The sequence below is a fragment of the Xenopus laevis genome, chromosome 1L (genome assembly GCF_017654675.1).
Source record: "Xenopus laevis strain J_2021 chromosome 1L, Xenopus_laevis_v10.1, whole genome shotgun sequence".
NCBI lineage: Eukaryota > Metazoa > Chordata > Amphibia > Anura > Pipidae > Xenopus > Xenopus laevis.
The window spans coordinates 124,125,600-124,197,688 of NC_054371.1; the positions used below are offsets into that span (position 1 = coordinate 124,125,600).

General features: G+C 40.3%; 1 protein-coding gene across 1 annotated transcript; it reads right to left on the reverse strand.

Moving 5' to 3' along the window:
- Window positions 1–25,202: 25,202 nt before the first annotated feature.
- Window positions 25,203–55,817, reverse strand: LOC108695328 (signal recognition particle subunit SRP72). Its single transcript, XM_041584521.1, is given in 21 exon segments — window positions 25,203–25,317; window positions 25,319–25,403; window positions 26,217–26,376; window positions 28,082–28,113; window positions 28,676–28,810; window positions 29,027–29,085; window positions 29,088–29,109; window positions 29,570–29,673; window positions 30,594–30,644; window positions 30,646–30,711; window positions 32,008–32,072; window positions 45,354–45,380; window positions 46,254–46,261; window positions 46,369–46,506; window positions 46,590–46,714; window positions 46,784–46,866; window positions 49,237–49,370; window positions 49,943–50,085; window positions 50,205–50,328; window positions 52,566–52,680; window positions 55,751–55,817. Coding segments are annotated over 21 exon segments (1,839 nt in total). The 3' UTR covers window positions 25,203–25,221.
- Window positions 55,818–72,089: the final 16,272 nt, after the last annotated feature.

Consider the following 72,089-nt stretch of genomic DNA (forward strand, 5'->3'; position numbering starts at 1 on the left):
TTGGATGGTATAATCATCAGTCAATAAAGTTTATAAGTTTTGAAGATGCATTTCTGGCCATAAATGTCACAGTAAAAATTGCCATAATAACCGCCATAAAACAAGACTATTTTATAGCATAAATATTCGCAAAAACGTAATTTTTCGCCAGAAAATTCGCAACTCGCTAAAATTACCGCTAACGTAAGCTGGTTCCTTATCGTAGTTACCGCAAGTGATCGCAATGACTTCTGAGCGCATCGCTGTTTAGTAAACTTAGTCGCTGCGAATATTCTGGCGTAAAAATATTCTCAGCGATAACATGCGGAAACTTAAAGTCAGATTTACCGCACTTTAGTAAACGGACCCCTGAGTGGAGATCATACTACTTGGCTTCACAACTACAACATTTTTTACCATGGATTAGGGGTGACCAAACAGATGCTTCCTACAATACACTTAGTACCTGCTTGGTGCAGATTTTCTTTCACATAATATGGACATGGCCCACATTTGCAACATTCTGGGCAAAGATATGTAAAGTGCTTACCAGAATCACAATGCTGCACGTTACTGATTTCCCCCAAGGCATGTTTGTTAGGTGTGGTCACACCGATCACTAAATCACACTATCTTCTTGTACTGATTAGAGAAGCAATGTTTTTGGCACGAAAATGTGTAGCTCTGAAATGGATTTCGAGGGGACTCCACCAGTTTTAATGTATGGAAAAGTTTACTAAGGGAACACACTACTATAGCCCGCCTGGTGTATTTACAGAGGGGTAATATGGACAAATTTTAACTAATATGGCATCCCTGGCTAGATTGACCGGACTCTAAGGAATGTTCCTAAAAACTCTGCAAATTTACAACTCTGATTACTTTGTGTGCACCCGGATATGCCGGGCAGGACATGGATTATTCCAGCATACTGTATATTCTGTAATTAACAAACAAGCAGGAGACTGTATGAATATCCACCAATTTTATTTTATTTCAATTTTTTTTAATGCCTTATATTATTCTTTCTTTGTTTGGTGTTAATTTGTCAAAAAAGCAATAAAAATGATTTAATAAAAAAAGCCCCTTATCCAGAGCACCACATGCTGTTAGTTCTGGAAAATATTGTGTCCCTTTGTTAAGAGATTTTTCTGCAATAGGAAGATGTAGAAAATTACCATTTAGAGTAATCTGAGACCCCTAGTGGTGTAAAGCTACAGTTTCCACATTTTAAACTACAGTGCACTGAGTAACAGCAGGTGCAGTTATAAAGCTTCATAGTGCTGTTTTATCTATGCATAAAATAAACTCCCATAGAAACCTGTGTCATTAGTAAAATTACATAAGATACACATTCCCAACACAATGTTTCAAACCAGAGATTTCTACATTTAGCACAGAGATCATTGCTCTAAAATAATGGCATAAATTCTGGTTTAACTGTGTCATAGCAGTGTTTAGCAGCACTTTAACAAATGAAACGTATGCACAAAGAAAATCTCACCAGTCTTTTTCCTGCCTCAAATGTAGAAATAGCTAAAATAACTTCTTTTGGCCGTAAAATTATATTCACAGATGTAAAAGAATACCGATATGCATATGTATCAAAAACACTGTGCATGGGTTTAGTCCAAGTAACATTTAGATATATGCCCCACCCCCAATGTATATCATAGAGGCAGATTCAGGTCAAAAGGTCAGTCATGATTTTAATACATTCATTTTAAAAGACAAGACACAGGCTAGTCAAATGGGGACATCGCGCACTGGAATAAAGGTTTTTTTTTTTTACCCCAGCTAGTGATCTTTTTTGGAAAAAACTACAGCAGCCTGGTTTGAGGTAGAAGAGGGACTGGGGAGGGGAGCTATGATATAGCAGACCCTGAAGTACCATGCCCCACTGATGTCCCCAGTGGCAGAACTACCTGGGGTGCAGCTGAACCAGGGCCTGTGCCCCTGCACCCCCGTATGGGGCACCGGAACCCAGGAGAGGAGTCAGCCAGGACAGGAGTGAGGAGAACTCTGATTGCCACATTCTCCAAGGCCATGATGTGTTCCGCGGCTCGCTGCGTATGATGTCACTAGTGGCGAATTGACATTGCGTGTGATGTCGCCTCTAGGGTACTGATTATCGAACGCATTTTAGGACATCATCAGGAGAACACATTCTCCTGGGTGTGCTCTCCTAACGAAGAAGTATGCAGACTCTTATTATACTCACTTATCCCAAGAGGCTGAAGTCACACCTCCGTGTTGCCCACATATGCTGTTACAATCTCCCCCCTCGTGGCTTATTCCTCATCCCTCCCTCCTGGCCCCTCAGCCCTCCCTCCTCCACCCTCAGTACAAAAGCTCTCCATTCTCAGCCCTTCCTCCTCAGGCCTCAGTAGAAAAGCTCTCCATCCTCAGCCCTCCCTCCTCAGACCTCAGACCTCAGCTCCTAAACCAGCCTGATGGCTAAGGAGGGAGGGCTGAGGATGGAGAGCTTAGGAGGGAAGGCTGAAGGCTGATGAGGGAGGACCCAGGACGGAGGTGCGACTGCAGCCTTTTAGGATGAGTGAGAGAAAAAACAGGCAATGCTGCATTCCTTTGCCTAATAGAGATAACATTAAGTAGAGCGATTCTCCTGAGGATGTCCTAAAATGCTTTCCGTAACTGCTTGTTGTGCCTTTGATTTTCTTCTTTTCTGTCTTTTGTGGAGGCTGCCGAAATCTCCTTCATAGAGCACCAGGTTTCACAAGATTCGGACAGCCAGGGTGTGCGAGGCGACTCTTCTTGTCTTCCCAGTGAAAAAAAATTGTACCATGTCCAAAAAATTTTTGTCACCCATAAACTTCAATGCATTTTGCGAATTTCACAGTTTTGCAAATTTCCGGCGAATTTCGCCCATCACTACCTGTGCAGTTTAGTGCTTAAATTCTGCCATATGATGTTAATCATTTCATCCTGTCCAACCCTTCTGAAATCTCTATTTTAATACAAGTATGGCACCTATTATCAACAAAGTTTGGGACCTGTGGTTTTCCATAATTTGAAAGTATTAAGCATTACAATGTAATATCTACTTATTCAAGAGAAAAAATAGCCAGTTTAAGCAGAACTGCATAGGAAATCATGTTTTGGAGATTTAAGGGAAACAGGTTTTTGGATAATTGATACCATATTTGTATGGTACTTAAGGTTGAAAAAACATTAATTTTAGCTTAATTTTCATTTAATAAATTCCTATTTATCTTTAAAGATGATCCAGAGAAAGGCAAAAAAAAAAACCCTCTGAGGCTGTGTCCAATGTGAGAGACTCCAATGGGAGTTGGACTAGTCCCTGGATAACTAATGTATTATGTGCAGTGGTGAGTACTCATTCTGGTTCTAGTTGTCTTTTTAATGCCTAACTTTCTACCCTATATGCTATATCATATCCTATACCGTTGCTGTCCAACTGGCGACCCACCAGCCTTGCCACAAATCCAGGCCTAAGCGGGTCCATTATCTCTTATTCCACGTGACAAGATTATAATAACATTTTAATATCATTCTTTAAAATAAGCAGAACATATACCTTCTAACAAACACCTCTTTCTATTTATTGTGTTGGCCTGACTTTGCTTGGACTTTATGTCTCCTTTCTTTCCTACACTCACACCTCTCTTTGGTATTTTTAATACTTGTTTCACAAGTATTATTTGGAATAACTTGAAAACAACAACCCATGAATCATTCTGAATGTAAAAATAATTCTTGTGTAGAAAAGGGGAAATAAAGAGACTGTATAAATAAATAGAGATGTGAAATATGCAAGCACCAAGTTTTTCCATGGAACATAATGCTAACAATGCTTTTATGGATGTAGATCATAATGGGACAACATCACTAAAAGTAGACCTCACATTAGTAAATTATGGGCACTCCTGGCTTAGAAATTATTAGCTACTACTGAAGTGCGACTATGCCTTAATAAGCGCGGGAAAACTGAGAAACAAGGTAGAATTTACTGAACTCTCACTGCAAGAACAAAAGCGAATGGAATAAAAATCATCCGCGACAAAAACATGGAACATATATGTGCTTTCTGTTCCGTTCATTGTAAAATCAGTACCAGTAAGTTGCTTTACTTTCCCTCATGAAAGCTACACATTTATATGCATTATAAATATGCTGGACTCCTATTGTTTCCCTGTGTATGAGAAGGAAACATTGTATAGAAGCATATTGTTATTATTATATTCCTTAAAGGAAAGGTGGTAATGTTTTAATGTTAAGCCTTGTTTACTAAACTGCAAGCAAAATGCAGAGTGATAAAAATGAATACAAAGTGCCCTGTCCTTTTGCTTTTATTCACCTTTCTACACTGGTTGCTCTTCACTCGGAATGCAGAGGTATAACAGCAGGCAGGTGGCACATGGGTTTAACCTGTAATACACTGTAGCAATTGCAAGTAGTAGTTGCAAGTCATTCAGACATGTCGCTAGAGAGTGGTGAGGCTTCAAGGTGCCCTGTAATTTCTGCCGTATGGTAGGCATTCAGTTGAGGGTTCACTTATACCCTGACACTGCTCTCCTCTTCACCTTGCATCATCATTTTAATGACATACACTTGCACCACCAGTCCCTTCAGGATACAATAGTAACAAAGTCTGGTCAGACTTTTTCAGTTAATCCCCCCAGAGAGCCAACCTTGCTTTAAGCCCACCCTTTAGCACAAGCCTCCTTCTGAGGTGCAACGTGTTATTACAACAAAATCACAGATATAGGAAAATATTACTGAAATATCAGCAGCAGTCAATACCTAAGACAGCAAATATGTTTTCACCCCAAATATTACAGTGACTGACCTTCAAGTTGGGCTTTCAGATGTATCTAGGAGAGCAAATATCACCCTTACTGGCCTTTAGACTGAGCCCCTCTGCCATTGCTCCAAGCCCTGTAGGGGTGCCAGCCCCAGAGTTTGCAGACCACTTTAATAAAACAATCATTGTAGTCACAAAAACAGTGATCATATACAATCTATATACATACCCACACCCAGTGGTGGTAATACTATAGTGGGTGCAATTTTTTTTCAAGGAGCAGGAGCCTGGGTGAAAAACTTCCTTTCACTGGAGGGGCTGTGTGTGTAAAATTTTTGCACCCCCGCTGAGCCTTTCCTATGCCTTTAAGACATTTGCTTGCCATTCAGGGGAGATGCTGACAAGTTGTTGACACATTTTATACAGGATCTTTGGTTTATAAAAGAGAAAATGAGAGGACCCAGTACAGATAATTGAGGTATATACAGCTCAACAAAGTTCCCTGCTTTCCCTTATTCTGAGCACTTTGAGTGGTGCATGAACATTCAGGTAAAGACACAGGGGAAAGTGAGGTGTAGCTAAACAACATGGCTGCCACAAGCAGCGGTTTCTCTGGCAAAGATACTTACATGGGAGTATGGGAGACAGTCATCATGGACATACCTCTATACAAACTTACATATCTCAGGAGAGGCTGCCCCAAAATATTTGAGAAAGTTTGGGGATAGTGGACAGACTCAGACCCCTCTCCTGATCTTTGAATTCCCCCTAATCTATAACACAGAACCTGACTGGTTTCCAACACAGGTTTCCTTTCTCACATTGCTCCTTGTTACAGCAAGACCTAACTTATGAAAGGATAACTCTTTAGTACCAACATTAAACCCAGGAGAGTATAGGAACACCTTGTGGTGTGTTAGTAAGGCAACAGGACACCATGTTTAGTTTGTTAGGGTTTAACTTTATTGTAAAATGAAGCATTCCATACAAATAACTGTTTCAGGAGAGGGGTTTTTAACAATATTTTTTGAAGAGGGTTGCTTAGTTAAGATTTGTTGCCCTTTAAGATTGTATTTAAGTTTGTTCTCTTTATTTTCCTGGAGGAGTGCTGTATGGTGCTGTTATCCTACAGAACTAGTCAGACCACCCCCTACCAATGAATAGTATGAAACTAAGGAACACTGTGACAGCTTGTTGCTACTAACCTATTAACGTCCATCATATGTAATATAGCCATCTTATTAAAATGTCTAATTGAAGATGCACAGAGATGCCAATAAGTGAAGGAGATGCTATAATGAGGGAGTTGTAATTATGGAATTTGTAACTATTCTTATTTTTCCCTGTTATAATTTTAGTATCTCATATTCTTTAATTAGTATTCTTTAGCCTTGAGTTTTTAACATTATCTGGCATCTAATTTTTGCTATTATTTTTATAATATATTATGGGTTTCAGGATACTAGATTAGATACATTAGCTTAACCTTTCATTTAATAAATTGATATTTATCATTAAAGTGATCCAGAGGAAGGTGAAAAAACCTTTCTGAGGCTGTATCCAATGTGCCTCAGAAGGGGAAAATTCCTTCCTGACTCCAATATGGCAGCCGGACTAGTCCCTGGATCACTAATGGGCCGATGGCGGGAGCCCAGAGGCAGCAGCCAGTAGAAAGGTCTGTGTGCAAGGCCGATGGAATGGGCCAGTATTGGGGCCAGTGTTAGGGGCCAAGAGGCAGCAGCCGATGGAAAGGACTGCATGCAGAGGCTGATGGATTTTTAGGGGAGAGTTTGATGTATTGGGCCGTTGTCATGGGCCCAGATGCAGCAGCAGGTGGAAGTGGCTGCAGGCAGAGGCCGATGTAATGGGCCATTGTCGAGGGCACAGATGCAGCAGCCATTGGAAAGGGCTGATGGCAGAAGCCAATGGTATAGGCTGATGTCGGGGGCCAGGAAGCAGCCAGTGAAAAGGGCTGAGGGCAGAGGCTGGTGGATTTAGGGAAGAATCTGATGTATTGGCCTGTTGTCAAGGGCAGAGGTCAAAGGAGTGGGCTGGAGTTTCTTTTGCATGGGCCGAGGCAACAGCCCATGCAAAAGGTTGCATCCTTTTAGGAAATGCATCCTATTCATCGTCACCTAGGGTGGTAACATTGGTTATTTTCACAAATACACTACATAAGGCAGAAAATGTCTGGCCCTCTGTACGACAATAGTTGGATAGCACTGACCTAAGATATCTGCCTGATTGGGTCTTGGGAGATATTTTGGTCAACTGTAACCCAAAAAATGAAAACTCAAAGCCAAAAGAGTTAGATTTGGTATTGCTGCAAAACTTGAATACTTACGCCTAAGTAGAAAAAACAGTATTCACTAGAGAACTATTCAAGTTTTTGCAAGGCCCTGTACGAAGGCTTTCTATACAGTCTGACAATGCCCTCTAGTGGCATGACGCCATAATCCCATTGAACTGTCATAGCCTAAATGGTGAACTGTATAAATGAAAAAAGAATTACTTATTTAAGGACAACGAAAGGTTAACAAACATGCAGGGTTAAAGCAAAGGCTTTATGTGTTGTCACTTACTGGGCAGAGTGAATCCAGGCTCTCCGTCTTCTTTCATATGGAAATCCATACCTCCCAACTGTCCCGTTTTCAGAAGGACGGTCCCTCTTTTGACAGCTCAATCCACAGTCCCTCGTTTGTACTGGAAAGTCCCGTTTTTCTCTGCATTGAACAGCCAGAAAAAAAATTAAGAAAACTTAATTGGCTTTTGGCAGAGAGCCCAGAACAGCCACAGCTGTAGATAAGATACTTTTGTAACAATTTCTAGATAAGCAAATAAGTAATTGCAACAATATAAGATAACAGGTCCCTTGGGAAAAGTTAAAGGGTAATTCACCTTCATAAGTAAAATTGTAATAACTGAAAAAAACACAGAAATATGTTCAACCTTTCATAACCTGTGAAATTTTGTAAAATGAAAATGGCCACGCTACCCCCACCCCAATTATTTTGTCCCTCTTTTTATTTCCACAAGTTGCATATCTGGCTTTTCACATAGAATCAAATTGCACTTACAGTAAGTACAGTGGTTTTAAGACTTCTGGGATTTAGTACTGAACTGAATTCTACAGTTAGTGACTGTGTTCTGAATCATGTCATTCTTGGTGTTAATAGCACAGAAACTGGGCCATGTTTATATATAAAAACATTAACACACAGAAAGAAAAATTACTCATCCACTTTTGGACACTTCTAAATCTGGATGGGTGGGGGTAATCTCTGCATAAGGGGATCTCTGAAAAGGTGGAGGGCTGTCAGTGACCCAGACTGAAATACAGCATTGGACAAAGCTGAACCCAATGCTAGTCTAAAGCTTGCCATATGCAAATAGTTAAGTTGTCATAGTGGTTAGGCAAATAGGATCACAACAGGTGCTGATCAGGAAAACTTGCCCAATACATTTGATAGATCATTAACAACCCAAGCCCAATAATCTACTAACCTGGTTTGTTTTCAGCAACAAATATTGCTTTGAGTATGGCCGCTTAACTTCTTACGTTCTGAGCTTTGACGGTTTCCATGCACAAGTGGATGGTGACATTTTCGTTTGAGGGCCAATTCAGTTTAGCTATGCTACAGATCACAAAATAGCAGAATGTTATTTTTACTGCAGAATCTAGCTAAAGACATTTCACACATTTTGAAAACATAAGTATCATTTAAAAATGCAAGTAAATTTCCACAAAGCAGAGCTGATAAACACGGATAAAAAACAACTTCCGCTTCAGAAAAGAGATTTTGCCATGTTAGCTCTTTTGGGCAGGGCCCTCTTCACTGCTTCTATCGGCCATATTTTTGTATGGAATCTATATGTGCAACATATACACCCATTTATTGAAGGACCCTGTGGAATATGTTGGTGCGGAATATGCTCTCATAAAAGCACATGTACTCCAGAAGATCTTCTTGCTCGGAAGATCGCAAGCGATGAGGACACGCTAGTGTCACACACTGAACACGTTGCTGCCACAGGTTCTGGACACCGGTCCAAACTAGGGGAAGGCTTCAGAAGTGGTACGTGCCTGGTGCCCCAGGCATGTGCCTCTTCTGCCTAGCCCTAGTTCTGGCCCTAGATACACAACACCACACAAACACTATACTGTGTTGATACATACATATATTGTGTACAGATTTACACACAAAACTGAGCATGAATAGGTCTAATGCACACAAGCACTGACCTGAACTAAAATGATATAATTAATTGTATGCAGCTTATAAATAAATGTAATAGGGGACATCTTGTAGAGTAAGGTGAAAAGAAAAGACTCCAATATATCAATTAATAATGACTTCTAGCACAGCAGATGATTGCACAGAATGCTCAAAATCCACATTTATCTTGACACCCTGATATAATAACACAACCCCCTTAACTCCCTCCACTCAGTATTTTACAAGCCCTGGGGAGATTAATGTTCCAGGAGCAAACCATTTTTATGTGCTTTCACAACATACCCCCAGCTCAGATACTGAATTGGCCCAATACAGAACTGAACAGCTGTAGCAAGGTGCAATGGGTCCAAACAACAACCAGAGAAGCAGGGAAAGTAAAGGACTATTTTAGACCCTGTTAACTCCAAGCTTACGAGAATTCAGGAGAAGAATTCTAGAACATGTGGGAGAAGTCAAACATAGGAGAAATACGTCAGTGACAAGACACATTAATGAAATCCATAATGGCAGCATTGAAATGCTAAAATTCACAGCAGTTGATCATATTGAACCCACCATGCAAGTCGGTGATATTGACAGAAAATTGTTGCAGCGAGAGGCTCAATGGATATACTGGCTGAATACTAGGGTTCCTAATGGCCTGAATTAAGGTTTTACCTTCTCCCCTTTTCTTTAAAAATGTAAAAAAAATTATGACTCTCCAATATGTATAAAATTTCTGACTCTCTAATAAGTATTTGTTTTTTTCGAATTACGAATTTACTGAGTGCCAAATTAGTTATATCTAGGCATTTTTTATATGTCCGGAATGTCATTCTGTCATTACTGTGCCCTGATTAATAATATCCACACTGGCGTTATCGTTAGTCCGGTAATGAGATGCTTCCTTGTCCACAGTAACAAATTACAATGTGTTACGCATGCGCACTGCGAATCATCGGGGACAACCTAGCAGGAGATTCTGTGCGGCGAAAGAAACTTGAGCCGTCTTTGCGCAACAGTAAGGGCAGCACATGCGCAATTGAATGTTGAGGCCAATGTGGGCAAATCACTGAGCGCAACCGGAAGTGACTGGACGGAAGTGACTGGACGGAAGTGACGCTAGTTTACCAACGCTCACGAGTGGTAATGGACATCTATTTAAACCTCATTTGGACGCGCACCCGGCACTTATGCCCCTGAAGAAGCCGTGTAATATGGTGAAACGCGTTGGGCGGTTGGCATAGGTGGATGGTGGGCGGATAGCTCCCACTTGTTCCCCACGTAGCGAGGTAGAAACTTTGCTGGGGAATGGCTGGAAGGGAGGGCTTTGGAATGGCTACTTAAGCACAGTTGATATTTAAAGATTATGGTGGTCAGGTTGTAATGACAATGCTGACTACACGATTAGTCCACAAATCCATCCTATGCCTGGTTTTTAAATGTGTGTTTTTTAGGGACACGGTCCAGGACTTCTATACACTTATAATGGAGTCTTATCTGGCATTGTCTTTGTGGGTGGGTGGGTGTTTTTAACCAACCTAGATTAAAAGTTAAGTTTTATTTTATTTTTTACATACTTTAATCAGTATTTCATCTGAACTGGTTAGCTTGGAGTTAACAGGGTCTAAAAAAGTCCTTTACTTTCCCTGCTTCTCTGGTTGTTGTTTGGATTTTGTTGGTTCTTTAATGAACACTAACCTGCAGATAATTCATGTCTGAAACTTGGTCACACTCATTGTTGTAAAGTTAAGGTGCAATGGGTGCCACACTAAAGACATATATCGCAGGTGGAATGGAAGGGGGTTTTCACATACATGTTTGGAGGGCATTAAATGCTCACTTTAGTTACCCTTTAAAGGAGAACTAAAGTTTAACTAAAGTAGGCTAGAAATGTTGTACATTATGTTATGGGCTTCTGTACCAGCCCAAAGCAACCACAGCCCTTTAGCAGTAAAGATCTGTGTCTCTGAAGACACCCACAGTAGCCCCCAATCATCTCTGCTGATTCAATGTACACACTCTGTGCTGTTGTCAGTTACCGAGCTTAGAGACTGACTCAAACTATACAGTACGCAGAGAATATAAATGTCACAATATAAGGCTGATTAGGAATTGATACAGATAATTACTACGTGGCAGCTCAGAAACCAGTGCAACTAGCATCAGAATTTAATAATCAGCCCTGTACCATCAGTTTACAGTAAAGGCAAATCTAATTTTCTGCTTGATAATCTTTGACGATCTTTGGCACCCTTTGTTAGTACAGGTATAGGATATATTATCCAGAATGCTTGGGATCTGGGTTTATTTGAATAAAAGGAGATTTTGTGTACTCACCGTAAAACCTTTTTCTCTCTGGTGGCTTGGGGGACACAGGGAACCATGGGGTATAGCGGATGCCATTAGGAGGTAGGACACAACAATAAATGAAAACTAGCTCCTCCCTTGCTGGCTATACCCCCCCAGCAGGCGGAGCCTGTTCCAGTTTGTCCCAAAGAAGGAATTAAGTAGGTTTTAGTTTTGCAACCTTTAACAATTAACTTGAAACTTATCACACAGTGTAACAGAGAAAAAACAGTAGAGGCCCCTATACAGGGGGGAAGCCATGTCCCCCAAGCCACCAGAGAGAAAAAGATTTTACGGTGATTACACAAAATCTCCTTTTCTCTAGTGTGTGCTTGGGGGGGGACACAGGGTATCATGGGGACGTACCAAAGATGTCCCCAAGTAATAGGGCGGGGGGGGGCCCTAACTGGATTTTTCTACTGCGACCTGAAGCACCTTTCTGCCGAAGCGTGTATCATGTGCCGCAAAAGAGTCAAAAAAATAGAATTTTGCAAAGGCGTGGAGGGAGGTCCACGTAGCTGCTTTGCACAGATGTTCTGCTGATGCTTGATTCAGGAATGCCCAGGTCGTGCTCATCCCTTGTGGAGTGAGCTTTGATTCTGTCGGTGGGCGTCAATCCTTGTGCTACATAAGCTCTTTGTATCGTCTGCTTTATCCATCTGGATATAGAAGTCTTTGTGGCCGTAGATCCTTTTTGTGGGCCGGAGCATACAACAAAAAGCGAATCAGTCTTTCGTACCTCACGTACTCTGTGAAGGTAGAATTTAAGGGCACATACGGGAACCAAGGTATGAAGGGCTACTTCCTTGGGATTTTTTGGCGAAGGACAGAAGGTAAGGATGGTTATTTCCTGGTTGATGTGGAATGCCGAGACCACCTTCGGTAGGAAGGTAGGTACCGTACGAAGTACTGCTGTCATTCTGAAAATCGAGGAATGGAGGTTTACAGGATAGGGCACTGATCTTGGACACTCGTCTTGCTGAGGCAATTGCGAATTGAACCCATGTTACCCACTGCAATGGGATGGATGCCAGCGGTTCGAAAGGAGCCCTCTGAAGAGCTTTAAGAACTATCGTGAGGTCCCATGTTGGCACTGGTTTACGGAATGGAGGGGCCACATGTGCTACTCCCTGAAGGCATGTCTTGACATTGGATAAGAGAGCTAGCCTTCTCTGGAATAAAATGGAGAGGGCTGAGATTTGGGATCTGAGGGAACCGGGTGACAGTCCCAAGGACACACCTACTTTGTGCTTAATGTGCCATCATTTGTAGCTGATCCATACTCTGTAGTATGATTTGGCTGAAGTAGGTTTTCGTGCTGCCCTCATCGTGAGGACTACAGCGTCTGAGAATACTTTTCGCTTTAAGATGCTGGTCTCAAGAGCCACACAGTCAAGTTGAGGCTGTGAGGCTTGGGGTGTCAAATTGGACCCTGATGTAGAAGGTCTGGCACGTTTAGTAGAATACACGGATTGTCTATTGACATTTTGATGAGATCCAAGAACCAGGAACGTCACGGCCAGTTTGGAGCTATGAGGATGAGAGTGGTGTACCTTCTTGATCTGGGCATCAGGGGAATTGGAGGGAATGCGTATGTTCCAGGGGACCGTGAGGGCGTCTACTGCTAGCGCCAGAGGGTCCCGGCAGCGTGTAAAGAACATTGGTACTTGCCGGTTGTGGCGGGACGCCCCATCTTGTGGTTATTTCTTGGAATATCTCATCCTTTAGAGCCCATTCGCCTGGATCTAATGTCTGGCGACTGAGGAAGTCTGCTTCCCAATTCTGTAGACCCGGAATGCACATGGCCGATAATCCTACGTTTTGTTATGCCCACTGAAAGATGTGCTTGACCTCTTGTAGGGCCGCTCTGCTTCTTGTGCCCCCTTGGTGGTTTATGTAAGCCACCGCTGTCAAATTGTTGGACTGTATCTTTACTGGTTGGCCCGAGAGTTCTACTTGCCAATGTCGTAGTCCTAGCCAAATTGCTCTGATCTCTTAAAGATTTATGGATAAGCAGCTTTCCTCCTGAGTCCACAGTCCTTGCGCTGACCGCCCTCCAGGACTGACCCCCAACCCGATAGGCTCACATCCGTTGTCATTATTCTCCACTGTGGCTCTCAGAGAGGCTTTCCTCTGGAGAGTAGAGGTGTTCGTAACCACCAGGTCAGGGATATTCGCGTCTTGTGTGAGAGACGTATGTCTTGTAATAATGACTTTTTTTTCCATGACGTGAGAATGTTCCATTGCAGCTCTCTCATGTGAATTTGTGCTTCTATCGTTGACACCATGACCCCCAGTACTTTCATGCAGAACCTGGTTGTATGGCTTGTCTTTGCCAGTAAGGACCGTATTAGAGCTTTGAGATATACAATCTTTTCTTGGGTCAGAGACACTGTCTGTGTGTCGAACAACAGTCCTAGAAAGACCATAGACTGACTGGGTGTTGTGGAGGATTTTTCTAGATTGATAGATTGGTGCCAATGTGAGGCCGAAGTGGAGCGCCTTGAATTGGTAGTGGTGATTTTGTACAGCGAAGCACAGGTACTTTTGATGTGGTTGAAAAATGGACAAGTGTAGATAGGCCCTTTATGTCTAGCGATGTTAGGAATTGGCCTGGAGTCATAGCTGCAATGATGGAGCGTAGGGACTCCAGTTTGAACCTTCTGGGGCGAATTAACCTGTTGAGTCACTTTAAGTCTAGTACTGGACGTACTTATCCGTCTTTTTTTGGAACCACAAACAGACTGGAGTAGTATCCTCTGAACTGGTCTGTTGTGGGGACTGAGGAAATAACTTCTGTCTGCTTGAAAAAGAGTATTCAGTGCTTTTTGTAAGGCCCTTAGTTTGTCTGGTTCTGATGGGTTTCTTGACATAAAGAAGCGGCGGAGGGGGAGAGAATCGAATCTCCCGCCATGCGGTAGAGGGTTTGTCAGGTGTTCTGGTAGAGGGTTTACGTGCCTGCCAGGAAGTTCTGGCCTTACCCGCAAAGCATCCCCTGCTGGAGGTTGAATGCCGTGGTGGGTAGTGCCTAGAGCACTTGTTTTGTGAGGGACGAAATAACCTTCCTCTACGAAAGGAAGAGCGGGCTTTTGGTTGGGGAAGAAGTGCTCTTTCCACCAGTAGCTTGGCTGATGATCTTGTCAAGATCTGGGCCGAATAGGAGTTTTCCCTTAAAAGGTAACTGTGTAAGAGATTTTTTGGAAGATAAATCGACAGACCATAGTTTCATCCAGAGAGAGTGTCGGGTGGCTACTGATAGGGCTGAAGCTCTGCTGACTACTTGCGTTGCGTCCAAGGCCGCCTCGCATATGTATTCATTTGCGTCTTTGATTTGGGCTGCCAGATGAGACAGCTCTTGTCGCGGAACTCCGGAGCGAATTGCTTGAACCATGGAGTCCGACCAGGTTTGGACAGCCCTGCTGACCCATGCTGTGGCCAAGATAGGACGAAGGGCAGTGCCTGAGTCTGAGAAAAGGGAACGTAGTTACCCTTCCATTTTCTTGTCCATCTGGTCTTTAAAGGATGAGGCATCTGGGACTGGCAGGGCCATGTTCTTAGATAGGCTTGAAACTGGTGCATCCACCGAAGGCGGTGAAGACCACTTCTCTGTGGTAACTTCAGAGAATGGGTAAAGCTTGAGGAATCTGCGGTTTGGTTCGAATCGGCTTGTTCCATTCCTGTTGAATAATTTGCTCAAGCTGTGAATGACTAGGAAAAGTTGGCGACGACCTACTGTTCATTTTGAACAGAACCTTGGAAGATTCTGTGCTGGTCTCTGGTTCCTGAATATTGAGAGTTTCTAATACAGAGGAGATTAATTTGTCTACTGCTTCGGCAGAGAATTTAGATGGTTCCTCTTCTAAAAGGTCTGAGCTGCGAGATAATTCACCTTCTGAGTCCCTCCTCTCTGTCCGGAGGTGCCGGTGAGGAATCTCTGAATTGTTATCACTTTCCTCATCTGCTCTGCGTTTTTAACCCCTATGTCTGGGTTTATCAAATTTGGAAAGGATTTTGTCTAAGGACAATGCCAGCTTTGGTAAACCTGTCGCTAACTGGGCTGCTCAGTCTGGAATAACTGTTTGACATACAGTAGGGGCATCCTGAATGGTAGTGGTAGGACCCCGAGTGGCTTGATCTTTTTGAGCCAGAGCAGGGCCTGGGGGTTCCTTTTCAGGCTCAGGTAGTTTGCATCTGGAGCATATAGGCTCCTTGTGCCCTGAGGGGAGTCTTTTACGGCACTTGCCACAAACAAGTATTTCACAGAGGTAGCCGGGGTCCCCCTGGAATAAAGGGCCTCACTCTTACCCTCTGACATCGTGAGATAAGGTGGTGCTTTGGTACCTAAGCAAGAGGCTTAGGAACCGCTGCTGTGGATATTGCAGGGGCTAGGAAGGGCTAGGTTTTATACAGTCACCGTGTTCTGTATATTAAGCAGCTCCCTTTCGCTGCGGTGCGCTGTCCTGGATGCGGCCGCACTGTGTTTGCGGAAGCATGTAAGTGCAGGGGAAGACTAAGTTCTAAGCCGATAAGCCTTGGTCTCCAAGAACCCACATTAGTTAATGCGGCCTGATAGGGAACATTCTCCTCTGTGAAAGGAGACAGGGACTAGGGGAAGGTTAAGTACTTACCCCCCCCCCCCAGGTTCCAAGTGCCTTCCGTGTCCTGGCCAGTTCACTCCTCCTGTTCACAATGAGAGAGGGTGGTAACAACTGGATGGTTAGAGCTGTGAAGCATAAGAACCCCAGGCACACTTCCCACGTTGGGAGAAATATGCAACAGGCATCCCACACAGTGTAGGTAACTGGCATAACTCCATATATCATAAAATACGATGTGTAAAAAAATATATATACTGAAGAGAAAATAGGACATGTCCTGACCTCCTGAGGACACATCAAAAAACTGGAATAGGCTCCAACTGCTGGGGGGTATAGCCAGCAAGGGAGCAGCTAGTTTTCATTTATTGTTCTGTCCTACTTCCTAATGGCATCAGCTATACCCCATGGTTCCCTGTGTTCACAAGCACACACATGAGAAAATTGTTTTATAATTTGGATTACGATACCTTAACCCAGGGATGCCCAAACTTTTTGCAACAAGGGCCAGATTTGGTGAGGTGAAAATGTGTGGGGGCCGACCATTCAGCCCAACATTCTTTGAACCATTAACATTAAATTACAGGAATCGAGTAATCGTAGCAGTAATATTTGGGCACATTAGTGAAATGATCTGCCACTTGGTCTATACTGCTGCCTTTGTGCTGAAAGTGTTAACAATAGACACGTACTGGAACGTAGTGACACCATAATTGACTGTACTGGCACGTCAGTACGTCTATTGACACCTTCAGCCCTTAAGAAGTATGTGAAAACAGCATGTCTCTACATGCCAGTACGTGTCTATTACTAACACCTTCAGCACACAGGCAGCAGTATAGACAAAGTGGCAGATCATTTCACTAATGTGCCTTAATATTACTGCTATGGGATTCCTGATCACACTGTGCTGGGGGGCCTCATTATTATTAATTTCATGATGGAGGCTGAGGGCTAGTCAGATAATGTATCCCACATGTGTATTGGAAGAAGAAACCCATCTCCTATATCAGCCATGAAATGTAGTTCTTCTGAAAAGCTATTATATTGGATGAATATAAAAACAAGACTCACGTTGTATGGGCCTTGCTTTATTTCAACTCAAATGATAAAATAAACAAGAGTTCACATTTTCTAGTTTTGCACAACTTAAGGTTTCACATGGACATATGTTTTCTTCTCCATGACAAACATAGTCCTTAAAAATAAAAATAGTTTGCAGAAAAATTACTCATCCACTTTTGGACACTTCTAAATCTGGAGCCGTGGGGGTAATCTCTGCATAAGGGGATCTCTGAAAAGGTGGAGGGCTGTCAGTGACCCAGACTGAAATACAGCATTGGACAAAGCTGAACCCAATGCTAGTCTAAAGCTTGCCATATGCAAATAGTTAAGTTGTCATAGTGGTTAGGCAAATAGGATCACAACAGGTGCTGATCAGGAAAACTTGCCCAATACATTTGATAGATCATTAACAACCCAAGCCCAATAATCTACTAACCTGGTTTGTTTTCAGCAACAAATATTGCTTTGAGTATGGCCGCTTAACTTCTTACGTTCTGAGCTTTGACGGTTTCCATGCACAAGTGGATGGTGACATTTTCGTTTGAGGGCCAATTCAGTTTAGCTATGCTACAGATCACAAAATAGCAGAATGTTATTTTTACTGCAGAATCTAGCTAAAGACATTTCACACATTTTGAAAACATAAGTATCATTTAAAAATGCAAGTAAATTTCCACAAAGCAGAGCTGATAAACACGGATAAAAAACAACTTCCGCTTCAGAAAAGAGATTTTGCCATGTTAGCTCTTTTGGGCAGGGCCCTCTTCACTGCTTCTATCGGCCATATTTTTGTATGGAATCTATATGTGCAACATATACACCCATTTATTGAAGGACCCTGTGGAATATGTTGGTGCGGAATATGCTCTCATAAAAGCACATGTACTCCAGAAGATCTTCTTGCTCGGAAGATCGCAAGCGATGAGGACACGCTAGTGTCACACACTGAACACGTTGCTGCCACAGGTTCTGGACACCGGTCCAAACTAGGGGAAGGCTTCAGAAGTGGTACGTGCCTGGTGCCCCAGGCATGTGCCTCTTCTGCCTAGCCCTAGTTCTGGCCCTAGATACACAACACCACACAAACACTATACTGTGTTGATACATACATATATTGTGTACAGATTTACACACAAAACTGAGCATGAATAGGTCTAATGCACACAAGCACTGACCTGAACTAAAATGATATAATTAATTGTATGCAGCTTATAAATAAATGTAATAGGGGACATCTTGTAGAGTAAGGTGAAAAGAAAAGACTCCAATATATCAATTAATAATGACTTCTAGCACAGCAGATGATTGCACAGAATGCTCAAAAATCCACATTTATCTTGACACCCTGATATAATAACACAACCCCCTTAACTCCCTCCACTCAGTATTTTACAAGCCCTGGGGAGATTAATGTTCCAGGAGCAAACCATTTTTATGTGCTTTCACAACATACCCCCAGCTCAGATACTGAATTGGCCCAATACAGAACTGAACAGCTGTAGCAAGGTGCAATGGGTCCAAACAACAACCAGAGAAGCAGGGAAAGTAAAGGACTATTTTAGACCCTGTTAACTCCAAGCTTACGAGAATTCAGGAGAAGAATTCTAGAACATGTGGGAGAAGTCAAACATAGGAGAAATACGTCAGTGACAAGACACATTAATGAAATCCATAATGGCAGCATTGAAATGCTAAAATTCACAGCAGTTGATCATATTGAACCCACCATGCAAGTCGGTGATATTGACAGAAAATTGTTGCAGCGAGAGGCTCAATGGATATACTGGCTGAATACTAGGGTTCCTAATGGCCTGAATTAAGGTTTTACCTTCTCCCCTTTTCTTTAAAAATGTAAAAAAAAATTATGACTCTCCAATATGTATAAAATTTCTGACTCTCTAATAAGTATTTGTTTTTTCGAATTACGAATTTACTGAGTGCCAAATTAGTTATATCTAGGCATTTTTTATATGTCCGGAATGTCATTCTGTCATTACTGTGCCCTGATTAATAATATCCACACTGGCGTTATCGTTAGTCCGGTAATGAGATGCTTCCTTGTCCACAGTAACAAATTACAATGTGTTACGCATGCGCACTGCGAATCATCGGGGACAACCTAGCAGGAGATTCTGTGCGGCGAAAGAAACTTGAGCCGTCTTTGCGCAACAGTAAGGGCAGCACATGCGCAATTGAATGTTGAGGCCAATGTGGGCAAATCACTGAGCGCAACCGGAAGTGACTGGACGGAAGTGACTGGACGGAAGTGACGCTAGTTTACCAACGCTCACGAGTGGTAATGGACATCTATTTAAACCTCATTTGGACATGCACCCGGCACTTATGCCCCTGAAGAAGCCGTGTAATATGGTGAAACGCGTTGGGCGGTTGGCATAGGTGGATGGTGGGCGGATAGCTCCCACTTGTTCCCCACGTAGCGAGGTAGAAACTTTGCTGGGGAATGGCTGGAAGGGAGGGCTTTGGAATGGCTACTTAAGCACAGTTGATATTTAAAGATTATGGTGGTCAGGTTGTAATGACAATGCTGACTACACGATTAGTCCACAAATCCATCCTATGCCTGGTTTTTAAATGTGTGTTTTTTAGGGACACGGTCCAGGACTTCTATACACTTATAATGGAGTCTTATCTGGCATTGTCTTTGTGGGTGGGTGTGTGTTTTTAACCAACCTAGATTAAAAGTTAAGTTTTATTTTATTTTTTACATACTTTAATCAGTATTTCATCTGAACTGGTTAGCTTGGAGTTAACAGGGTCTAAAAAAGTCCTTTACTTTCCCTGCTTCTCTGGTTGTTGTTTGGATTTTGTTGGTTCTTTAATGAACACTAACCTGCAGATAATTCATGTCTGAAACTTGGTCACACTCATTGTTGTGAAGTTAAGGTGCAATGGGTGCCACACTAAAGACATATATAGCAGGTGGAATGGAAGGGGGTTTTCACGTACATGTTTGGAGGGCATTAAATGTTCACTTTAGTTACCCTTTGAAGGAGAACTAAAGTTTAACTAAAGTAGGCTAGAAATGTTGTACATTATGTTATGGGCTTCTGTACCAGCCCAAAGCAACCACAGCCCTTTAGCAGTAAAGATCTGTGTCTCTGAAGACACCCACAGTAGCCCCCAATCATCTCTGCTGATTCAATGTACACACTCTGTGCTGTTGTCAGTTACCGAGCTTAGAGACCGACTCAAAATATACAGTAGGCAGAGAATATTAATGTCACAATATAAGGCTGATTAGGAATTGATACAGATAATTACTACGTGGCAGCTCAGAAACCAGTGCAACTAGCATCAGAATTCAGAATCAGCCCTGTACCATCAGTTTATATTAAAGGCAAATCTAATTTTCTGCTTGATAATCTTTGACGATCTTTGGCACCCTTTGTTAGTACAGGTATAGGATATATTATCCAGAATGCTTGGGATCTGGGTTTATTATGGTGAGTACACAAAATCTCCTTTTCTCTAGTGTGTGCTTGGGGGGGACACAGGGTACCATGGGGACGTACCAAAGATGTCCCCAAGTAATAGGGCGGGGGGGCCATCATTTGTAGCTGATCCATACTCTGTAGTATGATTTGGCCGAAGTAGGTTTTCGTGCCCTCATCGTGCGGACTACAGCGTTTGAGAATACTTTTCGCTTTAAGATGCTGGTCTCAAGAGCCACACAGTCAAGTTGAGGCTGTGAGGCTTGGGGTGTCAAATTGGACCCTGATGTAGAAGGTCTGGCACGTTTGGTAGAATACACAGATTGTCTATTGACATTTTGATGAGATCCAAGAACCAGGAACGTCAAGGCCAGTTTGGAGCTATGAGGATGAGAGTGGTGTACCTTCTTGATCGTTCTGGGCATCAGGGGAATTGGAGGGAATGCGTATGTTCCAGGGGACTGTGAGGGCGTCTACTGCTAGCGCCAGAGGGTCCCGGCAGCATGTAAAGAACATTGGTACTTGCCGGTTGTGGCGGGACGCCATCAGATCAACCTTTGGCCAACCCCATCTTGTGGTTATATCTTGGAATATCTCATCCTTTAGAGCCCATTCGCCTGGATCTAATGTCTGGCGACTGAGGAAGTCTGCTTCCCAATTCTGTAGACCCGGAATGCACATGGCCGATAATCTGACATTTTGTTCTGCCCACTGAAAGATGTGCTTGACCTCTTGTAGGGCCGCCCTGCTTCTTGTGCCCCCTTGGTGGTTTATGTAAGCCACCGCTGTCAAATTGTTGGACTGTATCTTTACTGGTTGGCCCGACAGTTCTACTTGCCAATGTCGTAGTCCTAGCCGAATTGCTCTGATCTCTTAAAGATTTATGGATAAGCAGCTTTACTCCTGAATCCACAGTCCTTGCGCTGACCGCCCTCCAGGACTGACCCCCAACCCGATAGGCTCACATCCGTTGTCATTATTCTCCACTGCTCAGAGAGGCTTTCCTCTGGAGAGTAGAGGTGTTCGTAACCACCAGGTCAGGGATATTCGCGTCTTGTGTGAGAGACGTATGTCTTGTAATAATAACTTTCTTTTCCATGACGTGAGAATGTTCCATTGCAGCTCTCTCATGTGAATTTGTGCTTCTATCGTTGACACCATGACCCCCAGTACTTTCATGCAGAACCTGGTTGTGTGACTTGTCTTTGCCAGTAAGGACCGTATTAGAGCTTTGAGATGTACAATCTTTTCTTGGGTCAGAGACACTGTCTGTGTGTCGAACAACAGTCCTAGAAAGACCATAGACTGACTGGGTGTTGTGGAGGATTTTTCTACATTGATAGATTGGTGCCAATGTGAGGCCGAAGGGGAGCACCTTGAATTGGTAGTGGTGATTTTGTACAGTGAAGCACAGGTACTTTTGATGTGGTTGAAAAATGGACAAGTGTAGATAGGCGTACTTTATGTCTAGGGATGTTAGGAATTGGCCTGGAGTCATAGCTGCAATGATGGAGCGTAGGGACTCCAGTTTGAACCTTCTGGGGCGAATTAACCTGTTGATTCACTTTAAGTCTAGTACTGGACATACTTATCCGTCTTTTTTTGGAACCACAAACAGACTGGAGTAGTATCCTCTGAACTGGTCTTTTGTGGGGACTGAGGAAATAACTTCTGTTCTGATGGGTTTCTTGACATGAAGAAGCGGCGGAGGGGGTGGGGGGAAGAGAATCGAATCTCCCGCCATGCGGTAGAGGGTTTGTCAGGTGTTCTGGTAGAGGGTTTACATGCCTGCCAGGAAGTTCTGGCCTTACCCGCAAAGCATCCCCTGCTGGAGGTTGAATGCCATGGTGGGTAGTGCCTAGAGCACTTGTTTTGTGAGGGACGAAATAACCTTCCTCTACGAAAGGAAGAGCGGGCTTTTGGTTGGGGAAGAAGTGCTCTTTCCACCAGTAGCTTGGCTGATGATCTTGTCAAGATCTGGGCCGAATAGGAGTTTTCCCTTAAAAGGTAACGGTGTAAGAGATTTTTTGGAAGATAAATCGACAGACCATAGTTTCATCCAGAGGGAGCGTCGGGTGGCTACTGATAGGGCTGAAGCTCTGCTGACTACTTGCGTTGCCTCCAAGGCCGCCTCGCATATGTATTCATTTACGTCTTTGATTTGGGCTGCCAGATGAGACAGCTCTTGTCGCGGAACTCCGGAGAGAATTGCTTGAACCAGGGAGTCCGACCAGGTTTGGACAGCCCTGCTGATCCATGCTGTGGCCAAGATAGGATGAAGGGCAGTGCCTGAGGCTGAGAAAAGGGAACGTAGTTACCCTTCCATTTTCTTGTCCATCTGGTCTTTAAAGGATGAGGCATCTGGGACTGGCAGGGCCATGTTCTTAGATAGGCTTGAAACGGTGCGTCCACCGAAGGCGGTGAAGACCACTTCTCTGTGGTATCTGCAGAGAATGGGTAAAGCTTGAGGAATCTGCGGTTTGGTTCAACTTTCTGGCTTGTTCCATTCCTGTTGAATAATTTGCTCAAGCTGTGAATGACTAGGAAAAGTTGGTTCATTTTGAACAGAACCTTGGAAGATTCTGTGCTGGTCTCTGGTTCCAGAATATTGAGAGTTTCTAATACAGAGGAGATTAATTTGTCTACTGCTTCAGCAGAGAATTTAGATGGTTCCTCATCTAGAAGGTCTGAGCTGCAAGATAATTCACCTTCTGAGTCCCTCCTCTCTGTCCGGAGGTGCCGGTGAGGAATCTCTGAATTGTTATCACTTTCCTCATCTGCTCTGCGTTTTTAACCCCTATGTCTGGGTTTATATAATTTGGAAAGGATTTTGTCTAAGGACAATGCCAGCTTTGGTAAACCTGTCGCTAACTGGGCTGCCCAGTCTGGAATAACTGTTTGACATACAGTAGGGGCATCCTGAATGGTAGCAGTAGGACCCAGAGTGGCTTGATCTTTTTGAGCCAGAGCAGGGCCTGGGGGTTCCTTTTCAGGCTCAGGTAGTTTGCATCTGGAGCATATAGGCTCCTTGTGCCCTGAGGGGAGTCTTTTACGGCACTTGCCACAAACAAGTATTTGACAGAGGTAGTTGGGTTCCCCCTGGAATAAAGAGCCTCACTCTTACCCTCTGACATCGTGAGATAAGGTGGTGCTTTGGTACCTAAGCAAGAGGCTTAGGAACCGCTGCTGTGGATATTGCAGGGGCAAAGGAAGGGCTAGGTTTTATACAGTCACCGTGTCCTGTATATTAAGCAGCTCCCTTTCGCTGTGGTGCGCTCTCCTGGATGCGGCCGCACTGTGTCTGCGGAAGCATGTAAGTGCAGGGGAAGACTAAGTTCCGTTATGGTGCATAATAAGCCGATAAGCCTTGGTCTCCAAGAACCCACATTAGTTAATGCGGCCTGATAGGGAACATTCTCCTCTGTGAAAGGAGACAGGGACTAGGGGAAGGTTAAGTACTTACCCCCCCCCCCCCCAGGTTCCAAGTGCCTTCCGTGTCCTGGCCAGTTCACTCCTCCTGTTCACAATGAGAGAGGGTGGTAACAACTGGATGGTTAGAGCTGTGAAGCATAAGAAACCCAGGCACACTTCCCACGTTGGGAGAAATATGCAACAGGCATCCCACACAGTGTAGGTAACTGGCATAACTCTATATATCATAAAATACGATGTGTAAAAAAATATATATACTGAAGAGAAAATAGGACATGTCCTGACCTCCTGAGGACACATCAAAAAACTGGAATAGGCTCCAACTGCTGGGGGGTATAGCCAGCAAGGGAGGAGCTAGTTTTCATTTATTGTTGTGTCCTACCTCATAATGGCATCAGCTATACCCCATGGTTCCCTGTGTCCACAAGCACACACATGAGAAAATTGTTTTATAATTTGGATTACGATACCTTAACCCAGGGATGCCCAAACTTTTTGCAACAAGGGCCAGATTTGGTGAAAATGTGTGAGGGCCGACCATTCAGCCCGACATTCTTTGAACCATTAACATTAAATTACAGGAATCGAGTAATCGTAGCAGTAATATTTGGGCACATTAGTGAAATGATCTGCCACTTTGGTCTATACTGCTGCCTTTGTGCTGAAAGTGTTAACAATAGACACGTACTGGAACATAGTGACACCATAATTCTTTAGTTGACTGTACTGGCACGTCAGTATGTCTATTGACACCTTCAGCCCTTAAGAAGTATGTGAAAACAGCATGTCTCTACATGCCAGTACGTGTCTATTGCTAAAACCTTCAGCACACAGGCAGCAGTATAGACCAAGTGGCAGATCATTTCACTAATGTGCCTTAATATTACTGCTATGGGATTCCTGATCACACTGTGCTGGGGGGCCTCATTATTATTAATTTCATGATGGAGGCTGAGGGCTAGTCAGATAATGTATCCCACATGTGTATTGGAAGAAGAAACCCATCTCCTATATCAGCCATGAAATGTAGTTCTTCTGAAAAGCTATTATATTGGATGAATATAAAAACAAGACTCACGTTGTATGGGCCTTGCTTTATTTCAACTCAAATGATAAAATAAACAAGAGTTCACATTTTCTAGTTTTGCACAACTTAAGGTTTCACATGGACATTGGACATATGTTTTCTTCTCCATGACAAACATAGTCCTTAAAAATAAAAATAGTTGGGAGGAGAGATAAAGTAAATATTAAAAGAAAACTTTTCTTTTTCAATAAATTGAAAACTTGAGTGTACTAAACAGAAAATTGTGGTAAGACAAATTATTCTAGAGCATACAGATTCATCACCAACTACTTTTCCCTGCTTTCTTTTTCTTTTGCTGCTGTTTCTTCTTTGTTCCTGCAGCTCCTACTGGCTTTTGATGTCTGGGGGGAATGACTGCTAGAAGCGGAGGAAGAGCCACCTGGTGCTGCCAACCCAGGTCGTGGAGATGTCGGTGGACTACTTGCTGTTTTACTAGCATCCCTAAGAGATAAAATAAGTAAGGTTTACAATTAAATGGTCTGTCTAAAATCTTTTGAAAGTGAAAGCAACGTAATTGTGCAATAAAATAAGTAAAGAATATATTGAACATGTTTAATAGTGGTCCAAAATTTTCAATCACGTCCTTGTAAACATAACAGTGCATAAAAAAAATCCATGATGTCATGCACCGAATCCACTATTTGGGATTTGGCCAAATCCATGAATCCTTCATGAAAGATTCAGCCGAATACCAAACCAAATCCTATTTTGCATTTGCAAATTAGGAATGGGAAGGCAAAAAGTGGAAAAAACATGTTTTCCTTGTTTTACGACAGAAAGCTCCGTGATCCGAATCCTGCTGAAAAAGGCAGGATTCTAAATTTGGTGCATCTCTAATATTAAAAGTAATTAACTTTACAAGAATAGAGAATAATATTTAGGGGCCCTCTATGGTCCATATATAGAAGTATGAAAGGTAAGTAGATAATGATATCAAGAGATAAAGGCAGAATGGAAAGCAAGAGCAGACAAAGCAAGCAAAATGTAAAAAAAAAGAAAATTATAAAAGGAGGGTTAAAACCAGTTACATCTATGTCCAATAGGCAGTTCCTTAATAAAACAAAAAGCAGAGATGGATTTTTAACTATACTAACACGGTAAACTGCATGCAGTTCAACAGACTTTGTTGAGGAGATCCTTCTAATTACATTCCAGTTACATTGTAAAAAAACTACAAAGCATTCTGGCAATCAAAGGGTCCTGAAGAGATTTGTGTTACTGTACCCACATAGAGGCATAAAGAGCAATACTTACAGTTCAGCTGATGCAGATAATGTGGTTCCTTGTGTCCCTTTGCCTATCTGATCCTTCTTTTTCCCCTTCTTCTTTCCACGATAATAAGAGCGCTCACGCATTGGGAGCCATCTTTCTGGATCTGGTGTAACCTTTGGATCACAATTCTTGGGCATCTTTCCTATGCAAAACAATATATTAAAAGCAATATGAAGGAAATACTGTTTTTCCAAGTTTAAAAATCACCAAGGCAGTTTTAACTTTCAATTCGCAAAGTCTTTATTAAGAAATTACTTACCGATTCTCTACTTGCGCTCCTCTTCAGAAACGGCTACAGGGAGACGATCCATTGTGCAGCGTTCGTTTTCTCCTCCGTGGCTATATCCTATAGAAGGTAGGATCGTCGCCCTGTCTCTTAATTTCTTAATAAAGACTTTGCAAATTGCGAATTGAAAGTTAAAACTGCCTTGGTGTTTTTTTTTCGTTAAGTACAAACAAATTTAAAAAAATTATGTTACTAGTCTAATTGATTCACCTGGGAGGTGCACATTTACTTAGCTCGAGTGAAGGATTAGAATAAAAAATACTTTGAATTTCGAAGTATTTTTTCGACTACTTCGACCTTCGACTACGATTCGAACTAAAAATCATTCGATTGTTCGACCATTCGATAGTTAAAGTACTGTCTCTTTAAAAAAAAACTTCGACCACCTACTTCGCCACCTAAAACCTACCGAACATCAATGTTAGCCTATGGGGAAGGTCCCCATAGGCTTTCTAGCCAATTTGGGATCGAAGGAAAATCGTTCAATCGATGGATTAAAATCCTTCGATTCGAAAGATTTAATCATTCGATCGAACGATTTTTCCTTCGATCGCAGGAAATGCGCTAAATTCTTCGACTTCGATGTCGAAGGATTTTACTTAGACGGTCGAATATCGAGGGTTAATTAACCTTCGATATTCGACCCATAGTAAATGTGCCCCCTAGTGATTTTACCTTCTCTTTAAGGGAATTTTTTAAATGCTGGTTATACAACAGTCTACTACAGTAAAAAATAAAAATGTAACATGAGAGGAATGAATTCTAAATTGGCAGAACCACAAAAAAGGTGTAAATTTGAGAAAACCAAAAATCGTGGGAAGCAAAATTGAGGTTTCACTGTATTTCAGTAGCTGTCAGACCAACTTGAAAGCATAATTAGATAACAACAAGTGGGGTGTTGCTGTGAGCAATAGTCCATTATAAACTTAAATGGATCTGCACTCATGCCACTTGAAAGATACAGCCAGGTCAATGCAATTGAAGTGCCACGGATAGAGGCACGAAACAAGTAGGTTCTGGTTCTTGCACACCCACTGTTATATTAGATCGGTCAGTGCTGAAAGTGAGAGTCAAATTGCGCACTATTCGGGAGAAGTAGCCAAAATATTGCGATCGCCGCGACCGCCCAGGAGACGCTACATGCCTGGGTGAGCTCCGCCATAACCACTTCTTCATTTATGCCGCAATGCAATTCATAGGCTATGACAATTCTCAGGCTATGTGGGGTGTGGGATGAATCATCGGTTAGAGTGCTTAAATCCATACGCCATTTAGGATGAATTAACATTATTCCTTATTTCATGTTATTGGAATCTCAGCCTGAATGTCAAATTGAAATTTATTGTGAAACCTATTTGCTTTCCTTGGTTTATGTGGAATGGAAATGACAATTTCGCATTTTTGAACAATTGTCTTGAGTTCTATGACAATAGGCTGCACAAAAAAGGAGAGGTCAACACAAAAGACATTTTTAATGAGTTTAAATATTTCCCAATTCCACATCCATCTTATGTTACATCAGCATTAACCCTACTAATATTTAACTTGAAACAGGAAATACCTTTCTTTTTTTTCTTCTTAATGTCAGTTTGCCTGCATTGTAGAAGAAAAAAATATTCAAAAAACAAGAAAATCTATGTGGCAACCCTGGCTATAATATGTTAAATATTCTTGTGGTTTTACTGAAAAAAAAACTCCTAGTTAAAAATCTATTTCTTTCTGTTACATTATTTTGTGCCAGAGGTATTTAGAGGCTGCCTCCTAAGCTCGTATTTCTGAAACATGGATATCGTAGTAGTTCTTCTATATTATACAACATAAGTTATTGTTTGGCTGTATAGTGAGCTACATAAGGCAATGACATGACAAGTTGACTGAAAAAACTTTTGAATGCTTTTCCACCAGGCTGTCGAGTGACAAGTGCTGACATGAACACTTCAACGCCGGGTTTTTGGGCTACTCAAAAGTGCCCTTAGATCCTGTCAAATGGAGCCTGCCAGAAAATAACTTCCCAGCACAAGAGGACATTCCAGTTCAAAAGATTATTCTACAAAAAATTATTTTTTAAAAGTTCAAAAGTTGAGTTGCTTTTAATTAGAAAGGCAACAGTGACATTTTAGTTGATCACATATACTGCCCTGTTTATAGTACAAACCCTTCTTCCTTTGTCTGTTCTACAGCAACTTTTGCAGCTTTTTTCCTAGTAAAAGTAGCTCCAGTAGAATTTTCTAGGGCATCGACATCTACTTTCAGCTTCATGGTGTCAGAAGATGGCAAATGCTTGCTAAGTCTGAATGACTCACACTAAGGAAAACAAGACTTTGTGCTATACATCTTTATTAATACAAAATAATTCTACTTATTTTATTTGAATCACATATAAAAGGCATGAAAGAAAAGCAGAAAACATATGCTATATCATACAAAAGTACTAATTGTACAAAAGTAAAATGCATAATTTGGCAGAAGAAATTGTAGTTAATTGAGTAATAACCAGGAAGGATACATTTTTGCTTTTTCTGCATCCACTAGTGAATAAGCAGAGATTAGCTGGGCCAAGGTATGTACAGTATGTCTTTGGGGTTTTGTCTGCAAAGAAAATTTATAATGAAACAAATAAAAAAAAAACATTTAGGGGCACATTTACTTATGGTCGAATATCGAGGGTTTATTAACCCTCGATATTCAACCCTCGAAGTTAAATCCTTCGACTTCGAATATCGAAGGAATAATTGTTCGAATCGAACTATCAAATCCTTCAAATCGAACGAATCTAAGGATTTTAATCCATCAAACGATTTTCCTTCTATCCCAAATAGGCTAGAAAGCCTATGGGGACCTTCCCCATAGGCTAACATTGATGCTCGGTAGGTTTTAGGTGGCGAAGTAGTTGGTCGAAGTTTTTTTTAAAGAGACAGTACTTTGACTATCGAATGGTCGAATAGTCGAAATTCAAAGTATTTTTTATTCTAATCCTTCACTCGAGCTAAGTAAATGTGCCCCATATTGTGCATCAAAAAGGTACAGGAAAATTGACAATGGCACTTACTTCCATAAATGTTCCAGATCAGAAATTGCATCTTTTTTTCGTCCCTGTTTTAATTTGAAGTTAGCTGCCTCTCTTACTAAAGACAAGTGCACTGGGGAGTTTGCCTGTCAAAGACATTACATACAGTTAAAGGGGTTCTTCACCTCCAAACACTTTTTTCAATTCAGTTGTTTTTAGATTGTTCCCCAGAAATAAAGACTTTTTTCAATTACTTTACATTATTTATTTTTTACGTTTTTTCCAAAATCTAAGTTTAAAGTTGAATGTTCGTGTCTCTGGTGTTAGTCTGGCAGCTCAGTCAGGTGTGTAGTCTAAACTGTTACAATTTTGCAACATTGAGTTGATACATTTCTCAGCAGCATTTCTGGAGTATTAGCAACTATTGTATCAATTCTAACAGCTGCCTGTAATGAAACCCAGAGATTCTGCTCAGCAGGGACAAAGATAAGAAATGTATCAACTAAATGTATCCATTTAGAACAGTTTACATCGGCGGCCCCCCCTCCCAGAGAGGCTTCAGAAGGTGAGAAATGACACTTTACACTTCAATATTAGAAAAACCGTCACACATAGAAAATAGAAAGTCATTGGAAAAAGTTGTTATTTCTGATAATCTATCCGAAACCAACTAGTTGTTTGAAGGTGAAAACAATATTTTCATACATACACAGTTGGAATGAGATGCCCCGACCTGAAGAACTATAATCTCAACATTAACATATTTACAAACAATTTAAATCAAAAATGTATTCACCCAACTACAATTAACTGCCATAAGAGAGTTTTTTTATCTGCAGTCAAAAAGGGACAATAAAATAAATTCGGTATATAAAAACACCCATAAACAACAGTGTTAGTGAATGCAGTCTTTTGGTAATAACTGTGAAAAGCTTTCTAAATATAAAGATATTGCAGTGTTCCAGGCCAGCGTTTGCACCTTTAAAATGCCTCCTGTGCTTCTTTAGGTGGGATCCAGGAACTTCTTTCACAAATAAATGCTTATGTGCAGAAATCCACGACTTACTTGGTTTTCTTGATACCAGCTGATTGCATTAGAAAATACTTCAAAAATACTTCAAAATACTTCAATAGCAATAGTCTATATCTTCATCATGGCTGTGCATAGTTACAAGTGCAGACACCTAGGGAAATGAGGGTAAATGATTAGTTTATTATATGTAGCAATTACAAATAATTTCATAATTTTACTACTATCTAGAGTGAGGGTGTGTGAGTGAGTGTCAGAATCTGGCCTGTTACCCTGACAGGAAGAGCAACACTTTAAAGGAATAGTTTAGTGCAAAATAAAAAATGTTTCTAATATAGTTGGACAAAAATGTAATCTATAAAGGCTGGAGTGACTGGATGTTTTATATGACAGAACACAACTTCCTGCTTTTCAGCTCTCTAACTTGAGTCAGTCAGCGACTTCAAGGGGCGCCAAATGGGACATAAATGTTCAGTGAGTTTGCAATTGATCCATCAGCATGCAGGTCAGGTTTCAATGCAACAGTTATGACCCATGTGGCCCCCCAACAAATCACTGATTGGTTACTAGCTGGTAACCAATCAGTGGAAACCAAGAGAGCTGCAAAGCAGGAAGTAGAGTTCTGGCTATTATGTTAGACATCCAATCTCTCCAGCCTTTACAGATTACATTTTTGGCTAACTAACTATATTGAAATGTTTTTTTATTTTGCACAGCCTCTTTATTTATCCAGTTTTTATTTTTTTCCTGAACAATTCCCTTAAGCACAATTGTGTTAAACAACGCACAGGCCAATTCCCGATGAGTGCTATAGGCCCACCAGGGTAACACTAGATAAACCAAACCAAACACTTTTAATGTGCCTATGTGAGTCGGAACTTGAATGTGAGTTAATATTGTATAATGTATCAACTGCTGATGACTAAAACTGTACCTGATAATCTCCCCCCGCCTTTTCTCTTCTGTAACCCCTTGAAGTTGAAAATAAAAATAAGCAATATTTTAAAAAAAACAAAAAAAAAACAATGCACAAAAATAAGGCAATTGACTAGTAATAATCTATCAAACTATTTAAATTTTTAAAGGGGTGGCTCACAATTACGTAAATTTTTAGCATGTTACAGAATGTTTTATTCCCAGAAACACTGCAATTGGTCTTCATTTGTTAGTTTTTTTTAATTATTTGCCTTCCTGTTCTGCCTCTTTCCAGCTTTCTGACACACAGGCTTAACTTAGGAATGCTAGTATTTACACTCCTGAGAGATACAGGTCGATCCCTGCCAGTATCTGCCATAGGCACAGCATTTCCAATTTTATTGAATAGGAAACAGTAAAAGGTGGCAAAGTGAATTTTGAACCTCCTTATCTCTTGTAAAATGAGAAATGATGTGTGTGCCATATACCAACAACTACAACAAAATAAGTTATTTAAAATCAAGCAAAAACTCACCATGCCAGGTGTATGTTGTAGCTCCTTAATGCTTTTGAGGATCATACAAGCTTTTGTAACATTTCCTGGAAAGCAAATTATCAGTATTTACATTTTTCTGCTTCTAAATTACTGATAAAACTTTCTGTAAAAAAACAAATGAAATATCCAAAGAATTTAAACTGATTGCACACAGGGTGTTTTTCGTTCATGCCTTATGTTGCTTGCAAAGTTCACAAAATGTAGCAACATGTTGCTTGCCAACCCAATGAATGTTGCTCCCAGTGACCTCAAAGCAGATGCTTATTTTTACATAAAAACACACATTATGTATTGTCAAAAAGAGCCTCCTGTAGGTTCATATAGGGAATACCAATAGCCAATCACAGCCCATATTTGGCATCCCCAGGATTTTTTCGTATACTTATATTGCTCCCTAACTTGTTTTAGATTTGAATTTGGCTCATGGATTAAAAAAAATGTTGGGGCCCCTGCATTAAGGGTTAGCGCGAGTCCGAAACAGTTAAACTAAAACCTTAGATAAGAGTTGTTGAATTGGTTATACCTATAACAAACAAGGGAGAGTTGTGCTCACCACTATTTTTTAAAACCATTAGGTGGGGGTGCCATGAGGCTGTGACCACAAAATACATATAGACAAATACAAGAGGTCCTCTGCACTCAACCCATTATCAATATATTTAAGACAGAGACATTTTGTGCATACTGCTACTGAAAAATGCCTCACCCTTTAAACCCTTTGTTTGTCCATATATTGCAATATATTTAAGCTGACCAACTACGTCAAAGTCATCCCATATCCATATAAATATATTGCAATATATATTGCAATGCCTGTTTTGTTTAAAGGGTTAGGCAATTTTCAGTAGCAGTATGAACAAAATGTCTCTGTCTTAAATATAGAAATCCAATATACTGCAGCACACTGTAATTTGTGTAAATATAAAGATGTGCTTTATTGGCTCAAATACAAGCAGACATGTGGCAACGTTTCGGGCCTCGCAGGACCCTTTCTCAAGCCTGTGAAATCACATACTGTTTCGTGTTAAATAGGGTAAAAATGGGTGGGGGAACCTTGAAAAAAGTGGGCGGAAACATTCGTGTTCATTAGTGATCCCTAATTGTATAACAATGGTCACAATAAATATGTAATACAATTAAATCCACTTAAAATCACATTTTCAATATATCAAAAAACCTCATAGTGTCCATATTTGTGATAATGTCCAGAAAGGGTTAAAAAGTTTCTTTTCATCAGTGTCCCTGTAAATTGTAACCTTATTCAGTGATAAAAAGCAATTGCTTTAAAAAGAGAAACAAAGTTTAAAAACAATATCATTACATTCAGAGAATCTGAGACACTTGAACTTTACCTTACATGCACATTGTGTTCTGTGTTTCATTTTGTGACTGCTTACTTTGTGCAGAAGGTGGTTTCAGCACTCAGAATGTTCTGATATCTTATTCTTTATTCAATAACCTTGAGAAAAAAGGCATACATATGTTTTATTTCAATTGACAGTTTTCAATATATTTGTATATTCTCAATCAATAACAGTAAGATCTATTTCACAATGTCTGTTCCCCTACTGGTATATAAACATAGCTGGAGTATAATCTTTATTTAAGCCCCTGGGCCAGACCGTATCTAATCTATGGATCCATTGCATTTCAAGTTTATGCAATAACTTTAATCTATTCCCTCCTCTCCTGGGTTGCTCGGCCGAATCAATCACCTGAAACCTCAGTTGACTCACTGAGTGCCCTGCCTGTTTAAAATGTGCGGGGACAGGCAATGTGGTTAATCCCTTTCGTATGGTTGATTTATGTTTGGATATTCTATCTTTGATCTTTTGTGTTGTTTCCCCCACGTAAAGCAAACCACACGGACACTTGAGTAAATAAATTACAAAGGTTGAATCACAGGTGTAATATTGTTTAATTGAATATTTCTTTCCAGAATGTGGGTGATGGAAATTTTCCCCTTTAATCACCGAATTGCATTGTATGCAGTGTAAACATGGGAAAGTCCCGAATTTAGGTTTATTAAGGAAACGTGTACGTTCCTTCTTCGAGCCCCCTATGTCCGCCTTAATTAGTCTATCTTTTAAATTTCTGGCTCTTTTATAAGCCATCATTGGTCGTATCTGGAATTCGGGTACATCCGGTAAACAGGATTGTAACAAATGCCAATGACTTTGTATAATTTGTCCCACTTGTCTGCTGGCTGTACTGTAGTTGCTTACAAACACCATTTTATTGTCATCTTTCTTTTTATCGGGCCACCTTAGACAAAAGACTATCTGTGGTTTTATTTTGTACTTTTTTTATACTTTTCTCTAAGGTGTCCCTGCCATACCCCCTCTGATTAAAACGTACTAGCATATTTTCCATTTGTTCTTCACATTCTTTAGAATCGCTTGTTATACGTTTAACTCTTGCCAGTTGAGATATTGGAAGAGAATTTTTTAGGGGTTCTGGGTGAAAACTTTCAAAGTGTAGAAGATTGTTCTTATCCGTCTTTTTCCTAAATAGACTGGTCTTAAGTGTTTCACCCACTCTAGTAATACTCACATCAAGAAAGTTTATTGTTGTGTTGTTCGATTCAACTGTGAATTTCACATTGTTATCAATCTGATTTAAGAAGTTGTGGAAGAGGGACAAACTTTCTTGTGACCCATCCCAAATTAGCAGCAGGTCATCGATATATCGTAAATATAGTAGGCAATGTGATTTCCACAGTTGATTTTCGTAAACAATCATGTCCTCTATAAACGACAAAAAAAGGTTGGCATACGTGGGGCCACATTACTCCCCATCGCCGTACCCCTCTGTTGTATATAGAAAGTGTCCCCAAATAGGAAATAGTTTTGGTGTAACACTATTTCCAATAATGAGAGCAAAAAGACTTTTGTCTGGTGGTATAATTTGTTGTATCTAGGAAGTGTTCCACTGCTTTCAAACCCAAGTTATGTGTTATCGATGTATACAACTCGTAACGTCAAAACTGACTAGTAATATATCATGTGAAGGTAATACGATATCTTTCAACAATGTGAGTAGATGGGTAGTGTCTTTAACATATGATCTTGTATTTTGCACTAATGGTTGCAACACTTTGTCTAAGTAGACAGCCAGAGGGGACAACACTGAATCCGTACCTGCGACAATAGGGCGACCTGGTGGTTTCTGCATATTTTTGTGTATTTTGGTAAGGTGTAAAACACCGGTGTAATCGGGTCATCTTTAATAAGGAAGCGTTTCAAATCATCGGCTATTACCCCTTCCTCTGCAGCTGTATATACTGTATCCATAATACACTGTTGAATGGATATCAACGGATCAGCTTCCATTTTTTATATACATTAGCATCAGATAGTTGTGTATCGATCTCTTTCAAATAGTATTGTCTATTCATTACCACCAGGGCGCCTCCTTTGTCCGCAGGTTTCACAATCAATTTGTCATTTTGTATTAAATCTTTTATACATTTGTTCTCTTTATAGGTTAAATTAGGTTTAACCCCCATCATTGGATTACGTTTGATCTTCTGTTTTAGAATGTCTACATCCCTGCTTACCAATTTAATATAAGCTTCAATAACATTATCTGTATTAGGTGGTACAAAATTACTTCTGTTACATAAGCCCACTGTTTTAATAGTGAGCTGTGAATGTCCCAATCCACCATTGCTGTATGAAACATGAGGGGCTGAAGGAATTTTTGAAAAGTGTCTTTTTAGCCTTATATTTCTAAAAAACCTTTGTAAGTCAATATCAAGGAGAATGTATCACAGGCACTAGTGGGGCTGAAAGAGAGACCCTTTTGTAGCACAGACATTTGTAATGGTGTCAACATAATATCAGAAATGTTATATACTAACGTGTCTGATGTTTCTTCCGTGCCTGTCTGTTGGGTTGTTGCCTCCGTTCTGTAGATTGATTCGACTCCCTGATGTATATTCGATCCTTGTTGCGATCGGTTCCTCCTGTGGCCTCTGCGCGTCTTCGGCTGGATGTATCCGGGGGACTGTAATCTAAAAAAGAACCCGAACCTTCTGAAGTGCTTCCCTCCGTGCGATTATCCGGTGACCGTTGGCGGGGTGCTTTCTTCGTCGGTAACCAGCGTGTCTGCAGATCTCCTTGTCGCTCACGCTCACGTGGTGTGTCCCAGCGTATGTTGCGATGCGTTCCACTGCGATGCGTTCCAGCACTCACTCCCGCCTGGTTCCACTGGTAGATATTGCCGGTTCGGTAGTCCTCCGTATCTCTCTGGAACTTGAATCTTTTGCGCTCCTCCACTACTCTACGATGCTTTGCTGTTGTATCTCTTATACTGGTAAGGATTTCTCCTGCCTCATCTGGTCGTGTCGCGTCTTTTAGTTGTTGTTCTAGTGAAGTAATGCGCTGTTGCACCCCAGGAATGGCTTGCTGTATATATTCAATATTCAATAGCAGTATATCTAAGGAGCACTTATTGACTATTTGTTCATACCTTTTAATGAAGTCAGTGTTCTCAGAGAATATAGTCGGTCGTAAATTAACCCTTAGGCCACGTGGTATCCGTTGTGCCTTGTAATATTCCTTAAGTGTGATAGAATGGAGATTAAGACCAGTTAGTCTCTTGTTTTCTTTCTCCAACTCTCGTGCTATGTTATTCCCAGTAGGTTCAGTTAGGAAGGAGTTATCACTCTGTTCCAATCCGAGAATGCGAATCGCATCTGCCTCGGTATATGCAAAAATTGCAGATTCCTGTGTAGACGAGCCTTGTTGAGACATTTCTTAATACAAAAATTCTGTGGGAGCTTTCTCCTGGCAGGATCAGTAATTCCACACAAAATTGGAGTGCTCACCTCAGACACTTTTCTTTTCAGATCAGGTGCTTCTAGCAGTATTCGATCACGCCTGCCACGGATCCAAACTGATTATAGAAATCCAATATACTGCAGCACACTGTAATTTGTGTAAATATAAAGATGTGCTTTATTGGCTCAAATACAAGCAGACATGTGGCAACGTTTCGGGCCTCGCAGGACCCTTTCTCAAGCCTGTGAAATCACATACTGTTTCGTGTTAAATAGGGTAAAAATGGGTGGGGGAACCTTGAAAAAAGTGGGCGGAAACATTCGTGTTCATTAGTGATCCCTAATTGTATAACAATGGTCACAATAAATATGTAATACAATTAAATCCACTTAAAATCACATTTTCAATATATCAAAAAACCTCATAGTGTCCATATTTGTGATAATGTCCAGAAAGGGTTAAAAAGTTTCTTTTCATCAGTGTCCCTGTAAATTGTAACCTTATTCAGTGATAAAAAGCAATTGCTTTAAAAAGAGAAACAAAGTTTAAAAACAATATCATTACATTCAGAGAATCTGAGACACTTGAACTTTACCTTACATGCACAGGTAAATCCTGCCAGGAGAAAGCTCCCACAGAATTTTTGTATTAAGAAATGTCTCAACAAGGCTCGTCTACACAGGAATCTGCAATTTTTGCATATACCGAGGCAGATGCGATTCGCATTCTCGGATTGGAACAGAGTGATAACTCCTTCCTAACTGAACCTACTGGGAATAACATAGCACGAGAGTTGGAGAAAGAAAACAAGAGACTAACTGGTCTTAATCTCCATTCTATCACACTTAAGGAATATTACAAGGCACAACGGATACCACGTGGCCTAAGGGTTAATTTACGACCGACTATATTCTCTGAGAACACTGACTTCATTAAAAGGTATGAACAAATAGTCAATAAGTGCTCCTTAGATATACTGCTATTGAATATTGAATATATACAGCAAGCCATTCCTGGGGTGCAACAGCGCATTACTTCACTAGAACAACAACTAAAAGACGCGACACGACCAGATGAGGCAGGAGAAATCCTTACCAGTATAAGAGATACAACAGCAAAGCATCGTAGAGTAGTGGAGGAGCGCAAAAGATTCAAGTTCCAGAGAGATACGGAGGACTACCGAACCGGCAATATCTACCAGTGGAACCAGGCGGGAGTGAGTGCTGGAACGCATCGCAGTGGAACGCATCGCAACATACGCTGGGACACACCACGTGAGCGTGAGCGACAAGGAGATCTGCAGACACGCTGGTTACCGACGAAGAAAGCACCCCGCCAACGGTCACCGGATAATCGCACGGAGGGAAGCACTTCAGAAGGTTCGGGTTCTTTTTTAGATTACAGTCCCCCGGATACATCCAGCCGAAGACGCGCAGAGGCCACAGGAGGAACCGATCGCAACAAGGATCGAATATACATCAGGGAGTCGAATCAATCTACAGAACGGAGGCAACAACCCAACAGACAGGCACGGAAGAAACATCAGACACGTTAGTATATAACATTTCTGATATTATGTTGACACCATTACAAATGTCTGTGCTACAAAAGGGTCTCTCTTTCAGCCCCACTAGTGCCTGTGATACATTCTCCCTTGATATTGACTTACAAAGGTTTTTTAGAAATATAAGGCTAAAAAGACACTTTTCAAAAATTCCTTCAGCCCCTCATGTTTCATACAGCAATGGTGGATTGGGACATTCACAGCTCACTATTAAAACAGTGGGCTTATGTAACAGAAGTAATTTTGTACCACCTAATACAGATAATGTTATTGAAGCTTATATTAAATTGGTAAGCAGGGATGTAGACATTCTAAAACAGAAGATCAAACGTAATCCAATGATGGGGGTTAAACCTAATTTAACCTATAAAGAGAACAAATGTATAAAAGATTTAATACAAAATGACAAATTGATTGTGAAACCTGCGGACAAAGGAGGCGCCCTGGTGGTAATGAATAGACAATACTATTTGAAAGAGATCGATACACAACTATCTGATGCTAATGTATATAAAAAAATGGAAGCTGATCCGTTGATATCCATTCAACAGTGTATTATGGATACAGTATATACAGCTGCAGAGGAAGGGGTAATAGCCGATGATTTGAAACGCTTCCTTATTAAAGATGACCCGATTACACCGGTGTTTTACACCTTACCAAAAATACACAAAAATATGCAGAAACCACCAGGTCGCCCTATTGTCGCAGGTACGGATTCAGTGTTGTCCCCTCTGGCTGTCTACTTAGACAAAGTGTTGCAACCATTAGTGCAAAATACAAGATCATATGTTAAAGACACTACCCATCTACTCACATTGTTGAAAGATATCGTATTACCTTCACATGATATATTACTAGTCAGTTTTGACGTTACGAGTTTGTATACATCGATAACACATAACTTGGGTTTGAAAGCAGTGGAACACTTCCTAGATACAACAAATTATACCACCAGACAAAAAGTCTTTTTGCTCTCATTATTGGAAATAGTGTTACACCAAAACTATTTCCTATTTGGGGACACTTTCTATATACAACAGAGGGGTACGGCGATGGGGAGTAATGTGGCCCCCACGTATGCCAACCTTTTTTTGTCGTTTATAGAGGACATGATTGTTTACGAAAATCAACTGTGGAAATCACATTGCCTACTATATTTACGATATATCGATGACCTGCTGCTAATTTGGGATGGGTCACAAGAAAGTTTGTCCCTCTTCCACAACTTCTTAAATCAGATTGATAACAATGTGAAATTCACAGTTGAATCGAACAACACAACAATAAACTTTCTTGATGTGAGTATTACTAGAGTGGGTGAAACACTTAAGACCAGTCTATTTAGGAAAAAGACGGATAAGAACAATCTTCTACACTTTGAAAGTTTTCACCCAGAACCCCTAAAAAATTCTCTTCCAATATCTCAACTGGCAAGAGTTAAACGTATAACAAGCGATTCTAAAGAATGTGAAGAACAAATGGAAAATATGCTAGTACGTTTTAATCAGAGGGGGTATGGCAGGGACACCTTAGAGAAAAGTATAAAAAAAGTACAAAATAAAACCACAGATAGTCTTTTGTCTAAGGTGCCCGATAAAAAGAAAGATGACAATAAAATGGTGTTTGTAAGCAACTACAGTACAGCCAGCAGACAAGTGGGACAAATTATACAAAGTCATTGGCATTTGTTACAATCCTGTTTACCGGATGTACCCGAATTCCAGATACGACCAATGATGGCTTATAAAAGAGCCAGAAATTTAAAAGATAGACTAATTAAGGCGGACATAGGGGGCTCGAAGAAGGAACGTACACGTTTCCTTAATAAACCTAAATTCGGGACTTTCCCATGTTTACACTGCATACAATGCAATTCGGTGATTAAAGGGGAAAATTTCCATCACCCACATTCTGGAAAGAAATATTCAATTAAACAATATTACACCTGTGATTCAACCTTTGTAATTTATTTACTCAAGTGTCCGTGTGGTTTGCTTTACGTGGGGGAAACAACACAAAAGATCAAAGATAGAATATCCAAACATAAATCAACCATACGAAAGGGATTAACCACATTGCCTGTCCCCGCACATTTTAAACAGGCAGGGCACTCAGTGAGTCAACTGAGGTTTCAGGTGATTGATTCGGCCGAGCAACCCAGGAGAGGAGGGAATAGATTAAAGTTATTGCATAAACTTGAAATGCAATGGATCCATAGATTAGATACGGTCTGGCCCAGGGGCTTAAATAAAGATTATACTCCAGCTATGTTTATATACCAGTAGGGAACAGACATTGTGAAATAGATCTTACTGTTATTGATTGAGAATATACAAATATATTGAAAACTGTCAATTGAAATAAAACATATGTATGCCTTTTTTCTCAAGGTTATTGAATAAAGAATAAGATATCAGAACATTCTGAGTGCTGAAACCACCTTCTGCACAAAGTAAGCAGTCACAAAATGAAACACAGAACACAATGTGCATGTAAGGTAAAGTTCAAGTGTCTCAGATTCTCTGAATGTAATGATATTGTTTTTAAACTTTGTTTCTCTTTTTAAAGCAATTGCTTTTTATCACTGAATAAGGTTACAATTTACAGGGACACTGATGAAAAGAAACTTTTTAACCCTTTCTGGACATTATCACAAATATGGACACTATGAGGTTTTTTGATATATTGAAAATGTGATTTTAAGTGGATTTAATTGTATTACATATTTATTGTGACCATTGTTATACAATTAGGGATCACTAATGAACACGAATGTTTCCGCCCACTTTTTTCAAGGTTCCCCCACCCATTTTTACCCTATTTAACACGAAACAGTATGTGATTTCACAGGCTTGAGAAAGGGTCCTGCGAGGCCCGAAACGTTGCCACATGTCTGCTTGTATTTGAGCCAATAAAGCACATCTTTATATTTACACAAATTACAGTGTGCTGCAGTATATTGGATTTCTATAATCAGTTTGGATCCGTGGCAGGCGTGATCGAATACTGCTAGAAGCACCTGATCTGAAAAGAAAAGTGTCTGAGGTGAGCACTCCAATTTTGTGTGGAATTTCTGTCTTAAATATATTGATAATGGGTTGAGTGCAGAGGACCTCTTGTATTTGTCTATATGTATTTGATGGTCACAGCCTCATTGCACCCACACCTAATGGTTTTAAAAAAAGATAGTGGTGAGCACAACTTTCCATTGTTTCTTATAGTTATACAGGAGCAGTGACCAGCTCTATGTTGTAGCTCCCTCTCTTGCAAGCTATAGTCAGGTGATCCCACTGGTGTCTAATAAAAGAACAGCCAAGTTTGGGAGTTTTACTTCGAAAGCAGCTAGTAAGTTGCAGGTAAAACTTCTGCCAAAGTGGTCTCCGCCTTTCACATGAATCAAGAAATCGTAATGCCATCTCTCTGTCCAGATCCAAAGAATCAGAAGGAACTCGGGCTCAACACCCTGGACGTGGTCAGAGCCTTACACAAATACCTGGAACCATCCAAGCCATATTGGCGAACCCAGGCCTTATTTGTAATTCCTTTGGTGCCCAGGAAGGGTCACACAGCGTCCAACTCGAGGTAGCATTGGAAGGGGTGGGAATATGTAGGCTAGATTGAAGTGCCATTTTTGGTTCATGGCATCTACCCAGGCCGCCCTTGGATCTCTGGATCTTCCAAACTTTGGCACCTTTCAGTTGGTTCTGGATGCCATCAGATCCATCAGAGGGATACCCCAATGACACACTAGTTCCTGGAAGGCTTCTGGGTGAAGTTCCCATTCCCCTGGGTCTAGTTGATTTCAGCTGAGAAAATCTGCTTTCGTGTTTGACACGCCTGGGATGTGAATGGCTGATAGCTGAGCAGAGTTGGTTTCTTCCCAAGCTAAGATCTGTTGGGACTTTGCTAGAGCTGCTGCGCTGCGTGTCCCTCCTTTACATTTATGTAATCTACTGTTGTGGCGTTGATGGAACTGTGTGCAACACAGCTTTGTTGAAAGTCAAGAAAGCGGGGTCACATGACAAGGCCTCCCATTTGGACACCCTTCTAGCTGAGGATATAGCTACTAGAAATACGACCCCTTTCATGTTAGCCATGTGTCGGAGATTGAATCCAGGGGTTCGAAGGGTGGTTCAAGAAGAGCATCTAGCACAAGGTTAAGGTCCCAACCCGGGACCAGTTGGCGGAAGGGAGGAACCAGGTGAGCCACTTCCTGTATGAATGTTCCAACGGAGTCGTCCAGCGCCAGTCGTGCTTGACTGAGACCTGAAAGTACCGAAACTTGGAACTTGATGGAACTGAGTTTGAGTCCGAGCTGAACACCCTGCTGAAAAAAACATTAGCACCCGTGGAATGTCAAGTTGCAGGAATGGTACATGGGATTCTCTGCACCAATTCCACACCCTATGATAGGATTTAGATGAAGTAGGCTTACAAGCCTTGATCATAGTTTCTATAACCTTCTTGGAAAGTCCCTTGCATCTCGAAATGGCAGCTTCAACAGCCATCCCGTCAAAACGAAGAGTCACGGGTTGTGATGGCCAATGGGTCCCTGTAGTAGAAGATCCCGCCTGGGGTAAGTCAGATCTGTGGTTCTACTGACATTTACTGCAGGTCCTAAAACCAGGTCCTCCAAGGCCAGTTTGGTGCTACCACTATCACTGTAATGGTGCCTTGTCTGATCTTGGGAACTCGAGGTAGCACTGGAAGGGGTGGGAATATGTAGGCTAGATTGAAGTGCCATTTTTGGGTCATGGCATCTACCCAGGCCGCCCTTGGATCTCTGGATCTTCCAAACTTTGGCACCTTTCAGTTGGTTTTGGATGCCATCAGATCCATCTGAAGGATACCCCAATGACACACAAGTTCCTGGAAGGCTTCTGGGTGAAGTTCCCATTCCCCTGGGTCTAGTTGATTTCAGCTGAGAAAATCTGCTTTCGTGTTTGACATGCCTGGGATGTGAATGGCTGATAGCTGAGCAGAGTTGGTTTCTGCCCAAGCTAAGATCTGTTGGGACTTTGCTAGAGCTGCTGCGCTGCGTGTCCCGCCTTGGCGATTTATGTAATCTACTGTTGTGGCGTTGTCACGCTGAACACAGATGGCCTTTGCTCTTAGTCCGCGAGACCAGTCGTTGAGAGCCAATCGCACTGCTGTAGTTCTAGTAAGTTTATGGGAAGTCCGGATTCCTCTGGAGATCAAACTCCCTGTGCGACCAGGTCTTGCCATGTGGCCCCCCAGCCCTGTAGGCTGGCATCTGTGGTTACCACCGTCCAGGTCGGTGTTGCCCAGGACTGTCCCTTGGCTAGTGTGGCCGGTAATAGCCACCAGTGAAGAGCGTCCTTCAGTCTTTGAGTCAGACAGAACATCCTTGAATCCTTTGAGAATCCTCCGTTGAAGGAGGATCTGTGCAAATGGCACCGCTTCTATGGATGACACCAGTGTTCCCAAGACTTTTATTGCCTGGTGAATTGTGGGTATCTGGGTGTGCATCGGTAATTGAACTTGCTCCCAGATATTGTCTTGTTTTTCCTGGGGAAGGGACACAGACTAACAAGGTGTTGAACTCCAGGCCTAAGAATGTCATTAGATGGTTTGGATGAGGATTGGATTTTTCCCAATTGATGATCCAACCTAATTCCTGGAGTAATGACGATGCCCGTTGGAAGGTCCCTCTCGGTCTGAACTACTGTTCTTGCCTTTATCAGCAGATCGTCTAGGTAGGGCATCACTGTTATCTCCTGGAGTCTTCGTGTTGCCGCAGCTACTGCCATCAGTTTCGTAAAGACCCTGGGAGCTGATGACAGACCAAATGAATCCAGATCCGTGTGGAGAGGTATTACGCTTGGGAAAGTGGCTGGTTTGTCCACTAAAAATTTTTCCATGTCTTGAGGACGTGGGTGAGCGAGCCCTGGATTGTTCACAGATGCTTCTGGCAGAATGCCTAGGCTTCCGGTAGTGTGCTTAGATAGGCACGCACCTTTTCTTCTGGTGAGAAAGAGGGGGTGGTGCCACTTCCCGCTTGTGCTAAGGAAAATGGCGCCCGGACTGCCCCCTAGTACCCTTCTGGGTTTCCAGGTAGCTGCAGTCCTCCCCACTTGCCTTCCCTGCTCGATGCTGACCCGCTCGGCTGCCGGGACAATTAACCAAACAACACTGACTGGAGCAGTTCTAAGTGCTGCGGGTCAGGTGGGACGGGCGTGGAAACCAACAGCACTGTGTCTTTTCAATTTTTCCGGTCTGGGCTCTCCTCCCTGGCTTGCGTGGGGGGAAGGTGGGTTTTTGCGGGTGCGATGGATAGAGTAGCCATAGTCCTCCTACTCACCCCACTGTCTCACCGGCCATGCCATCTGCATCCACCTGTGGCAGAAGGAAATGCCTTGATGGATTGTATAGCCGAGGCTAGGTTATTTCCCCGGTGAGATATCCCGCAAAGTGGGTTACCGCAGGTGGGTTTAGGCAGTCCTGACCCCGGGTGTCAGTGCTTATCACTAACTGAAAGTTCCTCATCTGTCTCACTAGAGACCTATTAGGCTCCAACCTCTTAGGAGCAGGACACTTGAAAAACTGAATGTAGGAGGAGCTTGGTGTAGGGTAAGCCGGAATGGACTGGCATATGCCCTTTTCAAATTAGCATCAAGTGTCCTGCCTCCTAGAGGATGGAGCTTAACCCCATACATTCCGTGTCTCGATTTAGGCAACAGAGAAAACATTTCTATTCATAATCAAATTCTTATCCAAAGAATACATCATGCTCTGTAATGTAAACAACAGATTTATTTTTCTGTTTCTTTGACATCACAAAAAAGCTGCAAACGGTAATAATCTAAGTCATGAACGTATGCTTCAGTTTTGTAGCATTGCAGAGAGCAGTAGGCTCTCCTACACAGCAGCTTTATAAACATTTAGTCCACATTTTACAAAAATGGTAAGAATTATTCCCATTTAAAAATGTTTTTAGTTTACTATGTTCATACCTGGTTTGTATACATTGAAAGCAGAGCCTTGTTAAATTCAATAGCCTGAAGCTGTTTCTTACACAGTTTGTGCTCCACTCCTTCTGCATTTATAAGTTTCACCTTTTTCTTTGAGTCAAAGACATTTTGGTCCTAAACGAAATAAAAGTCCAATAAAAATGCTATGTGCCTATTCTATACATTACATAAAAAACAAAGCCACAAAAGGCAGGAAGTATATAACGCAACAAGAAAGGAGTCTTGGTCATAGTCACCAAAATTTGAATTTGTTAATTTTAACTTGATTTTAAGGTTTAAATTTTGCCTAGGTCAACCCCAATTGACTTTTACTTCAACAGCTTTTAGATGCAGAATTTTCATATTTCAGTTATTTAAAAAATAAATCAAGTTGATAAATCAAACCCTTAGTATTTTGCAGTGATCTAAACACCTAAGGGACTAATAAATATATACTGTACTCTATCGATCAGTGAGAAATTCAATAAACCTGATTTTGCCAAAGCCCTTAAAAGACCGAAGTGACAACCATAGATTTTGCATTTCCAGGTTATTACATGTTAACTAATGCAGGATAATGCTTTGTTGTCTAGTCACAATGCCATTTATTTAACATTTTAAAAATAAAGCATGCAGAGAATGCTAAGAGGAGATGCTAGTTAGGCAGTTGGGTTGTACACATTTAACAATTGTTTTGGGTAATTGATTTTGGGCTCTGTCAATACATCTGTTAGTTTACCAACATCATAGGGGGGTCTACAATGTCTTGCAATAAAGAATAGACATAGGTTACTTCTGTGTTAACATGGTAGCAAGAACAGGGGTTACATGCCCTTCACCCACATTAGCTCTGTGCCTCCCTGTGTCTTTTCTTTACCTCTCACTACTAAACATAAAACCTACTCTTATATCTGCAGGATAGATATAAAAGTAATGGGATTCAGAAGGTGTAGATAGTTACAATAAAAAAAGGATACAGCCCACAATACCCAATGACAGGCTGGAAAACCATACTTACCGGTAAACATTATTATTTAGGACAAAGCCAGGTGCATCACTAATGTTCACATAATCAAAGTAGTTCAGAACTATATATACCTTGTTAACAGTGATGATATTGCTGGCTACAACAGCCAACAAACCAACATCAGTAGGCCTAAAAGAAACAGAATGGAAATGAATGTAGAAGGGATAGTTAAATATTCATAAAAACAAAGTTTGACTTTAAAAAAGCCTTACTTTAACTTAATGATTTGGTTGTAGAGTTGTAGAGCATCATCTGTATTGCCTTGGAGCTGCATGGCATAGGCCATCTGACCATGAATTATAGCTAGTTCTGCCTCTATATCTTCTTCAGTTAAATCCTAAAAACATAGGATACATCATACAAATTTAACAAGAAAAGTGTTAAATCTTGAGATCTGAGGAATTACAATAGCCAAGATTATGCAAGAACATTCAGTGGCTGAAGAATTTTGGTTCATATCACCATCAAGACATAGGAATAAATAGAGATCTAAATGGAGAAATATTAGTAAAATGTATATCATAGTTTGCAAGCTGTACCACATGATGCTTGCAGTGAAATAAACGCTTAGAAGAATTTTATTTGATTTCTTTAAAACCTACAAAAAAAAATGGAAACATTATTTCAGTCCAAACTTGAAATAGAGATTAGAAATACTTACAGCATCTTCTGAAATGGACTGTCGACAAAGTTCGACAGAAGAGAAAACATAATTATGTTAATACAGTAAGCACAATAATGCAGATGGGTAGCTACTGAAATGAAGTACATTTGGCCTTTCTACCATAGCTAAAGTAACTTACTGCTGTTTGCCATATTAGTCAAACTACAGAATGCTAATGTAACGCTCTTGTGCTTAGCGTAGTCATTTTCAGGATTTTCTTCTCCAGTTGCTGTGGCCTACAATATTAGGAACATTAAACACCTGAAACCCTGTAGGACAAATAGTTGGTTAAGTGATCGGACTTTCATGTGGTATCTCATGATAAGAGACTCTGGTTCGATTCCCTGTAGCAACTCCTCGGACCCTGGATAGATCAATTAGTCTACTGCTGCTCCAGTATACTTCGTGTGCCTATTATGCTTGCTTACGGTAACCGATTTGGGTACCATGCCAGAAAAGTGCTATGTAAAGAAATAAGACATTTTGTGTGCAGTGATCTCGCGTTGTGTGACCTACATGTCCACAAGTGCAGAATTTTGTGAAAGCATGGACAGAAGCAGATGCTTTCATATTCAGCCATACAAGTAGCCAATTATGAAAAACACATACTCTAATCCCCCCCCCCATAACCCCTATCTGAAGATTAAGTCTCTACAGTGCATCTTAGTATCTGTAATGCCCCTTAAAGGAAAACTATACCCCCCAAACAATGTGGGTCTCTATAAAAAGATATTGCATAAAACAGCTCATATGAAAAATCCTGCTTCATGTAAATAAACCATTTTCATAATAATATACTTTTCTAGTAGTATGTGCCATTGGGTAATCATAAATAGAAAATTGCCATTTTAAAAAATAAGGGCCGCCCCCTGGGATCGTAGGATTCACTGTACTCACAAACATACCAACAAACCATACATTTTAGGTCACATGAGCCAATTAGCAGACAGAGTTGTGTCTTTTGCTTCCACACTTCTTCCTGTTACAGTTAGAGTTGTAGTATTTCTGGTCAGGTGATCTCTGAGGCAGCACAAAGACCATCACTAAATGGTGGCTCAAGGCAAGAGATGTAAAAGGGCAATATTTACTTAAATATATATTCCAGTTTGGTAAGATTCTTTAATATGCCACTTAATATAATATGAACTATCTGTTGCTTAAGTGTTCATTTGGGGGGTATAGTTTTCCTTTAAATAGGTGCCTACTGCTCATGCCTTATTGATTTCCATTGGAGCAGAGGCAGGAAGAACGTCCAGTAGGCATATCTTTGAGGTCTTCAGTCAGATAGAGTAGGAGTAGTCCGAAAGCAAAAGGGGAGGCGTTTCACACTAGACAAGGAAGTCACTAAATAACTGTTTTTCCATATTGTTGACTACTAACTACTGGGATGTATATTCATTAAACTGTGTCAGATGTACTGCAGCAGCTATGAAAGCAAACTGGTAGGCTTAGATGGAACTTTGGTAACCAACGGACTGTGGATATCAACGTCATTGATGCCCAATGTTTTTTAATAATTACTTTACTAATTATCGGTGTATAAAAAAAATAGGGATGCACCGAATCCACTATTTTGGATTCGGCCGAACCCCCGAATCCTTCATGAAAGATTTTGCTGAATACCAAACCAAATCCTAATTTGCATATGCAAATTAGGGGTGGGGAGGGGAAAACATTTTTTACTTCCTTGTTTTGTTACAAAAAGTCACGCGATTTCTCTCCCTGTCCCTAATTTGCATATGCAAATTAGGATTCGGATCGGCCAGGCAGAAGGATTAGGTCGAATCCAAATCCTGCTGAAAAAGGCCGAATCCTGTTTTCGGTGCATCCCTAAAAAGAAACCAATGGAACTATTAGCAAGCATATTAAGTCATATCATATGTGATTTCTAAATGATTCCATAAAGATAAATACAAGTCTCAGTTCTCTATGCAACTGGCTCTATGCTTTAGCCCCTTTTGGCAGAGTCAGCATAACAAAAAATGTAAAAAAGTCAATGTGACAGCCATGAATTCAGACTGATCAAATACAGGCAAGTCAGTCTACTAGAAATGGTCAGGTTATTAGATTTATGTTTCCATTGTTAAATACATGGTCATTCTAGCTGTAATGCATGCCCATGCTTGCAGGAAAAATAGTTGTAAACTTACAAGAAACAAAATAAAAACTTTACCAAGAAAAAACAAAAATCATACCTTCGGCTTCTCGCAGTTTTGTCATTCCTTCACACAGTTGGCCCTGGCCTATCAATGTGCAGGCAGAATTATAGCACAGTTCATATGTGGTCTCCTGAATGCCAAAGTCCTCCTGTAGAGGTAAAATGAAAACCCTATGAGAAAATTGAATGAGTAGGGGACACAAAGTGCTACTGTACTTTTTTTCATGTCACAATCCTGAAACTAGCTTCAGGGGTTCAATACTTTATTCAAAAATGTTAAACCAAAAAAGCAACAGATCGCAACACGTATAGAGTATGCCCAAAATCACTTCTTTCTCAAACACTGTGGCTCCAGTATAATGGGTACCAATTTTAGAGTTGGACCGCCAACATTTAAAATTTATTGTTGTTGGGCGTTCATCATTTGAACCATACATAGTTTGCAGCATTAGTTTAAGAAGATAACATTAAGACTATAGAGATAAAATCAGATGACCTACACTGACCATATGAAAGAATTAATCAATTATAGACTGAAAAATAAAATAGTTTTCCATGCAAATTTGAGGCTTTTTGGGGTGTGTGGATAAAAGCTGAAGGACTGAACTGATTTGGTATCACACATCAGGAATTACTTCCTACCTAATTTCTTCAACTTCTCTTTCTCTTCTTTTCTATTTTTCCTGAGACCATTTTCCCATGCGGTAATACATAAATAAAACAAAAAGAAAATTCCAACTTACTGGAGCATTTTTTCCCAGATACTCATTGCTGCTAACACAGCAGACAAGTTTGTCTTTCTCTCTTCATCATAATCATCCTGAGAATTTCGAATTATATCTCGATACACAGATAAACAATCACAGTACCTTTCCAATCTATATAACTTAAATAAAAAAAAAAACATAGGTCTTGGAATCCAAGCTGTGGCAACATGAAAAGTAATGAATAATGCCAATTCATGAAAACACACAAACAAAAATAAGGTATAGTATGAATACTTACTACTTGTCCATGGAGCTCTTGCAATTTTTCTGACTTTTGGGGAGCCCCTTCAATGGTTTTTAATGCAGTTTCAATTCGGTTTAACCTGTACTCACAGTACGCTTTTTCAAATGCTATAACATCACTGCAAGGAGAAAAAAAAAAAAGGATCAGTGTTGCCCCCTCCCTACTGTTGAGTATCTTGTTTGGTTAGGATCTTTGGGCCACTACCGATAAGGCTGATGTTCTGCTAATCACCTGTGCCGCGGCGAGGAAAGCTTTGCAGATATAGTCATTCGCTTCTTTTATTTGCGAAGCCCATTATGTGAGTTCATGACGCTGGTGCAGTGATTCTCTTTATGGGTAAAAAGGTCCCCTGCTATTTGTCTGTAATGTCTTCTAATGTACTTGTAAAGTGTAATCATGTCCCCTCAATAGTAGTGTTTCTGAAGCAAACAGCAGTTTTACCAGTGCAGGGCACTACTGCATTATATTTGTAATACTTTAAAAAATTTTTTTGATGTTACTGTTCCCTTAAGTTAAGTCTCTGCATTGAGCTCTCTTTAGTATAGAACTAGAAATAGTGCTGTCCAACTTCTGTGGTACCGAGGGTCAGAATTTATTTGGCCTATGTGGTGGAGGGCCGATAATGGAAGCCAGTGTTGACCACTCTCTGTTTTTCAACCACACCCAGGTTACCACAAACACTTTTAAATGAACAGCAACATGAAAAAAATTAAAGTGTTTTAAAGTATGAAAATATTATGTACTGTTGCTCTGTGCTGGTAAAACTAATCTGTTTGCTTCAGAAACACTACTATAGTTCATATAAACAAGCTGCTGTGTAGCAATGGTGGAAATTGAAAAAAAGGCTATATGGCACAGGTTAAATAGTGGATAACAGATAATACCATTATTTTCTATGGAGTTTATCTGCTGCGTAACCGGAGTCTTTTCTCCTTGAATGGCTGCCCCCATTGCTACACAGCAGCTTATTTATATAAACAATAGTAGAGTTTCTGAAGCAAACACCACAGTTTTACCAGTGCAGAGCAACACTGCATTATATTTTTTATTACTTTAAAACACTTTCATGTTTTGATGTTTCTGTTCCTTTAAGTCCATATTCACATTAATGGTAGTTGCACACCAAAAAAAACAAATGGTTGGTGCTCACTGCAGGCGATTCACTCATATGAAAAATAAATTAAGTCATATTAAAACACCCTTAAAGCCATATGCCTCTTCCTTCCCTGTGGAAAACACAGCAACCCCCCAAGCACATGATTAAACAACAAATTCCAAATGCTAACAAACCCTACGAGGCTCACGTACCTCAGGGAGCATAGAGCAGACGGAGTATGGCACTCATAGGGAACATAGGGCAGGCAGAGTATGGCATACACAGGGTACATAGAGCAGGCAGAGTATGGCACACACAGGGAGCATAGGGCAGGCAGAGTATTTCACACACAGGGAGCATAGGGCAGGCAGAGTATGGCACACACAGGGAGCATAGGGCAGGCAGAGTATGGCGCACACAGGGAGCATAGGGCAGGCAGAGTATGGCACACACAGGGAGCATAGGGCAGGCAGAGTATGGCACATGCAGGGAGCATAGGGCAGGCAGAGTATGGCACACGCAGGGAGCATAGGGCAGGCAGAGTATGGCACACGCAGGAACCATAGGGCAGGCAGAGTATGGCACACACAGGGAACAAAGGGCAGACACGAAGCATTGGGAAGGCAGAATAGAGCAGGAGACAAGGAAACCTATCAGAACCACTGTAAGAAGAACAGTTCATACTGTGCTACATACGACATAATGCTGGTGCCACTCTAGCTGTTTGTGAACAATGTGGGCACTTTCAGTCTAGGTCTGAGATGTGAACAATGCAGAGGGGTTACAGGTGTGAACAATGCAGTCTGAATCAATGCAGAGGCCACTTAATCCAAGTTCTGATATCTTTTAAATCTTAAGGTGGCCATACATGGAGAGATCCGCTCGTTTGGCAATGTCGCCAAACGAGCAGATCTCCCTCCGATATGCCCACCTTGAGGTGGGCAATATTGGGCTGATCCGATCGTGGGCCCTAGGGCCCAACGATCGGATCCTAGCGAACGGGCGGTCGGATCGCGGGACCGCATTAACGAACAGATGGGATTTTTAGTCCCATCCGATCGAGATCTGGCAGACTTTCGGCCAGATCTCGATCGGGGAAGCCCGTCGGGGGCCCCCATACACGGGCCAATAAGCTGCCGACTCGGTCTGTCGGCAGCTTTTATCGGCCCGTGTATGGCCACCTTCACACAAGGTAAGTAGTCACAGCAGACTTTCATGTGGGAGCCATACAAGGAGGGTAAAGTATTGTAGTGATGTACCTTGTTATAACTTTAGAATTACTGTGGATTACATTGAGGGCCTCTTTTCCATTCTGGATAAGACAAACTACCTTGCAATGAAGAGCCGTGACATCATCCTTTGTCACCTGCAATACTGAAATCAGAAAGTTAGTTATATTTATAATAACTGAAAAATAGTCAACAAAATGTGTTTCTATAAACTGATCAATGCACCAGTGCCTAAAAGCATCCAGTTAACATTTTATTTAGGCATCACTTTCACAAAAGAAAACATGACACTGCTATTCCAACTGGATATTCCAACAAGACAATGACCCTAAATACACTTCAAAATCTACAAAGGCATTTATGCAGAGGAAGAAGTACAATATTCTGGAGTCCCCCAACTTGAATATCATCAAAAATCTATGTGATGATTTGAATCAGGCTGTCCATGCTCGGCAGCCATCAAATTTAACTGAACTGGAGAGATTTTGTATGGAGGAATGGTCAAAAATACTGCCATCCAGAATCCAGACACTTATCAAAGGCTATAGGAGGTGTCTAGATGCTGTTGCATTTGCAAAAGGAGGCTCAACTAATTATTGATGCAATATCTCTGTTGGGGTTCCCAAATTTATGCACCTGTCTAATTTTATTATGCATATTTTCCGTTAATCCAATAAACTTTATGTCATTGCTGAAATACTACAGTTTCCATAAGGCATGCTATATATTAAAAGGAAGTTGCCACTGTGAAAGCTCAGCCAATAATAAATAAAACTCCAAAGAATTAAGAATTTAGCAGATGGTTCTTGTTTATTAAGTTTATTATTATTTAACTATTAATTTATTATTTAATAACTAAATTCATAATTAGCTACCACAAGCTACTTGTATGCCATACTCTCTCAATATCGCTGCATAAATATGACCTTAAACAATATTTCATGCAGGCCCTATAACAAGATAATGAGTACCCAATTTAACAAACAAGTCAAGAATATAATGATAATAATAATGGTGAATTTATTGAGGAAAATTACCCTAAGTTATAGATTTGTGTGTGGCAAACATATGTGAATCTCATGGATTCTCAGTTCACTTTAAGGAGAAGGAAAGGTTAAAACTAAGTAAGTCTTTATCAGAAAGGTCCACCTAAATATACCAGTAAACCCTCAAAGTAGTGCTGCTCGGAGTCCTCTGTCAAAAGAAACACTGCATTTATTTCCTTCTATTGTGTACACATGGGCTTCTGTATCAGACTTCCTGCCGCAGCTTAAACCTCCTCGCCCCGGATGTGAGCATACTCAGTTTGCTCCTCTTCCCCTCCCTCTCCCTTCTCTGCTGTAATCTGAGCCCAGAGCTATAAGTGAGCAGGGAGAGTCTCAGGCAGGAAGTGATGTCACACCAAGCTAATACTGCAGCTGCTATCCTAACAAACAGAGAGCTTCTAGAGCTTTTTACTCAGGTATGGTAAAACATTCTACAGAATAAATATAGCATTCTATTCTAGCTTGCACTATTGCAGCTAATCTATTGGCAATACAATTGCTTTCCTTCTGCTTTAAAGGGAAATTAGAGTCAAGTATTTTAATAAATGGGAAGATAACCAGTTGTGATATTGGTTGGCCCTGTCAGAAACTTGGCTCTTAACTATCCAAGTGTGAGCTTACCAACACAGGTTTATGGAACTGAATTCTGAGGGCCTCCAAAAAAACAGATATTGATGCACACCAGTCTGTAAAAGGTTACAAAACTATAACTACAATTACAACTTATAGCCTTTGGATAAGCCAAAGGACTATCGGATGAATGTTCTGTGGGCAGATAAGTCCAAAAGACAACATTGTGTTGACCATAACATACTACTTTGCAGTCTCTGGACCAGGACGGCTTGTTATTAATAGTACCACTAAATTCTGCAGGAAAATATCAGGAGGTCCATCCTTGAACTAAAGAGAAAGTGGCTCATGCAGTAAAAACAACACTAAACAAGGCGATCCGCCAAATAAGAGTAGGAAGTAAGGAACAACAGGCTAACATTTTTCCAAGCAGCTGGGCAGGCGGGTTTTGAAAGTACAAACTAGCCAAACTAGCAGATTTTGGCTATTCTTGCCCTAATGTGCCAAGCCTGTGTCTTCCAATGCATGTTGGGTAATGGAGTTTTTGTTTAACAATTTGCCAACTGGCAAGTTTAATGTACAACTACAATACCCAGCATGCAATGGGACTGACTAGTGTAGTCAGTTGGGAGTTACCAGATTTTGGGTTCTGTACCCCAGTCTCCCCTCCCTCTTAAGCATTCTCCCATTTTCCAGTGACTTTCCTCAATTTCAGACAATTTTGGGGCACAAATCTGCAGGCCACCAAAATGTCTAGAGGTTGAGCAGTTTTACCAATATTTATTGAAGTTGTATATGTATTAGGGCCTTATAGGACCCCTATACCTCCTGGGCCCCACTCTGTAGTTATGCCCTTGTGACGGGCAAATCTGTCCCATTATGCATCATGAAAAATTTGAAAAAGGTGTATTTTCCCATATATTTATTTTTTAGACTTTTTTTTGCACATATTGTGCTATTTTTGGGCTACGTTTGAAGTGCCTCTTGGCAGGTTTTGGGCTGTTTTTTTTATAGCGGACTTTGGCTGGTTTTGAAAATTAGACCTGGCAATCCTGTTGCAGATATTGCTTTCCAAGGGGACACACTGGTTACCGAAAGGTTTACATTATTTTGCCACACACACAAATATGTCCCAAAATGTGGTCTCCATGATCCCCTTTAATAAGGTATAGTTTCTGCCTACAAATTACAATAAGCAACTTAATTTGAAGGAGATTGTCAGTTCTTCACCAAACGGTGGGTTCTCGGGTGTCATCCGAAATAAAGGCTAAATAAAATTCCACGCACATCGAACTGTATTCTGCTTCCTTTCAGCAAGTCCATACACATATGAAAGCACCCACACCATATGTATTTCAGCATTTAGTGTCCCCGTTACACAAACTCAAAATTAAATGAATTGTTGATGCCTTAGCCCTGAACAAACCTTGTTCTGCTGTGAGTTAGAACCACATCGAATTAATTGTATAGTAAATCAGTAACCCCATCCTACTCCAAGCTCTACATCCTAATCGGACACTAAAAAACCCACAGCCAAAGCCAAGTCGCTCTAAGTTTTGTTCAGCGATTTCGAGGCTCTAGTAAAATCTCCGTTCTGACCGGCTTTATTTACTTCACCCCACAAAGTTGCCACAGGAGGCGAAGCCCCACCACCAGGATTCGCCATTTCTTTCTCCCAAAATAAACTAGAACGCCGGGCAGCCGCTACATCCCAGTTTTATAAGAGGCGGTGGGTGACGTCAAAAACACGTGAACGTCTCCATCACGTGACATTCGGCGCATATTCGGCGCCTTCTTCAAATGGTGATTACTCAGGATTGCCTGGAGAAGAATGCTGTCATAGTGGTCCATGGGGTGAGTATGGGTTGCGCTGGGTAGCATTACGGGTTTTATCTCGGGGCAGGGTTTTATTCAGTTCTTCCCTTAGAGGAATACGGGGGCACTTGAGATTGACTGTTAATATGATGTTGAGAGTGACATTCTGAGACAACTTGCAATTGGTTTTCATTTTTTATTATTTCTGGAGTTTGCGTTATTTATCTTTTTATTCAGCAGCTCTTCAGTTTCTGCAATTTCAGCCATCTGGTTGCTAGGGTCCAAATTACTCTAGCAACCATAGATCGATTTGAATTAGAGACTGGAATATAATTAGAAGAGGGTCTGAATAGAAAGATGAGCAATAAAAAGTAGCAATAACAATACATTGGTAGCCTTATAGAACATTTGTTTTTATCTGGGGGTCAGTGACTCCAATTAGGGGGCTATTGGAGCCTACTTATGTGTGGCGTGTTTTAAAAATTGGGGGTAGGGGTGCTGATGAGTTTTGAGGTGTGTGGATTTTTTTTGAAGGGGAGGGTGTTGACTTTTTTGTGTACTTTTGGGACATTTTCAGGTGAAGTTGGGTTGACGTGCTGCAAAATTTTGAGCTATGGGGAAGAGTTTTGGAGTGCGCTGAGGTTTTTGGTGTGTTAGATAATTTTGGGGTAGGTTTTTTTGTGCATAGAAATTTTTTTTAATCATTCTTGGTGCTGTTTTGCCAAAGTGCTTTTTTTTTTTTTGCAGAATTTTGAGGTGAAATTGGGTGTCATATGGGGGGCATAAGTATTTAGATGACTCATACACACATTTACACACTTTTTAGAGCTATTGTATACACAAACACTTTTTAAAACATTTTATTTAGTTCTTTATTTTATCGATTTGACTTTTTTTTTTCTCCCCCTAAAAATTGTTGCTTTCACAGTGTGGTGATTGGATCAAGTATTCTGACAGCTGTCAGATCAGTTTTGTTTTTTTTGTTATTTCATTGATTTGCCTAATTGATTTTTGTTAAGGTTTCATGCATGCATTGTTGTTCCTTACTTTTGTAGCTTGGAGTAGAAAGACATAATAACCCATTTTAGATTTATCAGAATGTATAATATATGGTTTTTGGGGGGTGCCTTCCAAAAATATGTTTTTCAGGGGTCACCATAATTTTTTGTAGCTATTGCCCCAGATAAAACTGGTAGTGTTTATAAATTAGGGTAAATGTAAACTATCAAATAAGTATGCGCAAGATGCGCCCCCAGGAAATGCCCCTAAAACGAGAGAGTACAAAATGTTCAAAAAGCGGCTGGCACTGAGTGCAAATGAATATGTGAAATTCTGATGGCACTTTAAAGGGTTAAAACCTATTTAGTGTTTGCTGGTGTAATTAGGTGCCTAGTATAAGAAAGTATTTCCATAAGTAACAAAGATGCAGTTGCAGCGGCTGTTAGCACCTTAAGGGCAATGGCACACACAGCTACGAGTAGCAGCTACTTGTCTCAGCTACAAAATAGACAGTTATGATAACTGGCGTTGCTAAGATGCTTTGTGTGTTTTAGCAGTGGTAATTCTCAGCATTGTCTATGGCACGGTATTTTTTTTGGGCATTTTGTAGCCACAACAAGTAGATGCTTGTGGACCATGTGTTCTTACCCTAATGCTTTTGCACACAGGGACATTAGTCTCCTGTTAAATCTTCGCTACCATGAGTGACTAATCTCCCTGAAATGCCTTTCCACCGGCAGTAAAGTGAGTCACCAATGGAAAGGCATGCCTAAGTCTCTGAATGTATGTGTGATATAATAAATAAATAGAAATATATATGAGCAACTGGCAACCTGGTTTGTGGAATAAATACATATTTATAACTACTTGGGATCTTATAAACTCACTGTAGTCCTGGAGATCAGGCATGTTTCAGGGGCTGCTGCCGCCTGAGGCAGCAGCCTCAATGCCGCCCCTCCTCCTGCTCCGCTCTTCTAACTACCAGCGTCGGAGCGGGTGGAGGAGGGGCCGCATCGTTAGTGCAGTGAGTGCTATTGCGCTCGCTGCGCTAGAAGAGCCGAATTTCGGAAAAACGGAAATTCGGCTCTTAAAGTTACCAGAGGTGGCTTTTTGCCGCCCCTGGTAACTGGCCGCTCTGTGCCGCCTGAGGCAAGATTCTCACCTTGCCTCATGGCCGGAGCGGCCCTGCTGGAGATGCTGCACATGGCTAAACCTGAGCTTCCATTTAGCATACAGCGTTTCTTCCAGAGAGATCAGCTCTGAGCTGTGCAGGTCCCGCCCACTCCCCTCCCGGTCATCAGTCAGCTGATCTCTCAGCCTGTGTGAGACTACGGGAGCTGCAAGTGAAACAAAGTTACTGCGTTCTATATCAAGGTATTGCTAGAATCAGTCTTTCAAATCCCCCCCCCCCCGTTTTAAGGACATTTACTGTGCTGGTTTGGGAAGGCTTAGCCTCCCCAAGCCTTCATTAAAATTCGCCCATGCAAGTCGCTTCTCTTTCTGAAGTCGCCCAAGGTTTCCTTTGGGTGATTTTGGGAAAAATTAAGCAATGCTTGTGCCACCGGCAATATACATGATGACCAGGGCCGCCATCAGGGGGGGACAAGCGTACCGGGCCCGGGCATGAAGGGGAGCCGTACGTCCTCCCTCTGCGTTGCCGAATGCGGAAGTGCCGAAGCCGATCCGCCGAAAAGACCCGAACTCATGGAAAAAGCCGTCGTCCCGAAGCGCTGAAAAGACCCGAAGTAACGAAGCGCCGAAAAGACCCGCAGTCACGAAAACAGCCGAAGTCCTGAAGCGGCGCAAAGACCCGAAGTCACGAAAAGAGGCGAAGTTGAAGTACTAAAGCCATGAGTTCAATTCTACTGAACACCAGTTTATGTATTTTTTTTTTTTTTAATCCCCTGGCCACCAATGTATTATTTTAATATTCTATAGGCCCCTGCCACCAATCTTTTTTTTTTTTTTTTTTAAAAAAACATTTTTATAAAAAAAAAAAAATTAAATTTATGGGGTGGAGCTTGGTCGTCAGTGTGGGCGGGGCCCCAAAAATATTGTTGTACGAGGCCCTGTGATTTCTAATGGCGGCCCTGATGATGACCATTGGGAAAGCATTTCAGTGAGATCTCGGTAGCAGATATTTCACCCCAGGTGACTAATTTCTCAATGTGCCCTCAGCCTTACATTGAGAAGGGAAAACAATAGCTTATCAGAAATCAGTTCAATAGTGTAGAGCTGGCTCTTTCCAAAAGCTCAGAATTGGGCACAATGACCTGAATTGGCTGCCTACACACCAATATTACAGCTTTAGAATCATACATTGGTTCAAAAAATTTATTTTAAGTGATTTTTGCAATGTACAGCGTGTAATTCAGAAATAAAAAAAAAAGTACGCCATGAAAAACATGCCAGAGGAAAAAAGGTATTCTTCAAAGCACATCAGTTAATAGTGCTGCTGCAGTAGAATTCTGCACTGAAATCAGTTTCTCAAAAGAGCAAACAGATTATATTATATTTAATTTTGAAATCTGACATGGGGCTAGACATATTGTCAGTTTCCCAGCTGCTCCCAGTCATGTGACTTGTGCTGTGATATACTTCAGTCACTCTTAACTGCTGTACTGCAAGTTGGAGTGATCTCACCCCCTCCCTCCCCCCCCCCCAGCAACCTAACATCAGGACAATGGTAAGATAACCAGATAGCAGCTCCCTAAACAGCTGCCTGTTAGATCTAAGAACAGCACTCAATAGCAAAATCCAGGTCCCACTGCAACACATTCAGTTACATTGAGTAGGAGAAACAACAGCCTGCCAGAAAGCAGTTCCATCCTAATGTGCTGGCTCTTTCTGAAAGCACATTATCAGGAAAAATGACCTGAAATGGCTGCCTACACACCAATATTACAACTAAAAAAAATACACTTGCTGGTTCAGGAATTATTTGCAGTGAATTATTTGCAGTGTAATTTAAAAATAAAAATTACATCATAAAACTCATGACAGAATCCTTTTAAGTTTACTTGTGTTAATTAACCTTTTTAATACTTATCTAATTATGCATACATTTTAAAATGGCTATTAAATTGACAATGGCAGCTAAATACTTCATCTTTGGCATATATTTTAATAGAAAAGACAGTAAAAATGCGATGATAGTGAGACAGAATGAATTCAAGAAGGATCAAGAGATAGTAAGAAAAGATTGTTTTATAAAATGCATTAAAACTTTTGGAAATTATCTCTCTTACTCTCCAGTACACTATATACTAGAAAGTGGTTTAATTAAGGTATATAGATGCAGTGATTAGTATCACTACTATATTACTAGGTTCATTTTCAACACTGGCAGTGAATAATTATTTTTTTTCCTTTCAACAACCCATTAGTTGCGTGTTTATTTTTAGCTATATATATATAGTGTTCCATGGACTTAGAGATACAGAGAAAATACACAAGTTATACAAGTCAAATAAAAGTCTCCATTAAAAACTCAAATACTGTAAGTTCTTTAAAATCCACTATAAAAGGAGAGAGTACAGGTATGGGATCCGTTATCCAGAAAGCTCCAGGAAGTAGAGTCCTGCAGCGGGTCGGGTACCCACGGGTTACCCGCAAAAACCTGCTGTTCTCTGCGGGTTGCAGATAGAAGTTCCGGGTGCGGGTATAGACGCGGGTCGGCGTTTCTCGGGTCGCTGGTCGGCCGCGGGTCTTCTCGATAGCGATATTTACTCCTTTTTTCTGGTCATGTCTGTGTCAGATGACGTCACTTCCGGTTTACAATGACAGCACTTCCTGATTTACTCTTTCTTTCTGATCACGGCTACTTCAGATGATGTCACTTCCGGTTTATAATGACAGCACTTCCTGATTCTTGATGGTCAGTGGGTCGCGGTTACGGATAAGATACTTTCGGGTCGGGTAGCTCATCCAATCGGGTAAGAATGCGGATTGCAGGGTACGGGTCCGAAAAAATTGACATGCGCAGGACTCTACAAGGAAAGCCATCTCCCATGGACTACATTTTAATCAAATAATTTTTAAGCATTGTTTCCTTTATCTCTGTAATTAGTAACCGTAACTTCTATTTGGTCTCTGACAATTCTGGATAAAAAAAAAGGTGTTGGGTCTTGTGGCAACCCTATCCTTTTTTTAAATGTGTCAAATAATGATTTAAAGAAAAACAGAAGATGTCAATTGTTATTTCTCATCATTTGCTAATTTGCTGGAAAGATAAGTGTTAGAAAAAGGTTACAATATGTCCATTGTTCCACAGTAAATATGGATAATTTCGATACCCATGTAAATTTTCAGAAGTCTGTCAAGAAAATTGCCTGTTTACCAATTCTGTATCAATTAAACTAATAACATAATAGTTGTAAAAATAGAAGTTATGTGTCATCTTATAATTAAAAGCAAGAAATAGCAAAATGTCTGGCACAGTGTCCGATGCAGGCAAAACTAATCAGGAATTAGTGACTCATAGCAATTTTAAGAGGAATTGGTATTGCCACCAGTGTTTCCAAAAAGGCAATTCCACTGTATAAGAAAGTGGTTGAGAATAAGTTATTAAAAATGTTTGAAAAAGATATCTACTACTAGTTATATATTTCATTATAAAAAGAGGGAAAGTTTTATCATGGGGGGGGTTCCATTTTGTTAGGTGGTCCAGGAGTGGTGTAAGTTACATAGTTAAATTGGGTTGAAAAAAGACAAAGTCCATCAAGTTCAACCCCTCCAAATGAAAACCCAGCATCCATTTACACACCCCTCACTACTTTCAAATAAGTTATATATACCCATATCTATACTAACTATAGAGTTTAGTATCACAATAGCCTTTGATATTATGTCTGTCCAAAAAATCATCCAAGCCATTCTTAAAGGCAATAACTGAATCAGCCATTACAACATCACCCGGCAGTGCATTCCACAACCTCAGTGTCCTGACTGTGAAGAACCCCCTACGTTGCTTCAAATGAAAGTTCCTTTCTTCTAGTCTAAACGGGTGGCCTCTGGTACGGTGATTCACTTTATGGGTAAAAAGGTCCTCTGCTATTTGTCTATAATGTCCTCTAATGTACTTGTAAAGTGTAATCATTTCCCCTCGCAAGCGCCATTTTTCCAGAGAAAACAACCCCAACCTTGACAGTCTCCCCTCATAATTTGTCTTCCATCCCTCTAACCAATTTAGTTGCACTTAGTTTCTGCACTCTCTCCAGCTCATTTATATCCCTCTTAAGGACTGGATTCCAAAACTGCACTGCATACTCTAGATGAGGCCTTACCAGGGACCTGTAAAGAGGGATAATTATGTTTTCATCCCTTGAGTTAATGTCCTTTTTTATGCAAGACAGAGCATTATTTTCTTTAGGGGCCACAGAATGACACTGCCCAGACAACTTAGACAACTTGTTATCTACAAAAACCCCAAGATCCTTCTCAGGTAAGGAAATGCCCAACTTGCATTTATATTATTTTTGGGAAAAGTGCATAACCTTACATTTATCAATATTGAACCTCATTTTCCAGTTTGCTGCCCAGTTTTCCAGTTTAGACAAATCACTCTGCAAAGTGGCAGCATCCTGCATGGAACCTATAGTTCTGCACAATTTAGTATCATCTGCAAAAATAGAAACAGTACTTTCAATGCCCACCTCCAGGTCATTACTAAACAAGTTGAAAAGCAAGGAACCTAGTACAGAGCCCTGTGGTACTCCACTAACAACACTGGTCCAATTAGAAAATGTTCCATTTACCACCACTCTTTGTAGTCTATCTTTAAGCCAGTTCACTGTATCAAATGATTTAGTCTTAATAAATCACATCCATTGCCATCCCAGAATCAAGGTCCCTACTTACCTTCTCATAAAAAGAAATTTAGTTAGTCTGGCAAGATCTATGACACATAAAACCATGCTGGCACAAACTTATAGTATTGTAATTTGCTATGAAGTCCAGTATCTTATCCTTTACTAACCCTTTGAAAAGTTTTTCTACTACTGACGTCAGACTAACTGGCCTATAGTTTTGAGGCTGAGAACGGGATCCTTTTTTGAATAGAGGCACCACATTAGCAATTCGCCAGTTTCTCTGCACTATTCCAGACCTCAATGAATCCTGAAAAATTAAGTAAAGAGGTTTGACAATCACAGAGCTAAGCTCGCTAAGTACCCTGGGATGAATACCATCTGGCCCCGGACCTTTGTTAATCTTAATATGTTCTAGTCTCTTTTGAATTTCCTCATGTGTGAACCATGCATTATTAGTTGTATTACTATAACTGGGACAATTAAGAAGGAAACCGTCATTAACTGGTTCCTCATTTGTGTAGACAGATGAAAAATATGAGTTCAGAATCTGCGCTTTAATTTTGTTTTCATCAATCAAGTGACTTAAAGGTAAGTACATAACGCTAAGCCAAAAAAATCTTCAGTGGTCTGCTTTCTTTATAGTTGCGCCACTGCACCCCAGAAATTACACTTACACCCCAGATTGGTGCTTCCTTTATTTAAAGAAAAACTAGATGGCCCAGAGTAGTACCTGTATTCTAATATTCTTTGCAAAACTTTAGATGTACTAAAGCTATATGTATAAAGATCTGACAAAGGAGGGAAAATAGTGATTCAGTATATAAGAATCGTTATTGGTGTTAATAAGTATGAGCGTCTGAAAGAAAACCAAACATACAAGAGGGAATTACAGATGTTAATGGATACAGAGTGTGAAGGTATATTTAATAAGGTGAACGTTAAATTCATGTGGCGAAATAATCCAATATATATGAGTGCAGGCGTGGTGCACATGTTTATGCAGCCCACTGTGGGGACCCTGGTAGTACTGCCATGCATCCAGGGTTTCCCAGCATAAATTTGCACACTTGCCCACGATAAAGAGGCAGGATAGACACAATGGCGGTTAGCACAACTATATTGAAGGGCAAGAATATTGTTTGGATGCACATTTGTGTGCATTTAGTACTGCATTCACAAATGACCCTTAATAATTTTAAGTATATGAGAATAAGGGGGTTATTTGTTAAAGTCCGAATGCAACAAATTCAAGTTTTTTTCTTTTTACTATAAAATCTGATTTTTTTTTCTCAAGATTTACTATAGAGGTTGCAAAAAGTCAGAATCCAAAAGTCCACCATCTCAGACCAGCCGAGGTTGTATATAAGTCAATGGGAGAGGTCCCTATTCTATTTGAAAGTTTCTGTGGTCTGCGCTAGAATTAATCCGAAAATCCAACTAATTCATGTAAAAACAGAAAAATTCTGTTTTTTCGGGAAAAAGTCGAAAAAATCTTACGATTTGGGGAAAAACGTTAAAAATAACATACGTTTTAAGGAGAAACCTCTGAAAAAATCTGGGTTTTTGTTTGATTTTAGTTTTTCCTCGATCTGTATTTTTTTTTTTTTTAAATTCAGTAAAATCGAGGATTGTGGTTAACCCCCTAAGTGTAAATTTATACAAATTATATAAAAAATTTATTTTTTTTGGCTTTAAGAAAGGTATACTATTGTCAGTAAACACAAATTCACAGCAACATTTCATTAAATTAGTTTTTTTAAAAGGTAGAGTGCGCTATCGATTGCTGATAGATTAATTCCCAGGGACCTGTATAGGGAGACAATATATAGAGTAGTATGCCCAGAAGAGAACCTTTACAGATTTTCTATGGAACTACTCACAGATTTGGTGTTTTGAATGAACGTATATCGTCTCCGATGTGTTCCTGCAATACAGAGGCTTCAAATTGCAGGAACACATCGGAGACGATATACGTTCATTCAAAACACCAAATCTGTGAGTAGTTCCATAGAAAATCTGTAAAGGTTCTCTTCTGGGCATACTACTCTATATATTGTCTCCCTATACAGGTCCCTGGGAATTAATCTATCAGCAATCGATAGCGCACTCTAACTTTTAAAAAAACTTATATTTGAACACAGTGGACAGGTGGATCCACAAAAACCAGCAGTGCAGCTTTTATCATACAGATTTGAGTGACCGCGCAAACCTCAACCCTATACCGCACAAATATTTCATTAAATTAGACATAAAAACATTGCAAAAGTTTACTTTTTGTGAATTGCACTGTATTAGGAAAATATGATCTTAATTACAATTATTTAAACTTTTTACAGACTTAAATATATTGTTTTTCCCCCAATGAAATAAATCCTAATTTACTTAGAACATTATTTAGATATCATCTTAATCTAGTATATTGAAATTGCATTAATTATAAATGTATTTTGTGTGTAATAGCAGCTTGCAAAAACTCCCACGTGTACTGCAAATAAAATATGTTTTTTTCCGTGAACTCTCTTATTTAATTGGACGCAAATGTATACCAGGTGCCAGGGTATTTTTTTTTTATAGCATAACAGATGTGCTACCATGTTTATTTCTTCAGATTTCTTCAGATTTTGGAATAATGTCTGTTAAGATTTTCATATGCAAGATAATGGGGTGAGCTTCAAAACTGTAATTTAAAAAAGGAGAGTGTTGGGAAGGCCATATTATTGCATTCTCAAATTATATAGTTTTGATGTTAGGTGCTGTTAGATTAATTAGCATTTTCACTTAATTGGTGATTTTGCATAGCTCCATAGTTAATTTGGATTGAAAAAAAAATATCCATCAACCATCAAGACCCTCTGATGCATATATATGCTTATATAAAGGTCATGGAGCTCCTCATATTTTACAACAGCAGGTACTTTATTTATTATAATCCACAGGTTTAAGTGTGGCACTTGACAACAATGATATCATTAAGGGGCCCATTTACTAAGGGTCGAAGTGAATTTTCGAATTAAAAAACTTTTTGGGGGTTTTTCTACCATTGAATAGGCCAAATTTGACTTTGATTCGAATTGAAAATACTTCACAAATTCGACCATTCGAAAATCGAAGTACTGTCTCTTTAAAAAACTTCAACTTCGCCACCTTAAACCTGCCGAATTGCTATGTTAGCTTATGGGGACCTAGAACCTATAGCCAGTATTTGGCTAAGTTTTGAGAAGTCGAAGGATTTTTTTGTAAAATCGTATGATTAAATCGTACGGTTCGAAGTACGATTGTACAATCTTAAAAATCGACTTTGAATGTCGGACTACCCTATTCTATGTTCGAATTTCAAAGATTTTTTCACTTCGAAATTCGAATCCTTGATAAATCTGCCCCACAAGTTACAAGGATAACATTTACAAGATATTCTTTACCTTGAAGAGCCTATGCTGCTTCAAACAAAATGAAAATGAAATGGCCTCTGACTCATTGGTCTTTTCTATGTTAATAAAGTTCCCATATTATCTGTCTATAATGTCCTCTAATTTACTAGTAAAGAATAATCCTGTCCCCTTGCAAGCACCTTTTTGCCCAAAACAACCACAACAGTTTTTTCTATTGGTTAAAATCTTCCACCCCTTTACTAGTTTAATGCAAGTCTCTGAATTCTTGCGAGCATATTAAAAGATATTATACATATTCATAAAAAAAAGCTGTTATAAAGCACTAGTTGATCTTTTTTTGTTCCCCTCTAATTAGGAAAATCTGTTTAAATAGATATACTGAGACTGCTTTACTAATATTGGTGCAGCAAACAGATAGACGTGCATTTTTTTTTCCTGCTTGTAGTTGACCTATAAATTTGCTATGGGCAAATTTGCTGGTTTCATTTTTAATTGGCAAATTAGCCCCAAAGAGCTCTGTATAAGGAAGTGTCTCCCTCCCCCCTCACTCTCTTTGTCTCATGTTTACAGATAAGGAGGGGTTTAACTAGAATTTGTAATTTGTTCAACTGCCTCCTTCTACCACAATTTCAATTTCAGGAACTAAGAGAGTTGGAAATAAATTACTTTCTGTTTCAGTGTTCTGAGCTGAAGAGAACAATAAATTAAATGAAAGACAGAAAGTATGTTCATCACATACTTTATTCATTTTGATCACAAGTGTAGATCACACCTTTAACTAGCTAAATCTGAAAGCAAGACCTACATGGAAAACTGTTCTAAATGATAAAACTGCTTCCAGTGTCATAGATTTTTTTTAAATTGTATTTCTTACAAAACTCTTCCATCTGTATCTGAAAATACAGTTTTATTTCCAATGCAATTTTGGCACAATGAAAAGAAGCCTATTTACCCCAATGTATTTGCTCAGAAAAAAAAAAATCTTAAAAAAAAAAGTCCACTGACTCCAATGCATTTTTAGCATGAGAAAAATAAAACACCATTTAACTCAGTTCTGTGGAAAAAAAGTGGCAAAAAAGCACCAATTGATGTCAATGCATTTTTGATACAAGAAAAAATGCTCATTGACTCCATTGCGTTTTTGTGAAAAAAAAGGACATTGACTTCAATGCAATTCTGAAATTTTTGCTGTTGGCGAGAGCAATATGGGATTTACTCATCAACAATCATCTATAACCGAATCAATGCTTTTCTATGAGTTCTATTTAAAGTAGGGAATTTTGGATTCAGCCGAACCCCCCGAAACCTTTGCGAAAGATTCGGCCGAATATCGAACTGAATTTGCATATGCAAATTAGGGGTGGGAAGGGGAAAATTGTTTACTTCCTTGTTTTGTGACAAAAAGTCACGCGATTTCCCGCCCCACCCTTCCCCGATTCGGATTCAGTTTGGCCGGGCAGAAGGATTTGGCTGAATCCTGCTGAAAAAGCTTGAATTCTGGATTCGGTGCATCCCTAATTTAAAGTGTCATTTTCTAAGAGTTCATGTAATTCGATGTGTTTCTAAGGAAACATGCTTTTATTTCTAACGGATAAATAGTAGTTTTTATGCTCTTATAGCAGTAAGGTTTTATGTAGTAACAAAACTAAAAGAAGTGAGCCAACTTTTTGCTTAGAAATGCTTTCAGCAGAATATAATGCATTTGTTGTGCCAAAACACTCAAGGTTTATGATCCCAGAATCCAATGGCAACTCAGCAGCTATCACCTTCTTCAATGTGTAACCCTTTCTTGACACTAATATCCAGGGCCACACTGGGGCCCTAATCGTATAGATCCCAAGCCTCCAAGTGGGAGATTTGCCAAGTATGGATATGTTAAGTACCTCCACCCAGGGCTAGAACTAGGTACTGGTGAGCATACAACTCACTGGGAACTGCAGCAGCAGTAGTGATTAGAAAACCCAATGTAACAGACAAACCACACAATGTTTAGTAACTAATATAGTATAGTGCAATAAGAACAGTGAAATAACAGTTTCAACATTAACACATAGAATATAAGGCAATATAACAGGGGTCCCCCTTTCCTGGAAATTGTCACTTTAAGAAGGTGGAGTGTCCACTCTACGGGTCTGCAAGGATATATTGGTGGTACTAAAGTAGTGTGAGTAGTGAGTTATGTGTTGCAACACCAGATTGATGCTCCATGAGTGTGTAAAGGTCTCACCAACTCCCTGGGGTAGAGCAAGAGCAATTAATCCCGTGATGCAGAGCAGATGCAGGCAAACAGCCTGGCAGCTTAAATCCACATTGAGTTTGGAATGGTGTAGGAGAAGACCTCTTTAAATCCTGAGGAGATCCAATGCATTTGTCAGTGAGGCTGATGGGAAATCTACAATCCAGTACACACTGGCACTCAGAGTGTTGGAGTCCCATCTATCGTACATAAATTACTACTGAAGCAATAGCTCAGGCCTGCTGCACTAGTTCCATTCACTATGATGGCTGAATGGAAAGGGTTCACTAACTACCTGCGCTCTGACTATGGGGTTCCCAATATGGGTAAATGCTCTACAGGTGAAACCCTTAGCTCCCGGCTTGAACAGATCAGCAGGAAAACATGGCAGAAGAAGGAATCCCAGGCTGACTCCTAGTATTAATGTGCAAAGTCCATTCTTCCCTTTGTGGAAAAGATCTGCATCATATCTTTTTTTGCTCCAAACCCTCATTCGGAGTGGTCACAAGGTCAGAAGCATATCACAGACTGCGGCTGATAAATGTCTCACTGCAGTACAAGCAGCAGATACAGTATGTTTTTGGTTGTCCCAGATTTAAAGACACATGGTTATGAATTTAGGGAAAGGGTAAGTGACACTTCCCTACATGTGTTAGTTTTCAAAATCCTGGGGTTGAATAGACAATCCTTGAATTTTGCTTTAAGGCTAAGGTTTCCCAAAACCGTATAATATACTAAAATGCTAGACTGTCCTCTTTATGTATGGTAGATGGAAAGTAAGTTCTCTGCATGCATGTGTTTCTGTTGATTGACTGACTTAGAAAGCTGGCTAGAAAAAAAAAAAAAATTAGTAGGTTATATAAAGCTGCTATATCTAATTTTTACTGCCAGGGGGTCACAAGTTGGTGCATTCTTTTAAAAACTCAAGTATGTCTAAAGACTGAAAAAGTTTATTCTGATTTTATTATGTATTCAAGAATGAAAAAAATGTCCATCAGAGCTAAGAGATCCCACTTTTGTTTCAACCCCAAACAAGGGTCCCATACCAAATTTCTAATAGGCATCAACACAAACCACAACTGGATCAACTAGCAGTTAGGCAGGTTTAATAAAGAGTTAAAAGCTTGAACTTGATGGATGTATGTCTTTTTTCAACCTAACTTGCAATGTTACTATGTGAATCTACTGTATATAAGTGTATTTAGGGTTATGTTGCCCATTGCAAATGAAGACACCATCAATGGTTTGGAGAAAAAAAAATAATTTTAGTAAAAACAGCAAATATATTTGTATAATTACTTCACAAGTCTATTTAAGAATATAAAGTATTTTAGAAAAATGTAATTTTCCACTTACATTATCCAAAAGCTGAAAAAATAGGAGCTACAAAAAACCTGGAAAGAAAACAGATGCATAACACTACTAAAAGAACACTGGTTTCATAATGTAACCATAACAAATTTTCAAGTTGATGTAAACAGAAATAAAAAAAGCTGCAACATACTTTCATTAGGAGTAAATACAAGTGTATGCTCCAGAATCTTTGAAAGAGCGTCTGTTTCTTCCAGAATGTGTCCCTTGATCTTCCAATAATTCTCTCCGCTGTTCTGACGTTTGATTAGAAGCCTTTATCATTTATAACCAGCTGTCCTAGCTATCATTAAGAGCAAATAAAAATATTTAAATAGAAAACAAGACTATTGTGTTTTGTTTAGTTGAAAACAATTTTTCAAAAAGAAAAGGAATAAAATCCTTTAGTAATATTAAAGAGTTGTATCAATTTTTTTAATGAAATTTATTTTTCGATAACATTATATTGTGGGGTCTTCAAATGTCCGCATTTTAGCCACAGCACAAAACAGTCTTTGGCAGCCCTATAGAAGTATTGTTTGGTTTCTGTATATATATATATATATATATATATATATATATATATATATATATATATATATATATATATATATATATATATATAATTTTTTGTTTTGTTTTTTAAACCTCTTTCATTTTGGTGAAACGTATGTATTATAATTATACTAAAAATTGGAAAATGTCTATTGCTGAATCAGTCTTTTGGGATTAGGGCTGTTAGGTTTGAATTAAAATCTTTCAGGGAGTCGTGCACCATTAGAAAATCCAAAATATAGGGCAAGTTGAAGTAGGTGTGGAAGTTGGTAGGGTGCAGACAGATATATCTGTGGTTCTAGGTAGGGATGCACCAAATCCAGGACTGGGTTCGGGATTTGGCCAAGATTTGCCCTTTTTCAGCAGGATTCGGATTCAGCTGAATCCGAGTGCCTGGCTGATCTGAATCAAAAAAATCACGTGACTTTTCATCACACAAACAAGTTGATTTATTTTTAACTGTGCGATGCATGTGTGGTTCTCTTTTTCCCTTGTTTCCTTTATTTACATATGCAAATTAGGGTTCGGATTCAGTTCTGTAGTCTGATGAATTGTTCACAAAGAATTTGGGATTCATCCAAATCCTAAAAGAGTGGATTGGGTACATCCCTAAAAAATAGTGGATCTCCAGATATGTGCATGGGTGTAATGTCATGTTTAGTGTTATGTGACCCATGTTATCTCTACCCTGTGCAGCGTATGGGATGTGTGCCCTTCCCCTACAGTAACAAAATTACTATCCAGCTTTCGAGTAGGATAGTAATTTATCTCTTTTTGTGTGCAAGAAGCAAGATAAAATAGTCTATTAGCTTTGTAAATCACTATTGATGTAAAGGTATCACTGAGCAGATGACAGTGTGAATAGATGTTTGACATTTCCCATGTCAGGTTTTACACATACACACCATGGTAAATTGAGTGCTTCATTTAAATTCTCTCCATCTGTAGGATGAAAAAGACAGTACAGTATATTTTAAAATATAATTTTTTACTTTGGTTTTAATTACAAGTGGATTTATCTATACATAAAAGCTATAGTAACCTGGGTAAAATGTAATTGCTTAGTAATTAGTGATGAGGGAATCTGTCCCATTTTCCTTTTTTTTTAAATTGTGAAATTATGGTAAGATAAGCGAAACAGCGAAAATCAATTAAAGTCTATGGGTAACTTTTTGTTTTTTGCAATCCATCATCAAAATACAACAAATGACATTGGAAGGCAAAATCACATATATTTTCACGCAAAAAACTGCTACACACATGCCCTACATTGTTAGAGGAGCTCCTATCCACTAGGCTACAACTGCTTTTTCAATAAGAAAAAAAAAAGGTCTCCCATGTTGCCATTTTCTGATTTTTGACATTTCCTCTGGTAGACTGATAATAGTATCTACTATTACACTTGGGGGCCAATTCACTAACTTCGAGTGAAGGATTCGAAGAAAAAAACTTTGAATTTCGAGTAGTTTTTTGTGCTCATCGACTATCGAATTGGCGTAAATTCGCCTGAGTAGAATGATTCGAATAGATCGAGCGCAAAAACGCTGTGACTATTCGCCATTCGATAGTCGAAGTACTGGATCGAGCGCAAAAACGCTGCGACTATTCGCCCATTCGATAGTCGAAGTACTGTCTCTTTTAAAAATACTTCGACTGCCTACTTCGCCACCTAAAACCTACCGAATTGCTTTAAAAGCCTATGGGAAAGTCCCATAGGCTTGTTTTCCAAGTTTTTGATCGAATAAAAAGGCATTCGATCGAATGAAAATACTTCGAGCGAATAT